General features: G+C 53.1%; 1 protein-coding gene across 2 annotated transcripts; it reads right to left on the minus strand.

The window, feature by feature from the left end:
* Positions 1 to 6,053: 6,053 nt before the first annotated feature.
* On the minus strand, positions 6,054 to 52,289 carry Plxna1 (plexin A1). Of its 2 annotated transcripts, XM_050131294.1 has the most exons (32): positions 52,084 to 52,289; positions 46,189 to 47,452; positions 44,603 to 44,785; positions 33,772 to 33,912; positions 32,690 to 32,790; positions 32,315 to 32,438; positions 32,068 to 32,221; positions 31,605 to 31,704; positions 30,268 to 30,382; positions 26,862 to 27,062; positions 25,096 to 25,192; positions 24,830 to 25,023; positions 24,556 to 24,707; positions 24,352 to 24,472; positions 23,967 to 24,103; positions 22,654 to 22,821; positions 22,262 to 22,355; positions 21,689 to 21,928; positions 21,436 to 21,579; positions 20,842 to 21,076; positions 20,383 to 20,525; positions 19,703 to 19,959; positions 19,523 to 19,589; positions 14,700 to 14,846; positions 14,428 to 14,587; positions 13,750 to 13,853; positions 13,212 to 13,308; positions 12,685 to 12,875; positions 12,408 to 12,577; positions 10,679 to 10,891; positions 10,430 to 10,580; positions 6,054 to 9,212 (listed from the first exon to the last, which is right to left on the minus strand). In XM_050131294.1, exons 2-32 carry the CDS (start codon positions 47,431 to 47,433, stop codon positions 9,117 to 9,119), a joined length of 5,742 nt encoding a protein of 1,913 aa, XP_049987251.1. In that variant the 5' UTR covers positions 47,434 to 47,452; positions 52,084 to 52,289; the 3' UTR covers positions 6,054 to 9,116. The 2 variants fall into 2 exon arrangements, 1 of the variants encoding a protein (XP_049987251.1); XR_007589921.1 differs by lacking the exons at positions 6,054 to 9,212; positions 10,430 to 10,580; positions 10,679 to 10,891; positions 12,408 to 12,577 and having other exon boundaries at positions 12,834 to 12,875; positions 13,691 to 13,853.
* Between the last annotated feature and the right edge of the window lie 18,424 nt (positions 52,290 to 70,713).

The raw sequence follows: 70,713 nt of genomic DNA on the forward strand, positions 1-70,713 counted from the left end.
TGGGTCTGTACCCTCCACTGCCCCTGCCTGTGGCATCCCGGGTTAAATGTGTACACAACCTGTTCAGATATGTTTGCCAAGGTGGCTTCCTAATCAGCTGTCACTTCTCTGATGTTGTCCCACATGGAAGCAGGGTCAAACCTCAGACTTAAAACTGCCTAAATCCCATACTACTAAACAAGCCCTTTTTTAACGGTCTCTGTTTTGAAAATGTGTTGGTTCCAGATCAGCTTCCCAGGAGGAATGTCTGCTACCTTCCTTTTCTTCTTCCCCAGATGGCTTAAGGTCATGGCAAAGCACGTGGGTCTCCTGACACTAGGAAGGAGAGCTTAGGGTCCCTTGTCAGCTCCAGAGGAAATGTCACCTTGCACAGCTAGACAGGCTGAGCACTGCACACCATGAGTGATGCGAGCTTAGACTGTTCTCTCAGGTGCCGTGTTTCATGAAGCTCGGGTCCTGGGACCCCAATTAGGAGCAGTGAGGGATGGAGGAAAGGATAGACACACAGACACGCAGACAGTAAAGCTGAGATCAAGTGGAATCCTGCTAGCTGATCATATTTATTAGGTATGAGGGGGGCGGGGCTGCTAGTCTCTGTAGGAGTCTGTAGGGAACAGTCTCAGGCTGCAAACCTCCCAGAGGGGGGAGCTGCAGTTGCTAGTCTGCACGCACAGATATTCATTGATAAACACTCCTACTTGGGCTGCGGAGGAAAACTTTGTGCTCCCCTGGGGCCTGGTCCACATGGGTGATGACTTTGCTGACACCCCACGGGTCTGAGCTTTGGAGTCCTTGGCATGGCCATGCTCATGTCAACAGACATTCAATCAGGGCTTCCTTGTCGGCTCGCTCCATGGTAGGGTCACAGCTTTTCTCTGTCCCTCAGCTCCAAATGGCCCTGACTGTCAGTCACTCGTTCCTCAGCCCCCAGCAGCCTCCTCTCCTCTCCTCAGCCTCATCAGGAGAGGAAGGTCTCTCTTGCCTGACCTCTGCCCCTGCCCCTTGAGCTCAATCCATGAACTCTGCCCATAGCATGCAAGCAGATTAAAGGGTTAGAAGCTCTTCCCTCGCACCCTTCACTAGGCTGCTTCAAACAGAAAGCAGTCTGTTTGGACTTTTTCATAAGCTTTTCCCCCACTCCCACCCACACTAACCTTGAGTGGGGCTCAAGTCCATCCATTTTACTGTGTAAAAGAGGCCAGAGCCAAAGTGCAATAAGGGGATGGCTTGGTATTCCCACCAGGCTTGGCTACCTTCTCCACTGCATCAGTGGACGGAGTGCATCTAAGTTACTTATTAGAGAAAAAGGGTTCATCGGTCTTCTAAAATGATATTAAATTCACTATTTATGTATGAGCAGATTGGGGGGCACACGTGGGTTCCAGGGATGGAACTCAGGTCATCGTGTTAGGTAATAAGTGACTTCACCAGCTTATGGCTCTTTCTTGAACTAAAATTATTTGTTTGTCTTACCGTTTATATTGCTGTGGAGAGACACCATGATCATGACAAATTCTCATAGAGGAAAATACTTAACCGGAGCTAGCTTCCAGTTTTAGAGGTTTAGTCCATTATCATCATGGCAGGGGACATGGCAGGGTGCAGGCAGACATGGTGCTGGAGAAGGAGCTGAGAGTTCTACATCTTGATCAACAGGCAATAGGAAGTGTGCTGTGTTCCACACTGGGTATAGCTCGAGCATATGAGACATCAAAGCCCACCCCCACAGTGACCTACTTCCTCCAACAAGACCATACCCCCTAATAGTGCTACTCCCTATAGGTCAAGCATTCAAACACATGAGTCTATTGGGGCCATACCTATTCAAACCACCATAGTGTCCTTCCTCTGGTGGTCCTTTCAGCTCTGGCCAATGAGCAAAAAGTGGGAGGAATGTCTCAGTTCTTCAAGGAGCCTTCCGGGGCCCCAGCCTGGATATGTGGGCTTCAGTCTGTATGGGCACCGAGTGTGTTGAGTTCTCTATCATGTACATATGACATGGAACCACAGTAGGCAGCCTGGCAAAAATGAGGGGATCGGGAAAGAGAAGCACACAGGGTCACAGAAGCAGTACGAAAGACAGCTTGACTGGGGACAGCTCTGACTAAGGATGGCAGTCAGACCCAAGCTTCAGGTAAGCTAGCAGACTGATCCTGAAACCATGGTTCATGGACAGGAAGAGCCAGTTTCTGTTTCAGTCCAAAGATAGGAACAAACATCTCTTGATTACAGATAGTACAAGAGCTAGGAGTCCCTCCTGAAACGGAGAGCCCCATGGTGAGGAGCTGGGTGGGCTATGTTTGACAGTCAGGAGTCACGGCTGATTGGAGCAGGCCAGGGACAAACAAGAGACCCCGCTGCCACCATCTGACAGTCAGATGCCTTCTTACCTCTCAGCTGCTCAGGTAGCAGGTGAAAAAAACACACCCATACACACAGGTATGCACACATGCACAAACTCTGGCTGGTGCAAACCCACACAAGAACCCTGGAATGCAGCAGGCTGTGTTGGGCAGCCCCCAGGGAAAACAGTTCTGGGCTTTCAATTTGGTTCTAAGCCCCCAGTATCTTTGAACAAGTTCAAATGGCTGGCAGTGTACCAACTGTGAAAAGCTGCAGGGAGATTCCCACCTTTCCTGATTCCTTTGAAACCTTAAGAGAAGGGGGAGAGGCGATAAGACATCCCTCAGCTTTTGGTGGGCTTTCTCTTTTCGGTTTGATAGCTCTTCCCTGATTGGTCCCATTTTATATCTTATTTGCAAGCATGCACATTCAACCAATCAGAGTTCATCTGGTCCAATATAAGAGTTAACCAAGCTCTGGACAGAGTCTCCTTGCAGCATGTTTTGAAGAAAGAAGACAAGAAGGCTCCAGAGCCCAGCTCCTGGCTTCTGGGTCCTCTGTGGAGACAGAAGGAAGACTGCCCTCGAGATTCAGAGGAGACAGTCCTGTAAGAGGCTTTCATGTCTGAGGGCACCAAAAACCCTCTGGAGCTGCAAGCTTGCTGACAATCTCCAGGCAGTGCCTTCAAGCCTGCCAAGGACAGGGGAGGCCTGTAACCTCTCTTGGTTGGCACCCTGCTGTCACTGAGGGCCTCAGGGTTCCCACTTTCCTATTACAAGAATCTTCTTTAAGCGCCCTCGTTCCCCCCTCTGTCTTTGACCCATTCTTGGAGGCAGGGTGGGACAAGAACCCAAATAAGAGAACCAACTGATCATCACAATCTGGCACTGATGACTGACCAGAGAAACGATTCCACCCAAGTCTCATTTAGTGCGCTGAGTTTAGTGGTGTTCCTTGCAAGAGCATGGGTGACTCAATGACAGCTGAACCACTGAAAAGCCTGACCTGGAAGGGGCGCCCACCCTCAGAATTTGCATCCCTGGAGCTCCCTGCACAACTTTCAGGAAGTTCCCCTGGTGAGTTTCTTCCTCGGAAGTTACTGCTGCTTGTTTGAGCTTGGGAAGGGGCCTCGGGGATATTATAGTTTCACGGAGTCTTAGGAGGCTCCCCTTTCTCTCCAGAAGGTAATGTCACAATGCCAAAGAAGTAAGGCTTAGGATTGTGCCAGCCAGGACCTGTGCATGGGCATAATTCTTAATGATTGCAAAACACAGGCTCAAGTGCATTGACCATTCTCTTGGGCATGTGCCTATGCCCAGCCAAGCAGAGTATCTCCTTGAGGCCAGATTGGTTCAAGCAGATGCAGCTGTCCTAAGGGTGTCTAATAAAATCTCCACTTGGACACCTGCTGACCAAAGGGGCCACTTCCCTACGACGCAGCAGCCACCAGGGACCTGATTTGGGGAAATGTGGAAGACAGGAAGAAAAGGAAAACAAGAAGACAAGAGGAGACGACATGAGGAGGTGCTTATGACCCCACAGATTCATCTGGATCCAGCCAAGAATGAGGTCAAATACTCTTGGACCTTGGTAAAAAGTCAACGAGCTTTCTCACCTACCCCCACCATGTTACAAACAGAAGGGCATCTTTAAGAGACATGCCTGGGTGTCCTTGGGGTGGATTATGAACATCAGGCAAGTCTCCTAGGGACAGGTGGTAGCTTTAGTTACCTGCTAGGGTGGCAGCTTCCCTCCACCTTCCCAGTGTTTGGGAGCTCCTGGGCACTGTCCTTGCAAAGCCCCAGGGCAGTCTAAGAATGAGTACAGGCTCCATCTAGGTACCCTGGGTCTCTCGGAGCCAGTATCTCACCTTTGTCCCCACCTTTGTCCCTGGTCTCCACCAACATTAGCAACACTGGCTGATTGCTACCAGCCTGGGCCACACTGAAGAAACACCCATCCCCAGGGTTTGGGCCATTGTAGCTTGGGTCTAGCATATTGTCTCTGAGAACCTCACTTCAGGAGACCCAGATGCCCATCCAGGTGTGGCCTGTCATCTCATGGATAATCAGAGAGCAAAGCAGCCACCTGCCAGAGATGTAGGCCACACAGCATCCCCAGAAGAGGTAGCTGTGCTATTTTGCAGGTGCCTCCCATCAGCCTCCAGTGATCAGTCCTGTGGCCACCAAGAGTAAACCAAGTCAGCTTCCTGCTCCCCAAGGGCTGGCATCCCCATTCCTCTGCAGGCAGCCTGTCTTCGCTCCTGCCACATACAGGCTTCTCCTAGATCTTCACATTGGCCCTGCTGCCTTGGTCACTCCTGCCTTCCTCAAGCCTCTGGCCTGATTTTCAGCCCAGCTCATTGCTTTGTCCTTTGCTGGAGCCGTGGCTGTTCTGGGACCCAGGAGAGATACAGCAAAACACCCTCTTGATCCAGAGTTGAGGGCTGGCCTTGAGCCTCTGCCACCCAGACCCCTTGACAGACCTGCTCAGAGCCACCACAGCTCTGCCTTCTATAAGATGCATGGCAATCAGACCTTGCTTGCCCTAATCATGCTTGATCACCCCGTGCAGGGGCACTGATTGCTGCTTTGAGAGGTTACCTCGCTCCTGGGTGGCAGGGCTGGAGCCCTTGGCAGCCTAACGAGGGTAATTGAGGCAGAGCTGATTGTGCCAGAAAGTCGGGAGGGCTCAAGAGACATAAACGGGCCATGTCACACCCCAAACAGGACCACATTTGCTAAATCTGGTTCCCAGGCAATTTCATGGTGATTACATTGACACCCCGGCCCCCGCTTTAAAAAAAAAAAAAAAAAAAAAAAACCAACTGAACAGGCTGTCAGGACAGACCAGCTGGGAATGGAGGAGCACCGATTGTGATTTATGGAATGCCACTGGAGTCCAGAAAGGACTGGAATGAGAGAGAAGCAGGCAGGCGTGCTTCAGAGCCCATGGGGACCAGTGTGGCCTGAAACCTCTGCTCCTTGGCCTTGTGCAGTGGATGAAGAGCACAGCAGGCATCAGACAGGAGTCCTAGGTATCAAGACCCTCCTACGGGGGTGGAGCACCTCCAGCGATGGAGAGCTGCCTCCTTCAGTGCTATTGCACCCAACTCCACACAGCATTCTTCCGTGGTGAGAAGGGCAAAGATTGGGCACCTGAACCAAGTCATCCAACCCCATAAAACTGAATGAGTTTGCCCATGGGCTGTCCCACCTTAGGCTCCTTAGTGCAAGGCCATGGTGAAGAGAGACCCCTGGCACTAAGGAAATACTACCAACTCTGTGGGCAACTCAGGAACCCAAGGTCACAGCTCTTCTGGGTCGTCCTGAACCCTGGGACAGAATCTGCATTGTAGGTTATCAGGGCCTCAGGGGTCCTGCCTCACAGATGGATCTGGTCCCAATGAGGATTTCCCATGGTCCTGCCACACAGGCCACCAGGAGGCTCCCCCTGTCCTTGCCTGGGTTCAGATATGAGGGCATGCTGTTCGTGTTTTCAGCTTAGATGAAACTGATGTGGCACACGGGTCTATAAGGTTTTTGGGTGCATTGCCCGTGTGTTTATACCAAGCCCCCAGTCTGGAGCACAGACGTTCCAGAGTGCCTGCTGCCACCTATGAGGTACTGCCCTGAGGATGTGACAAGCTCCTATTTCTGTGGTACCTCTTAGGTCCCTCCCTTGCTAGAATAAGACCCAGAGCCACAAGCTTTAGCAAAAATGTTTAATCTCTCCTTAATGTGTGTTTATTTACAAGTACTAAATCTGAAGAACCGTAAAATAGGAAATAGCCGTATATTTACAATCTGATGGCTGAGCGTGTGGGCTCTGCCGCTTCCTGGTCTACTCAGACCGTCCAAATGACCATTTTTTTGGGTGGGGGGGGGTAAAAGGGAGTGTTCTGTGGCATTAAAGGACAGCTAATCATGGGCTTCACCTTAAAAATAGCTTTCTCTCTCTAAATATATCTACTCTAGCTTGTGTAGCACCGATGTGAGCCACCAGATCCAAACTGGGGGAACTGGAGTAGGGGGTGGCGGTCGGGCCCCTCTGTGCCAACAGAGGGAGCTGGCCTGTGCCTGGAACTCAATGCTGTGCCTCTTGGGGACACATCAAGGCCCTAATCCCTGCTGCCCTCGTCAGCTGTCCAACCATAAGAGGGTGGGCCAGCAGGAGAGCACAGGGCCAGCCCAAGGCATGTGGAAGCCAGGCACCCAGGCTCAGCTTTTAACAGCCTAGGCACTCCTGAGTCTGGGTTCAAAGGGGGAAAACCAGGCAGGAGGTTAGGGCTTTGGGGGACAGAGCCCACGGCAGGACGGCAGTACCAAGAATGTTAGGGCCAGGCTGGCTGGAGCAGTGCTTGGCCACCCCCTTGGGCCTAGGACTACAGAGGTTGGCTCTGAGCATCTACCACCCAGTGCACAATGGACTCCAAACCCAGGCTATATCTAAGCTGGAGTGGAGCCCTTTGCAGGGTGCCACAGAGATGGGTGGATCTTGAACACCAAGGCCAGCAGATGTCAGAGCCCAGTCCAGGAGTGGCAGAGTCCAGTCCAGGGAGGTGAAGCCTGGCCCTGATGGCTGTGCCGAGAAGATGCCTGGCGAGACCAGCTAGGGCAGCTCGCATGTAAACAGATACGCTAAAGTGCTTGCGAACAGATGCCCTGGGGAGGCTGCTCCAGGTGACCTCACCACCCACCTATGACACCCACAGGGGCATGGTGGCCTGGTAGGGTAGAGTGAGGCTGGCCCATTTTAAGGGAGCCTGGGGGCCTTGGGCAGGGGGTAGGGCTGGATAGTGAAGGCGTTGAGCCTAGAAGCTGTGCGTGGTCCAGGCAGAGCTGGAAGAACTAGGGGCTTCTATCTGAAGCCCACATCCAGGGAAGACTTTAGGGGAAATTGAGACTCCCACCCAGGCACAGCCAGGAGGCATCAGAAGGAAGAGAGGGTTATATCCAAGGGAAAAACCCCAGGCAACAGGGGCTACTGAGAAACGTTATATCCAGGTTGGCTAGATTTGGCTCTGACCCCAGTATCAGCCCAAAGAGTGAGCCACAGAGACACCTGACCAGAGCTCAAGGCCTAGGGTACCCAGGCCCCTTGACAACCATGGAGGAGGAGCTCCCTGAGTCCTTGCACCTGCCCCATAGCAACCTAAAGGCGCAGCTCTAATCTGACGTCCAACCTGTCCCATCTGGCTCCCCAGCTTGGAATGTGAGGGAGTACAAGGCTAGCAGCCCATGGACATGGGGTACGTTGTCCCCAGCACTGAGGCTGGGCCTGGCCACATTTAGCTGTCCCTTAAAATCCATTATAATCTTTAGTACCATCGAAAAAGTGAACTTGAAAAGAGGATAGGCCGCTCGCTTGCTTTTCCAATGACTAATTAATTTAAAAAACATTTAAAAAAAAGGGTCTAACCACCTCTAGTATTCAACACTTGCAGTTCGAAAAGATCAACTCAGACTAAACGCTAGCACAGTCATGCAGGTCCACAGCCTCTGTACCCGAAGTTGGGGCACCCGGTAGCTTGGGCAGGGGCTTCTTCCGTCAGAGGCCACATCAGATGGCAGCTCCAGGACCCTTGGCTTTGCTCTCTTCCACCTGGGTTCCTCCTGAATTGCCTTTCTGTGTCTCCTCCCTCAAGTAACTGTACAGCACCCCACTGGGGCTGGGGCCACATATATATATATACATATACATATATATATATATGTACAGGGTCCATTAAAAATGTGTTCTGTTGCTCGTTGTGGGCAAAGGTGGACACAGCTGACCTCCGGTCCCTTGGGTCACTGTCCATGGCCAGCAGGATGGCAGAAGTACCCTGCCCTACCCCTAGGGCAGAATGCAGCAGGATTTCTTGTTCCCTTAAAAAGCAGTACCCAGATGTCCCACTGCGGGGGCCAGGTCACTGCTGAGATGCCGGACTGGAAGCCACTGGGGAGTGTCAGGAGCGGGGAGGTGAGAGGGTGGTGGGACAGCGGTCTGCTACCCTCCTGAGCTCCACGGTGGGCAGAGCAAGGAGCAGGAGCGGGGAATAAATAATGGGAACATGCACTCTGACTGGAGCCCCAGGCCCAGAGGCTCCCAGAGGCACAGCCCTGAGGACAGAGAAGGGTTTGCCTAGCCGTTGTCCGCATGTCACTCAGGAGCGGGGTCTGCAGCCCCTCCATAGGAGGGGAGTAGAGCCTCTCCCCAACAGAAGGACGTGGCACTCCAGCCTTGGCCCGCGCAGAGCACGCGGTGAATCTGAGGGTGGTGGCAAGCACGGGGTGCTGGAGTAGAGGCTAGTGGGACAGCCCCAGGCTGTGGCTCTCTTTGCCCAGCCCTGGGTATCTCACCTCTCCCTCAGACTCTGCCCGCTGGTAGCAGCTGGAGAAGCCAGGAACTGCAAACTGGTCCAGTCCCTTGTCTTGGTGCCCTCCTTCGGGAGGGCCTGGCCTTCTATCTCGGCCCCTCAGAGGCCACCTCTCTCCCAGGAAGGCCACCAGCAGCTCTTGCCAAGCAGCAAATATCCTTGGGCAGAACCAGCCCTGCTTTGCAATCCTTGCCCCAGGGCAGCAAGCCCTAGGCACAGAGGTGGCTCGGCAGGACCCTCACATCCACAGCAATAAAAGTCAACCCTGCACGGCAGGGAGAGGAAGGCGAGGGCCAGGACCCAACTGCAGCCCCCACACCTGGCACTCGGTATAGGTGAGCCAAGGGCTGTCTCCTGGGTCCCCCTTGCTGCCCTCCTGCTCTGCCTCCTGCTGGGTGGTCACTTCTAGGGCTCAGCTGCTCAGGGCCATCGTGTCCACCACCTGCTCCAGTTTGCTCCGAAGCCGCTGCCTTCGTGCCTGCTCATCTTTTTCCAGCGCTACCAGAATCTGTGGAGGACCAGGGTGGGACAGGGTCAGGGTTAGGGCTGACTACCCACACACATGGGCTGAAAGCTCTAGGAAAGCCTGCCTGGGTACCGCAAATGACATTGCTATGCCTAGTGGGGATTTGGGGATCAGTCAAGACCTGACTCTATCAGTTCCTAGCTGTGAAAACATTTCTGATCCCGAGTCCTACAGCATTCCAGGGTGAGCCCCCGAGATCATCACCTTTACCCTTATCCACTATACTAACAGGCTCTGATTCCTGACTACGGCCTCTCCCACCCCACCCCGCCTTCCTGGGCTTGTATAGCAGTGCCCTACTCCCTGCCATCGGTTGTGGCATAGTCACTGCTCTCTCCTGTTGCTGAATTTCTTATGGCCTTAGGTTGTCTTCTTGAGGATCACACCTCTACCTACAGTCATCAGGCTGTACCCCGGTCTATGTGGGAGCCCAGGCTGTGTCCCATCCTATGCTCTCAATCACTACAGCCTATGAGCCCTTCCATGCCTGGTTTGGGGCCTAGAGCCCTTCTGAGCCCATAGGCCCATGGCCTTAGACCTGTCTCTGTGGCTAACCACCTCCAGAAAGGCTACCAGGCTATCCACCTCACTGGCTCAGCCCAGACAGCAGACCTCCCTGCTTCTAGACCTGTAACAATCCATCTAGCTCAGGAACACAGCCAAGTCCAAAGCCTCCACACCCAGGTTACCCAGGCGTGTCTACATCTCCTGTCTGTCCCCGGATGGGCCCTAAGTTTAGCCATGTGGACCCTAGTGATCTTAGCTAGCCAGGTCCACTCTGCCTTAGCCTTGGCACTGTCCACACATGCCCAGTCCTTAGCCATTTGCACCTGTATGCTCTAGCCCAGAGGAGAGACAAGTCACCTCAGAGATGAGCCAGGGACCTATTCCTTGGTAAAGGATAAGGAGCTTCCTAGAAGACCCACTCCAAGTCCGACAACACTGACAGCTTCTGCCTAGCCCCAGAGATACTACCTAGCCCAATAAACTGTTATAGACCCACAGTGGTCCACCCTTAGAAGATACTGTCACCTTAACTCCCCACCCTGCTCCCAGAGACTGTTCTGTGTACTCAACATCTCTGTTCTCCTTATAGTCCCAGAAATAGCTGGGTGGTCAGGTACAGAAGCCAAAGCAAGTATTGGGCTAGTTCTGAGATACAGGTGGAGCCAGGAGTTGGGGTGGGGGTGGGGGCTCACCTCGTCCTTGTACTTGGCGATGTAGGAATAGATCTCATGCAGGGCACTCATGCTGTTGAACTGGCTAAGATGCAGTCGGGACTGCTCTGCTAGGTAGGCGCTCATGTCTTGATCACTGATGGCGGGCATCTTGGCAATGTCAGCATAGTACCTGACAGTAGGTGGCAGGGTCAACATGGGCGGGGTTACAGGGCCTACCCACCCACCAACCTCTGGCCTGAGCCTGCACAACCTCTGCTGGTCACCCACCTTTCAACCCAGCTCTTGTAGTTGGGGATGTCCTTAGCATAGAGCAACTTGTTGGAGGGTGAGTCTTTGCCCAGCTTGTGCTCTGACGTGGAACAGGAGTCCATGAAGGTCTGTGCCACCACGGAGAGACAGGCATCCGTTATGCTGTTCTTGTGGATGTCAAACACAAACTGTGGGTTCTTGATCACGTTCACCCAGAAGCGCAGGGGCAGGCTGTGGACAAGCAGGCCCAAGACTGCTTAGAGGGACCCCTCTGCACCCTACTTTCCTTCTGTACAGCAGGTAGAAGCATGGCCAACCATCCCGTAGGCCTGACCCTGACCTCCAGAGAATGAGTGGATGTCCACATATCCAAGTGGGGCAGGGGAAATCCCTTACCCCACAGGCCAGACAGGACAAGCTGCCCACAACTCCCAGAGCATCATTCCACATGTCTAGCTTACATGCAGGGGGCATTCCTGACATCTGCACACTGGCTTATATCCCTGCTTCTGTGCTCAGCCCCTGCCTGAGGACATCCGTCTTAATACCTACCCTCTATGCCCCACAACACCTTAGACAGCCTTGGTTAAGCACCCAATTATCACACGTGCTGTTCAAACAGAAACTAAATCAAAGTGAAGACTGAGGTTGTTGGTGACCATAGGCATGTGCCAAAAAAGTGGTAATTCCACATGGCTGAGGGAGCTGCTCTAGAGTAACTCTAGAGGATTCCATACAGCAGAGCGATCCTGGCCAGTGCTGCCACACCGCAGTCCCTCCTTTGCTGGTCCCTGACAGGCAGCACTGATGGAGCTGGGGTTTAGGCTCCCACAGTCCTGGAGGGAGGCAGCAGATAAAAGCCAAAAGGAATGGTGAGAGGGAAGAGGAGGGGCACAGGGCTCTGCGCTGAGGCCAGAGCCATCCAGCATAGCATGCTGAGGGACAGGAGACTAGGGAAGCTGATGACCGACTGGACTTAGAGGCCAGAGCACAGCTCCAGGGAATAAGGAGTTGACAAGGTATGGGTATGCTCTGGTGGGAATCCTCTGGTAGGGTAGGGTCCTAGAGGGGAAGGAAGGGTCTGAAGATAGCATACCACCTTACTGGGGAGGAAAGCCAAGGGACCAGTCTTCAGTCTAAGTGGCCTTCCTCTAAACTTGTGAGTTATGGGGGTGAGAAGACCGCACATGGGCAGAGCCAGCAGGGTCAGGGCTGCACATAGAAGCCCATAACTATGCCTGTAGGCCAAAACCAGAGAATATTAAGCGGCAAGAGGCTATGGGGCCCATGGCTAGGCTGCAGGCAGCTAAGGCTGGTTCACAAGCGTAGGTGGTCTATGCTAGGAAAAGGTAGGTCAGGGATGACACAACAGTAGCTATGGGAAGCATAGAAGTGAATCCACTGGAGTCTGGGGTGGCCTCAACTCTTACCTGCTGTATAGAGCTCCACACTTAATGCCACATGACCTCAGAGTGGCCTTTTAGAGCCATCTCTATCCCCAGATGCCAGCATTACACATCAATGAGTAGAGGCTTATGCTAGGAAAATCATTTCCTCTATGCTATCAATTGGCTAGAGCTCACTAAGCTGTTTCTTGTATGGCAGCCCCTCACCCAAGCAATTCCTGTAGACTTAGAGTTGTATGGTTGTGACAGGATGCAGGGCGATCCTGGCACTGTAGGGCCTGGCCCACTCTGCCTTGCCCATGGCAGTCCCATCCCTGGTGCATGCCCATCACCAGTCGCACCAATTGCTCTTCCAGGTATGGCGCACATCAGAGTCATGGATCTGGTGTTTGTCGGCCTGCTCATCCAAGAAGTCAAACATGTACTTGATAGCCAGAGGCAGGGCAGAGCCACGGTGCGCTGTGCTGAAGATGGTCTCAAACAGGTCATCCACGAACTTCTGCAGTGTCCCCTGCAGGGTGAGGTACTGAGCTTCAGAGCTGTCCAGGGCACCAACCTCCTAGATGACCTTGACAGGTCTGCAGGAACTCTGAATTTGGCCTACCTCCATACACCTACCTTGGTGGCCAGCAGCCTTGTCAGGTAGATTTCAGAGACCATCTTGCTGCCACGATCACCCTCGCGTTGGTCCAGGTGGTCATGGTTCTTTACCAGGTGCCACAGTTTTGTGCCACTTTCCAGGTCTGGCGTGATCATGGGTGTTCGTGAGCGTAGGCTGTCGGGGCTACTGGCTGTACGCAGCATGCTCTCTGCAGGAATAGCCTGTCAGCTGGCAGGGCCATTTCCCTTACCCGTGGCCAGACCTGCCCCACCCAAACAGTTTTCCCTCAGATTCTGGGGCCCCAAGCCTCCTTCCAGGTATGTTGGGAATGACCACTGTGGCCACATGAGCAGCATGAGGCTGCCTGGTTAGTCTATGGGGAAAGACGCTGCTTCAGAATTGAAGGGAAGGCCAAGAGTCCAGTGACAGACCACACACTTCCTTTAATCCTGACATCCAACACACTATGGCAGAACATTAGGAAGAAGGCATCCAATCCAGGTCCACCGCCCACCACCTGGCTGCAACCCTGCTAGACCCTCACCGTATCTGCTGAGAGACTTAGTGAAGGTAGAGGAGTTGGAGATGTTGTAGGCAGATGTCTGCTTGGGTACTAGTGCCACCGATGAGCCATCTGTCACCTGTGAGCAGATGTCAAAGATATGAGTTACCAGGGTGCCAAGATGTCCTGCCTAACATGGAGGACCTGAAGACACCCTTCGTTCTGCCCCGGAGGCAAATCATGCCACCACTCTGAGTCTCCATCAAGACAGTTCCAGAGCACATAATCCCTTAGGCATGGCACAGTCCACACCTGGCTGGCCATGTTCCAGTTTAAGGGAAGTTAGTTTTCCCTCAAAAAACTTCCAGAGTTGGGTGGCCTGGTCCCTGGACGGTAGGGTCATTTGATAGTGAGCCAGTGTGTTCAGAGTTGGGTGGCCTGGTCCCTGGACGGTAGGGTCATTTGATAGTGAGCCAGTGTGTTCAGAGTTGGGTGGCCTGGTCCCTGGCCAGTAGGGTCACCTGATAGTGAGCCAGTGTGTTTAGAGTTGGGTGGCCTGGTCCCTGGATGGTAGGGTCACCTGATAGTGAGCCAGTGTGTTCAGCCTCTTCCAGTCGTTGTCAATTTTGGTGGTGACGTCCTCGTCCTGAAGGATGATGCGTGCCATGCGGCCCTGGCGCCACTCTATAGGAAGTAGGGTATTGGAGGTGGCCTTCCTTCCTTCCCTCCCTCCCACCCAAGCTCCTCATTCTGCTGGTACACAGAACGGAGTGGGGAAGCCATGACGGCAGGGAGGGGCTTGCTCTGCACTTGGGGGAAGAGCCTGCATAGAGTAACAAGCTGAGGCCCCTCCATCTACTGAGAGCTCCATTCACTGGCTCAGAGGTGGGACAGTCATGGGCTGGCCCTTCATCTGCTACCTGGATGAGCCTAAGAGGTAGACCTTGTTTCACCCAGATCCAGGTCCAGCCTTTCCAGCCAAGTCTGTCACAGGATCCCCTCTCTCAACTTCCCCCAATGCAAAGGCCTGTCCCCTCAGCCCTGAGAGCCCTGACTTCACAGAGAATATCAAACTCACTGCTTGCCTCTTTTCCTCCATCACTTTACCCTGGCCTGCAGACCCCAGTTTACCCTGTCACCTCCCTTGCAGACTTTCTGTTGGATGCCTTCTGGTAAGCATCCCCTACCAACAGGACAACTGGCACTAGGGGATTGGCTTCTGATTTGAATGCACAGGGACACTTGGCCTGCCACTCACCCAGGTCCATGTCCCCAGCCTTGGGCCGCTGTGAGTAAGGCACACCCTTGTATACAGCATCCAGTAGTTTCTCCTTGACCTGTGTCACGGTGTCGCAGTTCAGCCCCTTCACAGGAACCTCAGGCGCATTCTCATTCTCGGGGTTCACACAGTTCAGGGTCTGTGTGTGAGGAGGGTGGTATGGCAGCCTTAGCCCCACCCCTTGCTTCTGCCAGTCCTGCTCACTCAATTCAGTGTCATTCGAAGGGGAAGACCCAGGACTGGGGGCTCACCAGGGTCTTGTAGTCAATCTGCTGCCGGATGAGCTTGTCCTCACTCAGGGAGTAGCGGGCCTCCCCTGTGATGGCATCGATGGGGCCCTTCTCCATCTGCTGCTTGATGGCGCAGTACAGCATGAAGAGCGGCTCCCCAGCACACTCCTGAAGACGGTGGGGTGTGAGCAGGGCGGGGCCTAGTCAGCCCTCGAAGGGCTACTGAGTTGCTTCCAACAGCTCCATCTCTCCTCTTATGAGGCAAGCCTGTCTCTGAAGCCAACACCGGGTGAGGCAATCTAGTGAGCAACAACCCCAGTGTCCTTGTGACACAGATGTGGAAATCTTTGATAAGGATGAGGTACCAGTTAAGGGCAGGCATGCATGGACAACACGCTCATGGAAGGAAGAGCAAGGCAGGTGGACCCCTGCCCTCGGTGCACACCAGGTGTGATAAGGATCTCCTGGATCTCTAGGGACCCACCTAGATACAAGTCCAGCACCCCACTAACACCCTGCTTCATATGATCATTGACAGAAACACGCTGACTCCTGAGGGGCAAAGGAACCCACAGCCTTATGCCAATAATAAATGGGGGCTACCGGGGTGCCTCTGGACACTTGGTAAGGACCTGGCACTGTCCCTGCCTCCAGCTACCTGTCATCTGGCTCCCCTCACTACAAGTGTGAATCATATCTAGGCCCCACCCCGGAGCCTTTGCCTGTCACTAAACCCCCTTTAGGTTCTCCCAAGTCCTGGATTGAGGCAGGCAGTTTTGAGAGCCACAGCACAGTGTTGGGAGTTAATCACTGCTGAGTGAGCTGAATGAAGGAGAAGCTATCACAGGAAAAGCTCACATCACTCAGCAAGGGGAGGGGAGCAGCTGGCTGGAACTCAGGGTGGTCCCATGGCCCTGAATGCCCACCCCTGACTGCTGGCATCACTCATCACAGTGGCCACTGGGTGGCTGAGAATGCCCAGGCAGGAGGTGGCCCAGGTGGGTCCTTGGCAAGCCCACAGTGACTCTGCTCCTGGACCCAGATGCTCTAGACCCTTGTTAGCATCTGAGGTAATTAAAGAGACAGCTGCTAAGGACCGGCCAGGAGCATAGATCATCCGAGACCTTCCGACAACACTCCTGTCTTTGAAATTATGTTTCATTTGCAAACTTGGCTTCATTAAGTCAGCCAGGGAGGAGGAGGGAGGGGGAGCAGGTTGGGACTCAGAGCCATCAAAGCTGCCTCTTTCGGCAAACACTACCTCATAACATTCCCCAGATTAGATGTCTGCCCTAGGGTTCCTAAGCACAGTAAAAAGAGCAGAGGAGGCAGGCAAGATGCCCGAAGCCTTGAATGTAGACCCACCCAACCCTAATGCATCTGCCCTGGAAAAGCCAGGGCTTCTTGGCAAAACTCTGTCTCAGCCAGGCAGTTCACCAGACCCTGAAGGCAGCCATTCCCCCCTGCCAGCCCACACCATCGCTTTCACCAGGCCTGCCAAGACTGTGAAAGAGCAATCAGAGATGAGAGCCCAGAAAGGAGGTGGGCCCAGAAAGAAGCTGTCCTAAGCCCAAGGCCTTCCTCTCTCTGGCCCTATTTCCCTGTCCCATGACAAGGAGAATGTGGGGCCTCAGCTTCCTCTCAACCCTGTTGAGGTGGAGAGAATGGCCCTTTCATACAGAGAGGCAACAGAGCAGCAGCTTGCCCATCTGCAAGGAAGGCAAGGCAGATCGCTACCTCATGCCTCATGCATCTCTAGCCTAGGAGCTGCAAACAATGGGATGCTGTTATTTAAAACAAGACCAACACAACAACAAACCTACCATATACTAAAGAAAATAACTCTAGAAAACATGCAAATGTTGCTTCAAAGAAGATGAAAGTGGCCGATCAAGCAGGAGGTTTAACTTGCTAATAAATGCCGCTGAAGCAGCTTGCTGTCCGTCCACATGTGCTCATCTATGGTGGAGTCAGTGGCCCCCAGGCCAGGAAAGAGTCCTGGAGTATGCCTGATCACCTATGGTCACTCTGGAAGCCCACCACAGCAGAAAGCTACACCAGAAGCTGGCTGTGTTGGGGAAGAATTCGGATTCTACTAACACCTGCCAAGGGGGCAAATACCATGTGCCAACTTACCTGAAAACGTGGGCCTAGCCCTACCTGGGGTGGGGACTGGAGGGAGTGGAGCATGACACAAAGCACATGGTATGACAGAGAAGAAAGCCCTGAGGAGCAAGGTGCCCCTGCACCAGACCTTACTGGGAAAAGCACTCAGGACGGGTGAGGCTACTCACAGCATGGGAAGCTGAGGCAGGAGGATCACTTAAGCCAGAACTGCAGACCAGAGTGACAAAGCAGCCAGAACGCAAAACAAACATTTGAACAAAACCTGTTCTTCTACCTATGGACATTTGCTTCATTTCAGAAACCTGCCTAGGATGATGCACACTGAATATGGCTGTGACCACCAGAGCCGAGTGCTGCCCCTTTACCCACAGATGTTGTTGACAGTGTAGTGACAGGCAGAGCAAACTACCTGGCTCATGCGTTCTCGTCACCAGTGATCTGTGGGGCAGGGGTTGGGCTCAGACCCTGCCCATTGCAAACTCATAAAGCCTGAGACCGAACCCCCATGCATTTCCTCCCTAGTACAAACTGAGCTGTGTGTGTGGTGCGGTTATGCAGGCCAGAGGCGGACATCCCAGCTGTACAAAGAAACGGTTCATACTTCTCAGAGTGGCTTATGACCTGCACTCAGGAGACTGAGGCACGAAGGACATGAGTTTGAGGCCAGCCTGGGCTATTTAGGGAGGCCTTATCTCAAATAATAAGTCATCTCAGTAAGTAAAGAAACTTGCTGCCAACTCTGACAACAGAGATCACTCCCTGGGACGCCCAGGGTGGAAGGAAAAACCAACTCCTGCATGTTGTCCTCTGACTGCACATACACACAGTGGTATACACTCGCAGAATGAAGAAATAGAAATGCCATTTTAAAAAGTTTAAAAGGTGGTGAATTTTTGAATTACGTGTATTTTAATCCAATAAAACAGTTTTTAAGTCTTAGCATGTTAAAGAGAGACCAGCCGTTGAGCCGTGGAAGGGTGGAGGGACTTGTCTCATGACTGAAAGCAACGGCTCTGGAAGGCTATCAGTATGTGCCACAAGCCTTAGAGGCCAGAGAAGGCAGAACTACGGCAGCAGGAGGGTCTGGTGCCAGCTCAGGGAGGGAGGCACTAAGGGCATCCTCTCGCAGCACCACACAGCAAAGCCTGGTAAGAGGCCTATGTGTGGCTCAGTGGCCACAGACAGAGACGGAACAGGCCTAGGCCAACCTGGGCCTACTCCTGGGGCAGGTCAGTCTCCAGGAGCAAGGCTCCAGCATGGCTGCCTGTGGCCTGGCCTTAGTATGTGGAGTTTCAGTTCCCACTGCCCAGCAAAACCCAGAGCTGAGAGGAAACCCAAAGCTCCCGGCCCAGGGGCTAAGAGTGGACTTGGGGCAGGGTGGCCCACTGTTTCCCTTAAGCTCTGCTTCCTCCCTTTTGTACCCCTCTTCTTGCTGCTCCCTCGGCTGTCGTGTCCCCCACCCCCAACATCATTCCCACATGCCTGAGTGCCCTGTGAGGCCAATGCCCCTCCATGAGGCTGTCCCAGACATATGACAGGCTCAGCTCCCTCTGCCCCACAGTGACAGCTGCAGGGCCAGCTCCACCAGCTTCTAGAGGCAGCTGGCCTCCCCACATTGTAGCAGTCAGCACTCCAGAGCTGGCTCAGGATCTGAGACCCAGTGGGGTAGACTGCACCCGCTCCTTGGTGTGGAAAATGAGGGTCAAACAGGGCCAGCACGCGTCAAGACCCAGCACGGGCACAGCTGCTGGAATGCCTTAGCCTTTGCTCTGCCTTGCTTCTTCTGGTCCACAGAGTCTGCTTTAAAGAGCATGTAAATAACCGTCCACAGGGCAGCAGTGTCAGAGGAGATATGCCCATTAACTATCACGGGGCTGCTGTGCACACAGACTCCCTTCTCCCCAGCTGCCCCTGTGCCTCCAGGTCACTTTGCTGCATCTCTGGTCCTTCAGGCCTCCTGACTCACTCCTCACAACCACTGCTGTCTCTTACTACCATCTCTTACCTACTCCCCCCCCCCAAGCCCCCCGGCATGCAAAGACATCCCACCAGGCAGGGATCATATGCCGATCCTTCTGGGTCAGCCAGTCAGAGATCGGCAGCAGCCTACTAGGAGAGGACTGTCCAGGGACTGGCACCAGTCCATCTCTGCCCAGCTGCGCTGCTGGTTACTGTATCCAGAGTACTGGCCAGGGCTGATTGCACAGGTTATGCTACCTGGGTGACCGATTGTCACCATTTGTGGCATCTATCCCATTGGCCATGAGGTTAGGAGAAACCAGAAAGCTTCTCAAGACTGTATAACGCAGTTCAACCAACCAGCCCACCCTGGCATCTGATGGGCTTTGAGGGCTTTAGGGAGCCAGAAGCCTAGTGTGGACTCACACTCTACCACAGACTGCACACAGAGCTCTTGAGGGCCAGTGTCAGACCCCCAGAAGCCCGTTTAGGTGCAGTCCCCATCCTGAGCCTGGCAGCTCGCTCCAGGCATCAAACAGAGATACAAGCTCATTTCCAAACTCCAGCCTGGGCACTAACTTCAGAGTGTGAATGCCCAACCTACTTCTGGAGGTGGCAAGGGTAAGCACGGGAAATAGGAGCAAGGGATCTGGGTTGCTGGGCTGGGACATTCACACCTGAGCTCTGGCCTTTGTACCATGTGGACATTTGGCTTCTGCCCCATTCCACCCCTGCTCTCCATTCACTGGGCCACCTACCTTGAGGAACTTATACAAAAGGAAGGTGAACCAGTTGGTTAGCATCTTCTCTGCCACCGATTCAGTCCTGCGGGAAGAGCAGCAGATGGGAGAGTGGAGTCACTTCTACCATCCAGCAGGCACAGGTCCCCACAACTCCCATAGTGACCATACCCACAGACCAGGTTTCTGTCATTGTACCTCCGCAACAGCAGTTTGGGATGGTTCTTGCTTTCCAGGTTCTTCTCAATGAGGTCAGAAAGCAACTGCTTAAGCACGCCCGTGGCATACTCCATCTCACCCTGCAGGGCTGTCATGATGAGGGAGGCCACGTTCCCACGGTCACGCATGGAGAAGCTACGCTGGGCCTCCAGTGTACGGATGAAGGTCAACAGGAAGTGCTTCTTGGTCAGCAGCTGTCCGAACAGTGTCAGCGACTTCTCCACATTGGCCTGCACCTGGGGGGCACACGGTCCTGACAGCTAAGGCAGGGAAAAGGCCAGGTTGCCCACACTGCACAGTGGAGCTCGGCACCCAGATCCTCCAAGAGACCCGGGCAGGTGAATTGTAGAAAGTACCACAGAGCCTAGGCATGGAGAGGAACCAGGATCCCAGGCTAATGGGCAGTTAGCTTGGGTGAGACCCGGGGCACTGCCCTATGCCTAGAATCTCCTTTCTGCCTCCTGAAGCACTACAGATACTAGTGTCACCCAGAGGAAGCCACCTGTCCAGAAATCAGGCCCCTGCCTCAGAGCTCAGGGTCCCAATCCTGAGCAGGCATCAAAGTGTGTCTGACCCCATACTCCCTAACCTTTCTCTGGAAGGCCAGAGCAGCCCCCATGCCCTTGGCAGTCCACCGGTCATGCCCTTGGCAGTCCTACCTCCATCGCCTTCAGCACAGGATGGTCCTCAATGCCAGGGAACAGCACTCGCATGGCATAAGTACGGTAGTCAAGGAAGGGTATGCCGGCACCGTCCAGGTCGCTGGTCAGCTCATGGATGTCCGTCTGTAGCTCTGCAAAGGCTGTGGCCAGGTGTGGGGTCAGGGGCAATGTGGGGTAAGGGCAGCATTCCAGAGACTCCCCTTACCCTTCGCTGTTCCAGCCTTCCTGCTGTCTGACTAGGATCACTGGTCCTGACCTTAAGAAACCAACCAATGTACTTTTTTGTGCCTCAGTTTCCCTAGTTTAGGATAAAATTCTCTCAACACCACTATCTCAGCCTCTGCCACCTTCCTGGGACTGAGCCAGAGCCAGTTAGTAGGACAAGATAGGGTCAGTGGTGGTGACTGCCTCAGCAACACCTCCTGCCCCAAGCTTCAGTCTCACCCCCCTGCTGACCTTCCTTGCACTCAAGGGCCACGCGTGACTCCAGGTTGTCCATTTGGAGTTGCAGTCTCTTGAGGGTACGATCAGCATCCCGGGACTTGCGTTTGTAGGCAATGAGCACGGCCACGATGACCAGAAGCAAGAGGCCACCACCCCCACCGATACCCACGATGGCTGGCAGTGTAAGCAGGCTATCCGAGTACACCTGCAGCATCCCAGGCGAGAACTCGAAGCCGCCGGCCCGCACCTGCCAGATGGGATATGCGTGCTCAGAGGGTATCAGTCCCTCAGAGCTTGAGGCCTCTGTCCAGTGGCCCTTAAGGCCCTTAAGCACCTGCCTGTGGGTAACATCTCTCCAGCAGGTGACCTGAATGACTAACATGCCCAGGTAGCTAGTGCATGAGCACTCAGTAGTGGGACATTAGTGAGCGGGACTCACATTGGTGAAGATGGTGAGGGCTGAATGGGGCCTGCATTTGAGCTCAGAGGTAGGATTGCTTTAGTGGGGGCAGGGTTAGTAGGTCAGGAGGTTGGTTCCAGGAGACCACAGCTAGGCTGTGACAGGGATTTTCTGGCTCTCTGCATAAGGCAAGATGGGGAACACACCGTGACTTTGTGCTGCCCTGTGAGATTGGGCGCTTCACACAGCAGCTGGGTCTCAGACACGGTGAGGATACAGGGTGTGGAGCCGATGAGCACCGTGTAGTTGAGCCTGGAATTGCCAGGAGCAGGTGGCAGGAGATTCCGTCCCTGCAGGGAACAGGGTATAGTGAAGGCAGTCCTGGGGCCTGTCCCCTGGCCCCAGCTGCCTATCTCAGCACAGCTTCTGCGGCAGGAGGCCACAGTGGCTGAGACCCACCTTGAGGATGAGTGGGGAGCTGGGCTTCAGCTCCAAGAGCCCAGTAGGGCTGAGCGGCTCCAGTACAGGGTCCGGATAGTAGAGGAATGTGGAGCTGTTGAGTACCAGCAGCGTGCGTACATTGTCCATGATGAAGCCAAGCTCATCTGGCCGCTCTCCCAGTTCTGGTGGGCTGCGCGTTGGGTTGTGTATAGACGGCGCCCGGCACACCATGGTGGTGTCATTGTACACCATGCAGCTCTGGGACATAGGCACCAGGACCTCAGGCCAGCCCTCCCATTGTGGGCCAGCTACCCGATGACAGCCCACCCTGGGAATAGTGGCTCCCTATAAGGATGCTCTAGGCATCAAGGGAACACATGTTCAAGATGTCCACTCTCTGAAGGCTGAGGGCCCGACATGTCAGAGCCCAAGGCTCACCCCTAGCTGACCACTTCGTCCTCAAGGCCTCAGCACAGACAGGTAGGCATGGGGAGGCAGAAGCAGGGGTGTTAGCAGCAGTAGTTCTGGTCTAGGCAGTACCCACATGGATAGGGTGAGGTAGGGGACCAGAGGCATGGGGCATTCACTCACATTCTCCCTCTCAACACCTCCGTACTTGGCCCGGATTCGAGGTTCACGGACGGTAGCCAGATTGGTGCCTGTGACTGTTAGGAGGGTCCCACCACTAAAGGAAGGAGTGAAGAATCAGACAATGTCCTAGGCCTAAAAGTACAAGAGAGACACAGCCTCTTCCTGTGGGACCAGGTGGTTCAAAGCTCAGCCAGAGCACTTCTTGCCAGGATTAACCACTGACTTAGGAAGCTGCCAGACCAAGCCACCATGGAACACCCAGGAGAGGCACTCCCTGACCTACAGCTGGGAATGGGGAGGTGCCCCCAGCTCCACAGTAGGAACAAAGAAGGGCTTCTAGCTCTGCAATGGGAAACAGGGACTGGTTCCTGGCTCCGCAGCAGATCTCCCACCTGTTGATGCTCCACTCGGGGTCAATCCTCAGGATAGTGGGGTCTTCAGTATAGTTGTACTTCACTTCAGGGTTGGAGAGCTGGGCACGGTTGATGTTGATGACAATAGGGGCACTGCCAGGGGTCTGCCCGGGTGGTGTCAGGCAGCGGATCTCTCGTGAATTCCTCCTGGGATGGAATCAGGATGGGTAAGGGCATGGTGAGGCGGCATGTAACACACCAGCAGTTCTTCATGGTGGCTGAGCACTGGCTCCCAGGGAAAAGCATGGGCCTCACTCAGATGGCTACTGGGATGACAGCTATGACCCTAGAGTGGCCACCAGTGTCTAATCCTACCCTGGACCCTGGCTAATCCTACCCTGGACCCTGGCTGGCCTCCCTATCTTGGGTCTTACCTATACTTGGCTTTAGAACCTCCCTCGGGCATGAACTCCATCCTATTTTCCTAATGACACAACCTGTAATGCAGATGGATGAAATGGACCCTGCCTACCACTGGCTATTCAGGAGACCCTGGCCAAGCCTCGAAAGCGTCAGTCAGCCATCTTAGTCCACCCTGCCAGGCTTGGGATAAACACACCTTGCAGATGATAGGCTGTTGTTCAGAAGGTCAGAGACACTAAACTACACACCTGACCCTTTCCACTTGCCAGAACTGCCTTCTCAGACCTCTGTACACAGAGTTCTACCACCACCAAGGGCCTTGAACAAAACAGCCCCTCCTTCCCTCTGCACACACACACCTGGAAAATGCCCTGCCCCTAGCAATAGTACGTTGTCCTGGGGAATGGGGTCACAGGTCACCTTCATTAACAGTCAGCAAGGCAATGCCTGTTCTGAGGCCCTGTCCCTTGGCTGTATTACCTCAGGCTGGAGGCCCCACAGCCGCCAGGCTGCAAACACCAATGATTACCCTGATAACGGGTAATTACCACAGGAAAATATTTAAAGGACCGTTCCATTATCATCTTTAATCTAAAATTATCCACTTCAAGCCTCAAGGCTTTTGTTAAGATGTCTATTTTCTCTATTAAACTTTTAAAAAATACTTTTTATTTTGCTTGCAAGAGAGATGTCTCCCTTCTCCTTAGGAGGGGCTAGGGTGGTGGCAGTAAGTAGTACCCACTGAGGCCAGGCCACACCCCTTCCCACTCTGGAGGCTGGCCCTCTATCTCCATGGCAACCTTTTCTGCCTCTAGGTTTCCATAGAGATCACCCCACCAGGTTTTTCATACCCGTTACCCAGGCAACAGGAGGGGACAGCAGAGCCAGGAAGGAAAGCTCTGTGGCCCCTGACTCCTCTCACCCCGTACCAGGAGAAGGAGCAGGGCCGGCCACCAATGGACACAGCCACATCACTGCCTGCATTCAGATGGCTTCCTTCGATGCCAATCCATGTTCCTCCGGATAGAGGCCCGCGGGAGGGGCTCACGCGGTAGAAGGTTGGTGTCTGCAGGAAGATGATTTGTTGGAGGGAATTCCCTCTTGGGTGCATATCCTAGCATTTGGGTCCCTTACTCTGTGTCCCCAGATAGTCAGACAGCCCAGAGGGCAAGGGTAACCACTCCCTTGTGGCTGGGCTCAGTCTAGGTATGGGCAACAGGAGCTATACTAGACATGAATCCAGGCCGACTTCTGCAGCACCCCTTGACACTTTCTGGGGTAACAAGAAGTAGAGGGCAGCAGGGTGAAGCTTACCACAAAGGTGAAGCGCTTGGGGGACAGGGCTCGGTAGTGGGGGGAACAGTCCCGCACACACACTTCCACCAGGGCGTCATGGGCCCGCAATGTGCTGGCATCTCCGATCTCACAGACAATCCTGTGGGCATGGTGGGGCTCAGCACTGCAGAATGGCTCCCCAGGCCACCCAGGCCCCTCACCACACACTGTAGTCTGCCTTACTGCTCTGCGCTGATGTACTCGCTCTCCACAGGGCTGCACAGCACCTTGCCCACGTGCACTCCTAGCCGCACATCCTCGAATCGCAGGCCCAGATTCTCGCCAGTGATGGTGAGCCTTGTCCCTCCCTGCCGAGGGCCTGTCTCTGGGGACAGCTGCAGGAAGGTAGAGGCTGGGGCGGACACAGCAAGGTCTACCGTGCCAGGTGAGAGGAGGTGGTGGGTGGGTTTACAAGGGTAGGGCTAGGCAGGTATTGGACTGGGTTTCCAGATCCTACCTTGAGAATCTTGGGGTCTGTGCAGCGGCTGCTGCCATGGTGGGCATGCATCCAGGAGGTTGGTGAGTCAGCTGGGCAGTGGTGACGGAGGGAACAGCGACGCTCAGCTACACACCAGCCACACTCAAAGCGTGGGTCTGCCTTGAGGCAGAGGCCACAACTCTGGCGCAGGGCTGGGCACTTGTAGAGGTGGGCTGTGACGGGAAGGCTGGTCAGCATGGTCCATATGCCATCCATTCACCCAGGCCAGCAGCCCTGCTACTCACCCTGTATGTTCTGGGGGTTGTCGATGACAAAGTTGCCATTCCACACAACGGATAGGTTCACAGGCAGGTCACTGATATCATTCCCCTCATAGGAGTACTGTTGGAAGCAGGCATAGTGGTCATGCTTGAGGTAATGGGTCACTACCTCTATGCCACATAGAGGATCAAGGGCGCCTATGGGGGCCCTCACCATCTCTGATGACTACTGAATGGGCCTGCCTACATGCAAGATGAACTAGAACACACACAGCTCTTCTGCCCATCTCTTCACACAGGGCTTCTCTTCTGGCTCCATGGCCCTGCTTCCTCCTACCAAACTCTATCTCCAGCAGCCATGAAGAAACCACACCCATCACCAGCCTCCAGTCCTATCCTCCAAGGCTACCTCAGACACCACTTCCAACACCAGGGCAGTCTTGGCTGAGAGCTTCAGTCAGCCATCTGGGGAAAGCAGGGCTAGCTGGGCCCAAGAGCATCAGGAAAGCTCTGTAAACATCAGTCTTTGTCTACTAAGCAGGTCAGGACTTCTGAGGTGTGAGGTATTTGGGACCCCACAGCCTGAGCACAGATCAAAAGACCACTGTCCTGAGCAAAGATTGCTGCGCCCACTCTACCTAGGTTGCCCTGCGCTTAGGGTAACAGCCTCAAGGGCTGGGCCTAAGCTTAGCTGCCTCCCACTTTCTGCAGCTGATGACCTCGGCTCTTGTCTTGTGTTCGGGCTGAGGCAGGCAGCTTGACGTCTCTGAGGGGTGGCTCAGCAATTCATCACTATTTTATCTGAAGGAATTTAATTGGATCCTATCAAATTCCCTGATACTCTCTCTTCCCTTTAAACACTGCTGAAGGGAAGATAAACGGGGGTCTACAGAGAAGGGGACAGCGGAGATGAAGGGTGGAGAGACACAGGAAGCAGAAGCAAGAGAAAAGGGGTGATAAGAGTCAGAGGGTGTTTGGGAGGGTACAGGTTATGTGAGGAGCCAGTAGGCGAAGGAAGGGAGGTGACCAACAGCATGGGAAATAGGGGCGTGCAGCCTTCCCTGCTGGGCAGAGAGCTGTGCTTCCACTAACCTGCGGCCCATGCTACCCTGGCAGCCGATTTAACCCCAACTACTACCCTGTTTGACCTCTATCAGCTAATGACTGCTGGAACCAGGGTGTGGGACAACAAAAGCCTTGTCAATCATCCTGTGTACACATGCCTTGCCAACCTGATCATAAACCTATTCCAAAAAATTCATTGCCCTCCTGACTATAAGCTTCCTGGGCAGAGGGGAAAATGAAGCCTCAGTAATCAGTGAGGAAAGTTTGAACCTGAGCTTGGGCCCCTGTGCACCAGAAGGGTTTGTTCCATAGAGAACCACAGTCAAACACCAGATTTGCTGAGCTCAGTGACAACTTTGGGAATGTCACTGTGAGGTATGAGTCTTCCACCAAGGGTTTTTCCCTGATACCCAGCAAGGCCACCTGCTGATGTTCAGATAGCTGTGGTGTGGACACGTTCCTTAGTGGTCATTATATCTGGCTATTTCACTAAGGAACTCAGAGCCACCATGAGCCCACTTCCCTACACCACTCATACTCACCCAAGGGCTCAGTGGTAGGCCAGGGAGCCAGCAGAGTCCCCTGACCTTCCCGAGGCACACCTGGCCTCATACATCATTCTGGCCTATTTTCCCTAACAAACCAGGTCTGGGACTGGATGGGCAATAGCCCACTCCAGAGCATGGCACACCCCCACCTTGCCTACCCGCCTGCTGTTCCCTCACCGAGGAGTTCTGGCATTGCAGGCTGGAGCTGTTGAAGCGCAGTGCAGTGACACGGGCCGGGCTGCCTGGGATGTGGAAAAGGCACTCGTACCCTCGCTGGCCTGACTGTGGCTGTGGCAGGTTCCGTGCGGCCAGGGTGATGGGCTTCACCACACCCACTGGCACATAGATGTGGGTAGAAGGCAGGATCTGTGGGCAATCCTGGGGATAGCAAAGGTCTGGCTGAGCTAGGTCTGGTGGCCAGCAAGAAGTGAAAGTTCCACTGTGTCCCAGGCTGTGGTGGCTCACAAAGCCCAGGCTCCTTGTGTCATTTTGTAGCTGAGCACCACAGGAACAGTGGTCTTTAAGTCCTGCTCCCACCAGGCTGTAGCTTCACAGAGGTCAGCCTATTCACCCTGGCCATAACCTAAAACCCCGCTACTCTGGGGCCATAGGTACCCCATCTGGTCCACAGCTGCACAGACCCAAAGCAGGAGCCAAGAATGGAGTACTGGGGTAGTAGGCTCTCAGCTGGGGGTCTGGGAGCATATAAAAATAGCCTGGGCCCTGCAGAAAAACAGGCACCCCCAGGGCCAGGGTTTCAGCAACAATAACTGATGCAACGCCTGGCTTGCTTGCAGCATGGCTGGCAGCAGCCTCAGGAGGAGGTGCCCCATGGGAGCCCGTGGAGCAGCTTTAAATAGGGATGCTGAAAACAGGCCTGATCCCTGGGGGCTGCCTTGGCTCCCAAGGTGGATATAGGCCCAGGATCTGCTCCGCAGGGCCCATAAGGGCCTGAGCTCTGACCCAGCCTCTCACAGTTTGACCCCAGAAGATCTGAAAAGGCTTACCGAGCAAGTCTGTGGCATGCCCCTGTATCCATCCATTGGGCACTAGCCCCAGTTTAGGTGGCAGTCCTGGTGGAGACACTGTGTGCAGGGCCACATAAACACTGCTGCTACCATCAGAGGCACATCTGCTAACTGTAGCCCAAGACTTGGTCTGTGATGGGACCCAGCTGAGAGAACAACCAACTTAGCTCAGCCTGTCCTAGAGCTCCTAACATCCCTGCTGAGCTGGGTTTACCATCCACCTACTAAAACACACCAGGTTGAGTCCAGCATTGCTCACTATCCCCTGAAATACCCTGTGTGAGTACAGCAGACAGAGAGCAGACATGGACCCTGGCCAGATGCTGCTGCCTGCCCATTATCCCAACAATCCCTTCCAGCTATCAATCCCCTGGCCATACCGAGGACGGAAGGCCTCCCTGGTGTAACTTCTCCTCACCTAGACTCCGGTATTCTTTCCAAGCCCAGCAGCATATCTTCTAATTATGAATTCCAAAACTCACAGGCCAGGCTAAGTGGGGCCCTCTGGGGGCACACAGAGTCTAGCTGAATTAATCCTACCAGCCACTTGTACCTCAGGCCCTGCTGATAGGTCATAGATCCCTTTGGATCTATTGGTTCAGGGCCAGGGACCAGCAGCCCTGAAAAGTCTACACCAATTCCTTGTTTCTCAGCACTTCAAGGAGAGACTGGCAGACACCTGGGTAGTGGAGCCAGGGTCCCTGCCTATGGGCTCCTGATTCCACCTTCACTTGAGAATCAACCCAGAAGTAGCCAGAGAAGGGGATGTTTTAGGACTCAGGTCAGGTCCCTAGACATCTGATCCACAGCTGTTTTCCTCATGCAAACAAGTCTGCTTTCCTATTGGGAACTCAGGTTATCCCAGGGTATGGCAAGGGAGAGAAGCCAAGAGTGAGGCCCACCAGGCCACTGGGGAGGTCACATGATGGGTTTCTTGTGGAAGGCCAGTTGCACCTCTCCATTCCTACAGTAAGGTCAGAATGCGGTACTAAGAGGACATCCCAGGTCTCCGGGACTGTCAGCATGAGCTCTGCTGACCAAGCCTCTGCGACGTTCCTTCTAGGGCCAACCACTCCATCCTGGCTGCCCATCTCACTAGCTGCTCAGTAAGCCCTGAGTGAAGCGAGGGCAGCCAGGTGAGCGCCTACAGGTCTCTCTCTAACTCCAGGCCAGTATCTGGGTATACAGAAAAGCACCTGGGGCTAGAAAGTCACAGGAATAAGTGAGCCTGCATGAAGTCCCCCAGAGCCAGAGGCAGGGAGATGGGGGCTGCTGCTTGCCACTGTCTATTCCGGGGTTTCCAAAGACTTTCATTTGCTAAGTCTGTGGTTAAACAACACTCCTGATAATCCAGACAAAGCTGCAAAGAAGAGTGAGCACCCATGGGATCAACCCATTCCCCCAAAGAGCCCTGCCTGACCCCAGCCCTGTGCAGACAAACCAGGTGTCTATGCTTCCCATCCTACTCAGCACACACGGTTTCACTGAGGACCTGAGCAGGTTACCACTCCAGGACGACATTTCCTCTGTTTAATAAAACTTCCTCGAGGTAATGAGCTAGTCAGGGCAGGATCAGAGGAACACCAGAGAAGAAACCTGGGCTACCTTGGCCTCAGGACCAACAGGGTCCCCCGCATTCTACTAGCACTTTGCTTTTTCCAGGGCACTGCGCAGGCCTCTCTGGAAGCGGCCTCAGGCCAACCCTGGCCAGCTCCCAACGCCCCTGGTTTGGCTCCTGCTGCCTACCCTGGATACTATGATCCAGTTCCCTGGATGCCACCTTCCCAGAAAGCCCACCCCACCCCTCCACTGTGTTCCTGGCTCTCACTCACTGTCACTGCCCCTATCCCCATAAGGATCAGAATCCTGCCTTCTACTACTACCTTGTCCTACCAGAATGTTAGGCCAGCAACTAGGGGGAGGGGGAAAGTCCAGAGGAGGGCAGGCTCATGGAGCCCCACTCATACATAATGACCTCCAGCCAAGGTTTCTAGACCAGTCTAGCTGGACTGCAGCCCCCACAGACCCAAGTGGGAGTATTCATGGCCTCTTCCTTCCCATCCCCATGATAGTAAGATGAATGGGTCCTGCTTCAAGTCCTGTCCCCACACCAACATGGACCCTAACCCCTTCCCAGCTTCCCATCCATGCAGGCCTGCATGCCCAAGGTGTCACAGGTTCCAGGAGGAGTGGCCTGCCACGCATACAGTCAGATTCAGCAGCAATTACCGTGTGGAGCTTAAGAAACCAGCACAGCTCTGCTGTTAGCTTCCCTTGCTGTCTGGAAGAGGACTGTCATGAGACCTGCTGGTCAGTGTGCTCCAGCCCAGGCTTCTACAGGGCTCTTAATCTCCAGTCTGTCTCCCAAGGATTACAAAGAACACCCAAGGACACCAGCAAATGTTCACAGTTTGCCCTCAGGCTACGACATTTAGGAAGTTGTTCCCACCTTGGTCACACCTCATAGTGTACAACAGGTATCCTGGCCACCTATGGGAATTGTTGGGTAACACCCTGAGGGTCACTGGTACTTCTGAAGTCTTATCCAGTCTTACCTCAGACACATTGACGCGGCCTTCCAGAAAGGCACAGTCGGCCGCATTGTTGGTGCACACATGACGATATTTGCACCAGTGGCAGGGGAAGGAGCCGTTGACACATGCCAGGCAGCTGCAGGGGGAGAATGGACAGTTAGGTCTAGGGGCGTAGTAGCTTTTATTTCCATCATGGTCCTGGTGTGCTGTTACTCTTTGGAATGCCAGCGCCTTTGCAAAGGCTGTTCCTGGCAGAGAAGATAACCAGACCCTCTGCCTGCTGCACAGGTCTTGCTGAAAATGGTCTTGCCTACTCTGGCTCTCTTCCTCTTCATTAAGCACGGGTCACTGCAGTGACCACTGGCCCTTATGACTGAGAACCAGAACGTGCTTCGAAGACAACAGAAGCACATGCCGCAAGCCCACTCCAATGGGCTCCGGTAGCAAGTGGTTCCCCCAGCTACTCAGAGCCTCAGTCTACCTCCACCTGTCCTATCCAAATCAGCTCCACCTGGACAGGTGCTGCTCAATCTGCATCTCATAATCCTGGGAGTTTGTAAAGACGGCCTTGTGGCCTCTGGAAAACACCTTTTCCCTTCCCTCCAGGATCACCCTACCAGTTCTGGTCAGACTTGCTCCTGAAGACAAACAACTCCAAGGGTGCCTGGCTACAACAGTCTCCTGCTCTGAAGACAACCTACCCTTCCTAGACAAGAGAAGGCCAAAAACAAAAGCAGGACCGAAAAGCCAGCCAATCCCACCTCCCAGGTCAAACCTGTTCAAGTTCTAAAATCCCCACCCTTGCCCTGGCCTTCTAAGGACCCTGTCTTGACCAGTGCCCTGACTAGTGAATGGACTATAGTTTGCCCCCAGCTCCCTTGTACCCGAAGCGAGGTGCTCACAGCCAAGGTGGGAAGCAGCAAACAGAGCTGATTCCATCTAACAGCCAGAAGTCCCAGGACTAGGCAGAAGCCAATGCCTGGCTGTTGTCCTACTGTGCAGCAGCTATAGCCAGGCCAAGTTGGCACTGAGTTGCCATGTCTGAGCTCCACAATGGCCCAGATCATAGTCTCCCTCAGAGGTCCTGGCCCCACTCTGGTGACCAGCGCGGCTTTTCATAGGTCACATCTCACTCTTTGACCAAGTTTCTAAAACAGCTCTCCACAGCCACAGCCTTCCTCCACGCTACCCTCAAGGCCCTGCCCAGCCAGCTCTTCTACTGGCAGGCTGTTTTTGTGGGGACCGCTTATCCTGCCTGCTTGACTGGATGTTAGCCGCAGGAGGGCAGGCCTGCAAAGTATCTGACACAAGACCACAGGCATGGAACTGTAGCAAGGGCACGGTCTGGGGACACTCACGACTGATGAACACTGCAGTTATAGAAGACAAAGTCCACAGATGCGAACTTCTTCCCCGTCTCCTTGGACTTGAGGTAGAGCTTCACAACCCGCTGGTCTCCTGCAGAATACAAAGGCTAAGGTACCAGGGCCATAGACCACAGAGCCAGACACCTATGAAGAGTGCCCAGATGGAAGCCAGCCCATTACACCTCTAGCCTAGGCCCCAGGAAGCTGATATCCCTTCCTCAGGTGGCCAGCAAGGAGTCAGAATACAACTTCCTCATGAAGGCTGGGCTAAGTGGGTTCACTGGGCTATACTTACTTGCCAGGTATTGAGTGACTAACTGGACCACAGCAGGCAGAAAGGTGCTGTGTTTAAACCCCCACCAGGGTTTCATCACACACAGAGCAAATGTCCCCACCTCCACTCTGACCTCTCCTCCTGTGTCTGTACTGCTGAGCAGGAAGTGAATCCACTCACCTTGGCCCTGTGTGATAGGTGCTACTTCCCGGGCAGAGGGTGAGCGGCAGTGGATGCGGCCATCTTCCAGGATGCTCTCAGTTTCTGTGAAGTCCTCAAAGGAGCAGTTGACACCAGCTGAGAGGTCAGGCACATTCCAGGCCTGCAGCACAAGCTGGCGGGTGGCAGAAGGCCTAGGTGAGTGGCTGACTGCCCAGCTTGCTCCACCCACTGCTCCCTCCCAGTCACTTCCAGCAGCCACACTCACCGGCACCTGGGACATGGTGACTGACACATTGCGTGGCTGGACAGTCAACTGCACACACTGCAGCAGGTCAGAGGCGAACCGCTGGGGCTCATCTGCCCGCTCACAGGCATCCTGCCTAGAGCAGCTGTAGGTAGAATGTGCTCAGGTTGGGCCCATAGAAGTTCAGAGTCCCCAGGGCCACCAGAGAGGGGTCACTGGGTTGAGGACATGGCTTCCTCTGCCCCCACCTTATGACATTCCCATCACTTGTCATGGGGTCAAAGGAGCCTCAGGTGGCTCCAGGGCAGCTATGACTATTGAGAGACACACAGACGGTTTCCAGGGCCACCAGGCCAAATGTCACCCACCCCTTCAACCCAGACCTCCCAGACTCACACACTGTGCAGGACACACCAGCCACAGTGGGGGTCCCTAGACCCCAGGCACAGCTCACAGGAAGTATACTGCACACAGCTTTCCACAGGTACCCGCGTCACCTGGAGAGGAGTCATAGTGTGAGGCCTGGCTAGGCCCATCCCAGCCTCCCAGCAGGTCCCTGCAGTCCCCATCCTGTAGGAGCACAGTGTACTCAAAAGTCAGGCTGTGTCACCCTGCCTCAGTTAAGTGGATCCAAGGGAAAACAGATTCAGGACAGGTAGCCAGATGAGGCCTACAGCTGTGACCACTCTGTCTCCCACCTGTCTGGACTCCTTTCTGGTCTGTGCTTCTGAGGGAGAGAGACTTGTCAGTGGAAGAAGACTGGGGCCAGCCCCAGCAGTGCTCAGAGGGGTGGGGCCAGTCCCAGCGGGGCTTAAAGGAGCAGACAGACTCTGGGTCTCCCCAGCTCTCAAGACTCCAGAGGCAGAACCAAGTATGCTCAGAAGAATTGCTGAGAAGCAAGAGCTAGTCAGCAAGCCTGGCATCCTGCCTGCTCCTTCCAACTAGTGCCTGTTATGGGGACACCAGTGTGCATGGAATAGGCACCACACTGGAAGGCTGGGCGCATAAGAACACAGCCTTGAAAAACTAGGCAGGCCAGGTTGGCCATAGCCCCACAAAGAACACAGCTGTAACTCATTATAGACAGCTAGAGTCCGAGTCAGGCAGGCTCAGCCCAGCATCCCAGATCAAGCCTCCAATGGCACCTGTGCTTGGACAGTGCTGCCATTCAGGCACCAATTTCCATGGTTAGAGGTCACAGGGAGAGGACAAGGGCCTTCCTGAGCAGGTCCTAGGGAGTCCGAGGCTACATGGATGGCATGAAGCCCTTACATACACACTTCCTAGAACAGGCCATCACTCATCTGTCTGCTGAGTGACATGTCAGGGTTTATAGCCAATAGGGCACCTCCGGGGAAGAAGCAGCCTCATGACACCAGGCAAGCTATTCCTCAGTTTCCTTATGATGGGGTTCTCTGGTTGAGGATCCCAACCCAGCCACCCTGACAGCCTATGGCTGAGCAGTTAGCAGCACCCACCTGCTTTTCCGTCATAGCATAGAGGTACTGGCGGTTGGGGCTGAGGACGAGGTCACGCAGGATAGGGCTGCCCTCCTGAGCCACCACACTCTCATAAGCCAGGGCTGGCCTGCCACTGGGGTTTGCGAGGTCCACCAGTATCTGTGGTAGCAAGGGTGGTCAGTGAAGCAGGCCAACAATACTCTATCTTAGACCCACCTCACCCTCTAACAAGCGCCTCCCCACAGAGCCCTGCAAGAACCAGTGTTTGGTCAGACTGAGCCAAGGCCGATCCAGCTCACTGTTACTGACCCAGCTCAGCCCAAGGACAAAGAAATAGGACAAGACAACCTGGGCAGGTGGGTGTCTTGGTTCCTCTATTAGTCCAGACACTAAAACTCAGTGGTAGGGTACATGTGGGATACAGTGCCCACCACCAAGCTGCAGGACTTTGGGATTCTTTCATGGATCACCTGAGGTCTGTGAAGGTGAGGTGAGGGGGCACACAGAAACCTGAGGATCAGTGTAGCTGAGGAACAAGACCAGGGGCTCATACACAGGGTGGCCAAGGCTATCCCTGGTGTCTTGGGGTGAGGGACACCCCAGCAAGAAGGTGTTAGGAAGAAGGGCGTCTCACTGGCATGGAAATATAGTTAAGATCCCAAACAAGCCAGGCGCTAATTAGCCTGCTCCTCTCCTGCAGCCTTGGTGCTGCAAGTATTTTTAGTTGCTTTTACCAAACAAATGTATTTAATTAACAGAGAGACCCATGGGGGCTTTCAGGATGGGACTCATGGGGCATGTCTGCCTGCTTCAGCTGGGCCCAGGCACAGTCTCCTGGGCATAGGACTTGCAGTTTGCTTCTACCTTCTATACAGCTAATGCTGCCTAACACCCATGGCTAGCCTTTAACCCTCAGGGTAGGGGGCTGGAGTGAGCCTGGCCTTCTCTGTACCCCACAGAAAGGGGACAGGGCAGACCTGGGGGCAGCAGGGTCAGGCAAAAGCAGCACCCTGTGTAGGCCAGTTCTGTCAGGAGCTGGGCAAGGGACCAGCCAGGGTGGGGCCTTGTGTCTCTGGGCCAAGAGACTGCTGGCTGAGAGAGGGGGGAGGGTCACATTCCTGAGAGCCTGGGCCACCCCCCACATCCGCTCAGCTGCCTCTCCACTAAGACAGGCTTAAGTCAAACCAGGCCCGGAAGAGCAGGGTAAGGGAGGAGGTCCTGGGAGACCTGCTGGGGCTGGGCCCATAGTTGCCCAAACTTGTTCCTAGGCCTGTAAATGGACAAGCAAGAGCAGCTGGCTAAGGTGGTAAGGGGCCACAGCAGCCCAGTGCCCCTGGAGCTGGAGAGGACACTACCCTAACCCAAACCTATAGCCCAGCCATGTCATATGTTAGAGCAGGGGCGGGAATCAGGTCCTTGAGGACTGTGCCAGAGCTGCTCACACTGATGTACTGTGGGCACAGCAGTCATGGCAAGGCTAGACCCACACTGCACAGGCCCAAACTTGGCTTGGCTGTCTCTCAGGTGAAAGGACTCATGTGGGGTGCTGAAGTTCTCCATGGTAGTTTCTCTACCCACGGAAAGGGAAGGAAACACCAGCTCCACCACCCCAACAAAGACAGGTGCCAGGAAACAAGGCTGTGCAGTGTGCAGGGGACTGAGAGCTCCAGACCATGCCCCTCAAGCCTCTAAGACCATAACCAGGACTCTACTCCCCCCACGCTGGGCTTCACCCACCTCCACATCTCAGGAAAATCCTACCCACTTCACTCCCGGCTGACAGCTCTGTACCCAGCATGTCGGGTGCTCTGGACAGGGACCCAGGGAGTTTCTTCTTGCCACACTGACCACCACTGGCAAAGTAAGGCTGGGGACATGACCAGTCCTATCCACCTGCCACCACTCGCCATTACTCTTTCCAGCCTGGGTAGACACTAGCTCTAGACATGCACGGAAGGGACAGGCCAGGGCCAGGGCAGTAAGGAAAGGGCTGCAGGCCACCCAGGCTCAGGAGGCCCTGCCCCCTGCCTGCTGCTTAATTGACTGGAACAGGTGGTCCCAACAGACAGCTGCAGTGGGTGTGTGAGTCCAGCTGTCCATCCACCTGCCCGGCAATGGGCCATATCCACAATCAGGTCCCAGGGATACAGCCCCAGTAGAGGAACTCTGAGGAGGGACCACTCCTAAGTTGGAGGAAGACGGGACATCAGGGGGTTATAGACATGACTGAGCCAAGCCATGCTCAGGCCTGACAGGATCTCTGTACACAGCAGTGTGATGTGGCTATCACGTGTTGCAGTGTCCCTGAGTGCCTGTGTGATAATGGGGCTTATGTTTCGAATATGAAATGTCGTGCGTGTGTTTACTTAGTTCCCAGCTGGTGGACTGTGTAGGAAGTTCATGGGACCTGCTGGAGGTGGGAGTCTTAGTAAAGATGTCAACACTGGAGTGGGCCTTGAGGGTTATAGCCTGGCCCTGCCTGCTGCCATGTCCTGCCCTGCTGTGAAGGACTCTACCCCTCTAAGACAGTGAGCTAAACAAACTCTCCTTTAGGTTGTTTATGTCAGGGTATTTTATCACAGAATTAGGAAACACAAGGCCCTGTGAGAACACGTGTGTGATGGAGTTCCCAAGGTACATGCATGATGGGGTCCCTGTGAGAACACATATGTGATGGAGTTCCCAAGCTACAGGCATGATGGGGTCCCTGTGAGAACATGTGTGTGTGTGGAATTCCCTAAGTGCATACTGATGGGTCCCTGTGTGTACAGTGTGTGATGGAGTTCCTTAAATGCATACATGATGGAGTCTCTGTGTACATGTGGGTGATCAGGCACCTTTGTATACACATGATGAGGTCCCTGTGTATACACATGAAACAGGTTCCTATATGTACACATATGGTGTCCCTGTGATCATATGTGCAATAGGTGTATCTATGACAGGTCTGTGTGTACATACCAGTTGGGACAAGGGTCACGGACACATATGCGATTATGGAATTCCTGTGTGTACATGTGTGATAGGGCCTTGATGTGCATATGAGTGAAGGGGGTCTCAGTGTATACATGTGACACATGTAATGGGGACTCTGTGTATATATGTATGACCTTTGCATATACAAGTATAATGGGGCATTTGCGTGCACAGGCATGTTCTAATCTCTGAAAATAAATATGTATGATATCCCTCTGTACATACATGATGGATCCTTGTGTGAGCATATGGAGAGGAGCCCTGTATACATGTGTAGGAAGGACTGTGCACAAACATGTGATGGGGTCTCAATGGATATGTATGTGATGGGTCCCTGTGTACATGTATATGTAGTCCCTGGATCTATGCATAAAAGAATACACGTGTATGTGTATAATAAAGAACATGTGTACACACGTAGGATGTGGTCCATATGCACATATGTATGATGAGGTTCCTGTATCTATGTTTAATAGGACCTTCATATGTACATGTAGTGGGATTCCCATATACATACATATAGACTCCCCACGTGCACCTGTAGATGGAATCCCCTTGTACGCATGTAATAGGGACTCTGTCTATACATGTGTATGAAGGGGGCCCCATGCACATGCATGTGTAATGGGGTCCCTTATATACATATGCATGATGGGGTTCCCATGTATATACCTATGTAATATGTATATATAGATAAATTTATATGTATATATGCATTTGATGGGGTCCCCATGTGCACTTTTACACATGAACAATGAGGCCCACATGTGCAAACATTAGGGAAATACCTGACTGAAGTAATGGTCCCCAGGTCATGCTGCATCCCACTAAGTTACAGTCACTACAGTATAGCTTCATTAGACTACATTGATAAGAGGTAAACTGAGACTCACACAGAACCTGTGAGAAGAACCAAGCCTTAGACCCAAGACTGCAACTGGGGACATAGTCTACCCAGAAGTTCTGGGGAGGCATCCAGGAGGGCATCCCAGGAGGGCAAAAGCAAGAGCCTCAGAAGGCAGAGTGGGCCCAGGGCCAGGGCATTAGCAGGGCAGCAGAGCCCACGTGCCAATGTCTCAACCCACAGCTGTCCACTCCAGGGCCACCCACCTGGAGACAGCTGGTCTAGCAGCCCTTTGAAAAGCAGCTGGGTAGCTGGCAGAGCACGGGAAGGCACAGGCTGGGGCATCCCAGGCATCCTTACCACCTCCAGCTGTTGCCTTCTTGCTTCTCATACTTTTCCCCAGGCACCAGAATCTTCCATTACTGTCCTCAATAGCCCATTGCTCCCAGAGGCTGTGGAGGAGCCACCTAGCCTCCTTGGACACAGTCTCAAGCAACACCAGCACCTATTCACCCCAGTTTGGTGACACAGGCTTCCCCCACCCTGTCCCTGTGCCTATCAAGCCTCAGGCCTCTGTCCTATCTGTTGAGGGTGAACCTGAAATCTGAGCTGACCAAGGAAAGAAGCCAGGTCAGACTCTGATCTCCCCAATGGACAGAGCACCAACCACGATATGGTAGACCAGGGAACACCCTACCCATGGTTCCCAGAATACCTCAGGAGAGGTCAGAGAGAGTCTTGTTAAATTTGCCACTAGTGGAGAAGGCCAGAGCTCCAGGCTAGCCAGGCTGTTTGCTGGGCTCCAATCACCTCTAAGGCCCTAGCCAACTGCTGCAGGCGGGTGGGCAGGCAGCTGACAGCCTGGCCAGGTCAGCTGTCTGTCCGGTCCAGAGCCAACAATAGGGCCATTATCCAGACCAAGGGCAGGCGGGGTTGCTGAAGAGGATGTCTGGGCCATCCAGGCTGTATGCCAAGGCCGGCACGCGCCCTAGCTGCCCGGAGGCAGGGGGCTGCCCAGTTTTGCCTAACCCAAGAGAGGAGAGGTCCCTTGCTCTGCTCACCCCAAGAAAGCAGCTTGGGCTGACCCTAAAAACTATTCAGCCCTGGCCTCCCTGCTTGTGGGAGTGTACTGAACAAGCAGATCTCACTCTGCAGGACAGGGTCTCGGGGAGAACAGAGCAGGGACAGCAGCCCATGAGCATATTAGCTTCTGCAGACACAACTGCCAAGCCTGTCTTCCATGGGAGGTCGTCATAGGAGGAGGTACATAAGGTCTTTCTTCTAGCCCCTTGCTGGATCCCCACCACTCTCAAAGGGTAAGCAGTGGGATAGCCTAAGAGTAGCGGGCACATGCTGCCCATAACTGAATGACAAAACATGCTCTGAAGGTGCCCACTAGCTATCATCGGACCAGGTGTAGGCAGGGGTTCCAGGAGTTACACCTCTCAAGCCTCTCCCTTCACCACACATAAAAGTGGGGGGCAAGGAGGCTAGAGCTCTAACAGAGGACAGCCGGGGCTGTGAGGACCAGCTGCAGCCTGCTCCTGCACTGACCTCTTCCATGCGGTGGATTGCTCTGGTCCACCACTTCTTAGGACTGTGAGAACTCACGGGTTTATAGTCCTACAGGAGACAGCATCTTACCAGAAGTTGAGGGGAGACTCTGGGCTCGGATTACACTGTTCTCTGCTCATGAAACACTTTCCCGAGGACAGCCCTGGGTTGGGGGCTATTCTGGCCTCCCCTGCCATAGATGAATCCTGACTGCTACCCCGGGGAAAGGCTGCCGAGGGTGGGTACTGACAGCAGGGCACAATGTCAGCTGATTGTTCTAAGGGTGACTGTCATGTGCATCTCAGTGACCTCTTGCCCACTAGGAGCTTATGTGCTTTCAGACTGGAGCTAGTAGTTAGCTAGCACTGATAAAGTCTGTGTCTTGACTCGGCCCCTGGTTGCACGCCTCCTTTAGCACCAGCAAGAGAGTGGTAGTGCTCCCAGGAGTACTTGGGTTCCATAGGGGCAAATCAACTCCAGAAAAGGCAGGCAGCCTGGGCCCCTCTATTCCCTACTCACAACAAGCAGAGGGAGAAATCAGAAATAGGTCCTGCCAAGCAGAGCCATGGGTCTCCCAGAGTGCTTAGAACAAGATATCAGAGGTTGGATGAGAAGATCAAGAAGGAGCCTAGCAGCTCCTCCCAACACAGTCAGAACCTATCCCTCAAAGGTTGGGTCCTTGGAGCAGCATTGCATGAAACACTGCATGCCAAGCAGAGGGCTGCATGCTTGACCTGCATGTGGCCAACACTGTGTAGTTCATGGACCTAGAGCATGCCACAGTTTGGCACTGCGGTCAGGATGAACCTCATAGCAACTGAGCAAAGGACACAAAGGAAATGTACATGACTCAGTCCATTCCCAGCATGACAGCCGCAGGAGGTCAGCCAGGGCGTCCCTGTGATGGCAGAGCCTGGGAGGGGGTCAGAGGAAGGTAATGTGTCCCCCAGGGAGCCTTCGCTGTGGGCACCATTATGGGTGCCTCCAGACACAGGGTCTCAAGCAGGGCTGGGTGCAGAGGCAAAGAGAGCAAGCTGGAGGCATCCAAGGTCAAGGGCTTTTGGTGGCAGGCGGGGCTACTTGTCCCCAGGCTGCTGGGCTGCAGTGGTACAGATTCTACAAACAGCAGAAACAGCTGTAAATGAAGAAGGCCTCTGGCACACTTGAACTGCACAGCAAGCCGTCTGGAGGTTTCACATCTGCTTCAGGCTTCAGATGTGCTGAGCAGAGCTGTGCCCACTTCTCAGAACATCATGTGAAGATACTGATAAACACCCTGGGGAGAACCAGACATCTATGCCTGGATAGATGGGCAGCACAGGATAAAGGGTTAGGTCTTCCAGGCCTGTGAGCACGGGTCTAGCAGGGCACTGAGCCTGCAGCCACACCTCTGTTCCAGAGGCACACAGTAGCAAACAGATAAGAGAATATGATGGTCCTGGATCATAAAGAATACCACTGGCCCTGCCCTTATCTACACCCTAGTCCTGTCTTCCACCTTCTCCAAGCCCCTGGACAGCTCACAGGGAGGTTTAGGCTCATGCAAGTCCAGGAAAGGAAAGAGATTTCAGGAGAGCCAGGGTAGACCTCCTCAATGGCTGGGCCCTAAAGTGGCCCAAGAAGATGAGTGCTCCCTCAGGCCCCTCCTTCAGCCTTGGCACCCCCATTGGTCTGCAATGCCTTTACTCAGCTGTATAATGCCATAGCACGAATCTCTGGCAAAGCACACTAGGTGGCTCATAGAACTTTCTGAAAACATAGGTTAATTCCAACATTAAGCAAACCTTCACACAAAAAAAATAGACATCCAGATTCTTCTGGGGGGGGGGAGGCAGCAAGGGCAGCTACCCCGGCAGAAGAGGCAATATTCTACCTGGCATGCTTACCAGAGGACCTGGCTGAACCTCAGCATGCAGAGTCCCTTGGCCCTGAAGTATAAATGGACAAGGTGACTGGCCTGGGGTACCCCTTTCTTCCCAGCTCAGCAGTAGCCTAGAGCAAGTACTTGGCAGGAGTCCAGAGCCTATTTTCGCAGAGGTACCTGGGTCATCTTGCAGGACCAAACAAGGGCTGCAATTGGGAACTCTGGCCAGAAATGACTCTTTGGAGGCTGTAGGGGGAGCTATTCACAGGACTGGGACTCTGGGGACCCAGGAAGATGCTGGGAGGGGCATTCCAGAGAGATGGCCTTTATGGGGGGGGAGGGTCATGTTGGCAGGCAGGACTCTGGGGAAGAAGGGGGAGGTAGGGGCACCCCAGCCAGCCATGAGCAGCTGAAGTTGGCAGGTCTTAAATTAATCGCTACAATTTTACACAACAACACGTTTGGCAGGGCCTGGCCTAGGGCCAGCCAAGTCTCTGGAGCTCCCTAGATGCTTTTTAAAGCCCTGGAAGTCCCGGGCCTGGGAAAGATAGGAGGGGCCAGCCCAGCCTGCCTGCCCTAGGTCAGGCAATGGCCTGGGGTCCCCAGAGTCCAGGCTCCAACACTCGGGGCTGAGAGTGGGGCCACAGGCACCCCTGTGTACTGTTGGTCAACCAGCAGAGCCAAGACCAGAAGCCTCAGGAGTGGGAGGAGCATGGTTAAAAACAAGAGGGCTCAGGAGGCCACTCTAAAGCCCAGATGCAGGAGGTAGCCGGCAGCCCACAGGCAAAAGGCTAGTACTGGCTTGAACAGGGGACCATAGAAAGTTGCCCATCTGTCAGGGCCATGACCTGGGGAGGTAAAGGCTGTGGGAATCTTGTAGCCTGGAGGTGGCCCAGGCCTCAGACCCAGCAGTGGGAACTACAGGCATTTCCAAGCCAGGGACAACGTAAAGATACTGCAGGGAGGCTACTCCAATCCAAAGGCCACCAAAGCAACTCTGGAAGCAGTCCTGGGGGCCAGCAACTAAGAAAAAGGGGCTCCTCAGAGTCACTAAAGCATAGCCTAAGTCTCAGAGCCCTACTAGGTTCCAGTCATCCTCCAAGGACCCACTGAAGAGGGGAGGGAGGGAGCAAGGGCCCTTGATTCATGTGACAGGACTGCTCTGTGCCTCAGTTTCCCAATCTGTGGAACAGGTGCTGGGATGGCTGCGAGGCTTTGGGTGAGTCAGTCACGAGTACTCAGTGCATGCTCACAGGAAGGGTGCCTGTTAGGCTCTGCAGAAGTGCTGAAAAGAGGGCTTAGAAAGGCTCACACAGCCAGCAGAGAGCGGACAAAACTTCAGAAACACCTCATTTGCACAACATTAGCAACAAAAGATGATCGATAAGACAGGAACACCTGTTGAACTATTTCAGGAAATCCCACGACCGGGACAGGTGGATTGGGTGAAAAGGAGCAGACAGCAGGGGCCCCATGGTGTAATTATATCCACGTCCTGAGTGGCACAGCATGCACCCAGTTCAAACACAGACATCTAAATGAAATGTTGGTTCAACTTTGCGCCCCCTGCCCCTGCAGATGATTCCATATGCCCCAGACAAGGCCCCATCCACTCAAGCGCTGTACTTAGCCATCTGTACCCAGGGATGGGAGGAGCCTAAGTCACAGGCCAGGCTCTGGCAGGCGGGAACAGAGGCCCTTGGCCTGATGAGGACACTGGCTGGGGGCAAAGAACCAGCTCCTCAGTGGGACTGTCCAGTGGCCGTACAAACAGAATCTCAAGGAGGTAACCTGGTCGAGGCAGCAGAGAGGACTTCATTCCTACCTGCCCTCTTGGGCATGGGGATGAGGGGAGGCAGGCGTGAGGAATGGGGGAGGGTTAGCAATTCAACCTCTGACACAGATATCATCACAACAGTGCAGCCTCTGCTCACAGACAGTCTCCAAGGTCCCATAACCGGACTCAGTTCCCTCTCTGTGGGAGCACTGCCAACCAAGACTCAAGGGAACATGTATGCTCTGAGTTTGCCAGTCAGCCGTAACCAAAGGGGCCCCTGGGGCCCAGGAGGCAGGAAGGAGACAGGACTGGAGGGACCTGTTCTCCCAGCCTCACTTGGGTCTGTCTGCCACCCCTAGTCCACAGGACATCAAAAGAGACACTCCCAACCACAGAAGCCCATCTCCAGCTGGGAGGCAGGTACTAGGGAACCCCAAGAGAAGTCTCTAGGTATACTGCACCCCAGCTTCTATGACCATTCTCAACACATATTCACCAACCTCTCTCAGTGGCTTCCCAGTCCCATGTACTTCCTTGAGGCACTTGTAGGTTACAGAAGAGGCCCCAATGGAGCTCAGAGCACACCTACACCACCTGGGAGTCATAATGAACAGGACAGGGCTCCATGGGCAGCAGGGGCCTGGTCTGAGCAATTCAACCACCCACCTCCACTGGCCAAGTACCAGGACTCTAAAGTAGAAAATCCATGGGATTCCTTGCTTACCCTGGAGGCCCCTCAATTATCAGCTCGGATCGCAAGGCCTCAAGACTACCAGCAGCACCCAGCCCAGGATATGGACAGTGAGAATGAAGACTTCCCAGAGATTCCTTAACGGGCAAGGCTGGGATATGGTTTCCACATGCAATGTTAGGGGGCTGAGAGCAGACAGGCCTTCCTGGCACTGGGCCCAGTCTTACCCACGGGCATGCGAGCAGGCAGGCCAGAGGGATGGGGGGTGGTGGTATCAAAAGAGCTCTCAGCTGTTATTTCATCTCTTGGCCCTGCTTGATGGTCCTCTAGGTACCCAGGCAACTCCACCTTTCAGTGTTACTGGAAGCTCCTTCCACCCAGGTGGGACCCTACCCACCCACTGCCCATGCAGTGACAGGCAGACCCACAGCTTCTCCTGAAAGCCCTCCCTGTCTAACTAGTTCTGGAGAGGAAGAGTCTAGAAATCAAACAGGCCAATACACAGAGCCAGCCTCATCCCAAGGCCTGAGCTGGTCCATCAGTCACTCAAGTCACCTGCTCCCTGGACACCAGGCTGTGGTGTGATGGGGGCGGGGCACTCCCCTTGCCCTGCCCTTGGCCTTGCTTTGCTGCACAGTGGGTGGGAGTGGGGCTGGCTGACACAGAGAGTGCTGCTTCAGCAGACACCAGATCTCCCAGGGCTGAAAGTAGAACCCAGTGGGGAGGGGGCCGGCATAGTCCTGCTCAGCCCAACATCGACACAAGCTTCCTCTCCAGTCTCTTGACACCCAAGCCATCCTCCAGGATTTAGACTTCTGTACAATGATCCTGAAAATCTTGTGCAGCAAAACAGAGCCAACCTCAAGCCCTGTCACAAGCCCCTTGGGCCCCCAGATACACAACAGGACAGAAAAAAACAAAAAAACTTCCCATGGGAAGCCCAGAAAGGAGGCCCTTCAGGGGCTCCTGGAGATTTGAGCCCCTCAAGGTCACTGGGCCTGGCACAGAGGCATGCACCCACCCACCTCATGCACAGACCCAGGTCCCCGTCAGAGAAAATCTGCTTATCTCCTTTGGATGGGACCTGTACACACACACACACACTACCCAGGGGTGGCCCCTCCAAGCCCACACAGGCCTGACCTTGCGGATGCGGCCGCTGCGAGTGCCAGCGAAAACCACGGTGCGGCCCTGGTAGTCATAGGCAGCCACAGCAGTCAAGCCATCATCCTTGTCCACAAAAAGGGGTGTGCCCTCGATGGTGACCGTGCCCCCCAGTGGCTGGTTGAAGTCCTGCCCGCAGAAGTCGTCATCGATCTGCAGGGGCTGTAAGAAGTGGCAAGGTAAGCATTTAGCAGCCCTCGGAACCTTCACCTTGAGCACAGCGGGGGACAAGGCTAGAGAAGGGAGGCCTAGGGTGGGAGAAGCCATAGAGCTACCCAGACCCAAACAAGGCCTACAAAATTCTGGAGGAGAAACAGGGTCTGTGAAACAGCCCAGATCCGGTGAATGTGTCCAAAGTGAGAAAAAGACCCAGAGAGAGTGACCCCTGGGAAGGGTGGTGAGCTATAGGGCCCACAAACATGGAACCAGGCCAGCCACTACAGGAATGGTCATGGTGGACAAAGGAAGGGTGGCTTAGAATTGGGGGACAGCCAATAGAATTATTCCTCCAGCAAATCTTACATTTGCACCTTGCATGTAGACAAAGACGATGTTTAAGGCAGGAGGGAGTGGGCACACCCAGAAAGCACAGAGAGGGACCTGCTGTGCTGGCGGCAGGAAGCAATCAATACCTCAAGGTTCCGGAGTTGGTTTAGAGTAGAGGCACAGGAGGGGGGTGGATAGACAGGACAGGAATTTGGGGAGAAGGAAGAGGACAGCTGGTTCTCTTCTGGAGTCTGGCATTAGCTGGGGTAGAGGCCACTGATATAAATGCCAGTGAGGCTGGGGATTCCTGGGAAATAATCAGGGCAGGTCTGAGGCCAGGAGCAGGGTATCCAGAGTACACATGGGGACACAGTGCCTGTCTGAGGAGCCAAGAGAAGAAGGGTGGCTTTACCTCCCCAGCCATGCCCACAGCCACCCTTTGAGGAGGCAGGGACTCTTGCTGCTCCACGCTACTCCAAGTAGCAGCCTGTGGCTCCAGTTCTGAGATGGGAAACCTGCAGCCTCCTGGAGGAAAAGCCGGCTTTGGGGGCAGAGAACAATGGCTGCAGAGCATCCAGCAGGGTAGCTGGGCTGCCTCTACGTCAAGGCCTCTCTCGGAGGGTATCCCATGGTGCATTCAGCATCCAGCATTGGGAACGGTGGGGTTCCAGGAGGAAGGCAGCCTGCCAGGAGGCTATGGGGATTATAAGCTCCACAGAAACAGTGTGTGGGATCCTTGTACTAATAGTATGACCCTGGGTCAGTCAATCTACCTCTTAGCCTTTATAACCTCATCTGTAAAAGGGGAGCAATCTAAAAGTGGTCATCACCATCCAATGTTCCCGAGGGCTTTGGAGCTGTATGGACAGGTGCTATCACCCACTTCCTAAGGCACACAGAGATGTCATGGCTAGGAGCAGACTTTTGGGGCTGGTATGCTGGGTTCAGGTTCTGCCTCAGGGCTGGGGAAAAAGCAGAAAGTAGGCCCAGCATAGAGCAAGGACACCAACGTGTAGCTAAGATGTGACCCCAGGAAGGGTGACAGGAGCCCCCACCCATACTTCCCTACCCCTGCTCACCGAGTTGATGCAGCCCAGCTCCTTGTTGAGCAGCCAAGGCAGTGAAAGCTTGCCCTCACCACGGTAGCATGACTGGATGCGCTCTTTGATTTTCTCCTTAATGGCCCGCAGTGTGAATAGGCACAGCGCCGACTCCTTGGGCGGCTTCACACGGTTCTTCTGGCCCTGTGCGAACACGGTGAACAACACGTCCTCATCCTCAGCAAGGCCCAGCTGCTTGGCCAGGACCTGGCCTGGCCGGCTCAGGTAGGCATCCTGTACCAGGCGGTACTCCACGCCAGCCTGTTCGCAGCCAATGGGAAACTCCACATAAGAGTAGAACTTGGGGTCATCCACACACAGCCGCACAATCTTGGAGGTGAAGAAGTGCTCACCAGCGGCATCAGGCGAGGTAAGTTGCGTGTCCAGCTGCAGGGTGAGGTAGTATACGAACTGCTCGCTGCGGAAACTGTACACATAGTAGATGTCAAAGGCTGGGAACTTGGACAGTGTGTCTGATGGGATCTTGAGCTGAGATGACACAAACTCGTCCTGGTACACGAAACCAAACATGTCAGCATCTTCCTCATTGGCCATGAGCCGGCGACTGGACAATGTGGGGAAGTATTCTGATTTGCCATCGATGGGTGTCCCTACGAAGAGCTTGGCCTGGCCCTGGCCAGGAGTCCCGGCAATAAGTACTCCTGCCATGCTGCTGGCCTCTCGGACACTGGACAGGTAGTGCTCCTTGCGGTGGTGTGGCTCGCCCAGCTTGAAGAGATCATCCAACCTCAGGAACTGGCAGATGCCCTGTGAGGCACTGCCACAGGCCAACAGGCGGTTGGCAGCATAGTCCAGCAGTAGAAGCTTGTTGACGTTGTCTGTGCTGCCCAGGCCATGTGGGCATGACTGGACACTGGGGGGTGGGTAGCATTTCTCGTTGTCTTCTACGGGGCCTGTCACATGGGCCCGAAGTAGGGTCAGGTTCCCTGATAGCTTGTAGATGCGGTTCACTGCGCCAACATATACCTCTCCTGTCTGCTCGTGAACTACCAGGTGGGTGAGGCCCCAGTCATTGGCCACAAAGGTGCGGAAGGCAGGCTGTAGACCCACACCAGCTGGGGGTGAGCTGATGGCCATCCACACACCCCTCAGCAGCAGCAGTAGCAGCAGCAACAGTGGTGTCCGAGGGCTCAGGGTTGGCAGTGGCATGGTGGGCTGGGGCCTCAAGTCAAGGTATTCAGGTCCTGTAGGGGTGAGCATCATGGGACTGGGTTTTCTGGCCCTGGAAAGAACAGGCAAGAGAGGGTATGAGTGTGGTGATGCCCACATGTGCACAGGGCATCCAGGCATGGCCTCCTCATTCTCTGAGTTCTCCACATGAGTGTGTGCTTTAAAGATACCTCCAAAAAGACCTCCGACCACTACCCAGACAGATCAGAACAAAGAAGGCACTTCCGTGTCCTGAGGCATGCAGGCAGCAAGGACAAGCAAGTGTCACAGGGAACACACTACAGCTAGCAGCAGCAAAACAGGATACCTGCCTGGCAGCAGGGTACTCCACTGGAGCCTGAGCCCTGCCACTCCTGACAAGATAAGAATGGGCCCAGGAACACAGAGCATCTTTCAAGGGTCTGGGGTCTACATGACCCTAACGCAGAGCCCGTCCATGCCCTGGGGATCAAGATCTCTCAAGATCCTCAATCTCAAATGAGTGACATGTTTCCTGTATCAGTGTCCCCCACCAAAGCCGAGCAGAGACAAACTATGGTACACACACCCTCCTCCACACAGTGTCAGCTGCCTTGGTGACTCCCAGCACCATTTGGCTCAGGGCAGCCACGTCCCACACTAATAGGCACTCTTTGATGTGTGGACTGCTCCCCTGAGATTCCAAAACAACTCCCAGCACAGCATCCCTACCCACCACCAGAAAGAGTCCCCCGCTCCCCAGTTCCACAGCCACATGGCAATAGTTTCCAAGCTTGGCTTAGGATATTCTGCAGAACCTTCTGTGGGATCTTGACTCTGGCATTGCTCCCTGGTTGACCTTGGCCCAGCATCTTACAAACCTCAAGGCTGGCACTCTAAGGACAAATCTAGAGGCAGCAGCTCCCCCAGAAACCCCACATTTCCCGGCAGAGAGCACGCCCCAGCCCTCAATAGTATCCTCTGCCCACTCCTGCCTGGTTCTTCCACCGTATCTACCCACAGCCAGGACTCCATGAGGCAGTTTGGGCCACTTTTTGGACCCCCACTGCCTTTCAAACCCTGGCACAACACCTCAAATCCAGCTGTGTACTCACATCCCCTGCAAAGTGCCACCTTCCAGGATTAAGTAGTGTTGGTCAAATGTAACGGCCCTAATGGAGACAATACCTTTTCCTCAGTTTCCCTAGCCATCAAAGGGATTGCAACACTTTTTTCCAGGTGGCTAAAACAGTTTGAAGTTCATGTCCTGGTGGACAGATGCCAAACTCTTGAAGACAGCAGGGTCACAGAACCTGTCCTGTGGGCTTGGTGTGTGTGTGTGGGGGGAGTCCTCTTACCCGACTCCTTGGCTGATGTCTGACCATAGAAGTGTTTAGTGTGGCAAGTGGGCAGTCAGCCAGTATACACAGCTTCTTTAGACTCCTACATACTGCACTCCCCAACAGCATCATTCACAGCTGGGGACAACTGAGGCTTAAAGACGGTACCCTCAGCAAGTCCAGGTGTGGAGCTAGCCAGAGGCAGGAAGCTAGTTACAGGTGCTCAGCCCTTAATCTTCCACGTCCTACTCTGCTCTGCCACCAAGGCTGCTCAGGGAAGCCCGAGATGCCTCCAGACCTGCTCATGCAGGCAGTAGGGGCTAGCTTTCAGTTGTCTTGATCCATGGCATAGGTCTGGTTAGTGGCTCTGGCTACTTACTGCTCAAATGTTCTCCCAAAAGGACATAAGCTGGGTGCAAAACCTTTCTCTCCAGAGCCACTGGGCCCAAGCAGATTCAGCAAACACTTGCGGCTGAGAGAACAAGTGAGCCAAGGCACTAGGAGTGGTCAGCCAGGCCTGGGCAAAAGCTACCCTCAGCATCCATCCAGATGGGGAAATTAAGGCTCAGGAAAGCAAAAAGTGTTGACTAAATCCCAGAGCAGATGCAGGGTGGTAGCACCTTGCAGGAAACCTCCCAGCAGGCTATCTTCAGCTGCCTTGTGCCCCAAGACCAGCAGCCACCAGGGGCCTCCAGAGGCAGCCAAGAAGAGAGAACATCCACAAGTCCCCTACCCCCCAAAACCAAAGCAGACTAGAGAGCAGGTTGCTTGCAGACAAAACGGGCCTCGGCTGAGCACTGAGTCCATGTGAACTCCAAAGAAAACATGAATCACTCACCATTTATCAGTTCAAAGCAGGCCTGCAATTACCAGGGGCTGGGCTCTCCCCTCCTCCGGGATAATTATACACGTCTTAATGCAATTACGGGCCCTACTTTTTATATTAAACAGGAGGGACCTGGCTGAAGAAGCTACCATCCAAACTCCAGCCTGGCTCTGGGCCCACTCCCCTGCCTCCCAACAGAAGTTGCTGAGAAGGGATTGGCCTGGGGGGCACAGGGCTGCCGGCCAGGAAAAGAGGGGACTCCAAGCCCACACCTACCACGCACAAAGACTAGCAAGGACGCCTGGGCTACTTTCTCTAGTTTAAAGAGAGGAGACTCAGGACTCCAACAGATCCAAGGTCACACAGCCAGCCCTGTCAGAAAGGTAAAAGCTAGAGCTTCTATAGAGACCCCAGGTAGAAAAAGGAGCCAGGTCCACTGAGAAAACCCTGTGTGCCCACAAAGTAGGGCCTGATACTGGGTGCTGGGCCAGGCTGGGGGAAGGGAACAGACAGGCTCTGGGTTCTGTGAGCTGCCTGGCCAACTTAGACTACAGAAGCCCCCAGAGGGGCCTCTCTATGTGCTCTAGGAGAACCAGGTCCAGGGGATACTGGCGGGGTGGAGGTGTTCTGGAAGAATGGCGTGGAGAACACACCTGCTGGAAATGCTAACAGGGCAGCACGAACAAGTGTGACGCAGACAGGAGGACCACGGTGGTGCTGGGTGTGCGCAGCAGGGACCCAGGGAGAGAGGCCAGGCTTGGAGGTGGGGGCCTCAGTCAGGGGCCACTCTGGAACAGGCCTCCAGTGGAGTGCACTGAGCTGGTATCCTGTCCTCTCCTAAACTGGGATGACACCATGGTTCTTGCTCAGAAACAAAGACCCCAGAGCCCTCACACGGGTACAGCTTGCTCCCTGGGTCCTGATGCTCTGGAGCCATTAGGGTGTGGACAGGCTGGTCTTGCTGTCATTTCACCCAGTGGTTTCCCCCTCAGCAGCCAGAGGACTGCTTTGCCTTGTCACCCTGCCCCACCCTATGGGAGGTCACAGGAGATGGTCTCCAGTGGCCTACTCTCTACCTGGAGGCTTTGGAGTCCTGCTGTCCAGAAAAGGTGCCAGCTTCTGGCCTTCCCTGGGGTCCCATACTCCTGGCCAGAGGTTCCACGGGATGTGGCTTTGTCCACGACATCTTGTCTGGCCCCAAACCCAAGAACATATACCAGCCAACCTTGCACACAGACCTCAAGCCTCCACCCATGCTGTCCTCTGTGCCTGAAGACACCTTGGGTGGGCTCCAAGCTGCCACCTCCCCACTACCTGAGTGCTTAGTCCTGAAGCAGAATCCCTGGTTTGCGCCTCTGCCTAGGGCACAAGCTGAGTGTTTCCCAGACCCACCAGACTCTTGGCCAGCCCAAGGTAGCACCACTATCCCCTCCTGCTCATCCTCAACAAGCAAAGGACTTGGAAAATTGGGGGTGCTCCCGAAGGGCTGGAGACACACAAGATAGTACCACCACCACAGGACTGAAGACCCCCAGGACCTGCTGGAGGGGGTAGGCAGCACCAGGGGACAGTGAGCCAGAGGTAGGAGCCTGGCTGAGGGGCAGAGGCTCAGTTCCTTCCCATCCCCCCAACACACCCCTTTCTTTCAAGGGGCGTGGCCCCAGCACCCCACAGATGAGCCTGAGACAGCTCCTGGCACCTAGTAGCCCCTCAGAAGCCTTCTCATCCCCTTCGGGGCTGCACCTGGGGTCTCTGCAGACAGAAGGGCCTCCCTGGAGTCTACGCTCGCCCTTCACCGCTGCAGTCAGAGTAAGCCCACCACCGCCACCGTCCTCGCCACACACCAGGCCTGGGACCGTCCAGGAAGCAAGGGGCGAAGCCTCCACAGAAGGAATGACCCCGTGGAGGCCCTGCGCAGGGGGAGGCCGAGGAGGCCCGAGCCGGCGGCCTCTCCGGTGGCACCGCACCGCCCCTTGCAGCCGCCGGGTGGAGGGCCTGCGGGCCGGGGATGGCCGCGGAGCCCACTCGCGCGCCGGGGCCGGAGGGGGCGGGAGTCCCCACGAATCCTTGCAACTTCCACCCCATGGCCCGAGGCCGGCCCAGGGCGCAGCCTGGGACCTCCCCAAATCCCGCGGCCCTGCCCGGGCCTGCCCAGCGCGGCGCTCGCCTGCGGCCCACGTCCCCACCCGCGGCCCGGTCCGACCCGGCGCTAAACGGGCCGACATGGGCACCCGCAGGGCCCTCCTCGCGGGTACACTGCAAACTTTCTATTCTGCCTGAAGGAGGGGGCCGCGACTGCGACCATAGACATTGCGCCGCCCGGATCGCAGGGGCCCTTACGCGATGCGACCCGCCGGGACGCGGCAGCCTTTCGCGGAGACCGCGCCCGGACACACGCGGGCGCCCGGCCGGAGCCGCAGGACACGCCAGCCGCGGACACGCGCGCCGCAGTCCCCGCGCACACCCCCTGGCCACCGCCAGCGCCCCCCACGGCCACTCGGGACCCCGGGCCGCGATGAGGCTCCCGCTGCCCGCGGGGAAAGTTGCGCCCCGACTCACCCGACAACCCCGGGCGCGCCCCGCCGCCGGCCATCGCCGCGCCCTGCTGCTTGCCCCTCCGCGGGGCCGCCCACACCGCGCAGGCCGCCGAGGCCGCTGCGCCCGGGCTCCGCTCCGCTGCGTGGCTGCGTCGCCGCTGCCCAGCATGAATGGGGCGCTGAGCGCCGCGCGGCTGCGGACCGGCCTCGCTCTCGCCGCCCCGCGGAGCGCTGTGCCGCGCGCATGCGCCAACCGAAGCCGGGGGGCGGGGCCGGGAGGCGGGGCGGGACCCCCGATGTCCTGCAGGGGGCGCTCGGCCCCGCGCCGACAGCGCGCGCATCGGGCCCCACCGCTTGCCTTCAAAGGGCGATGTCACCTCAGCCTTAAAACTCTGGGTTGGTGTGTGTTTGGTGGGGGGTGCAGGAGGTGATTGGGTTAGTCCCAGGACTTGGTGTACTCTATAACGAGCACGGGCTGGAAGCCGAGCTTTTGTCCACCAGAGGGTAAACTGAGGCTGGAGGAAGCACTTGCCCTCATCTTGGCCTGTGCGCCCAATCTGTTAGGTGGGACGGGCACTGCACCTCGCAGGCCCCAGGCGGTGGCGAGTGCCAAGATAACCAAGCTCAGGGATGACTGACCAGTCCGGTATGCGGTCCTGTAGCGGGGCGTGTTAAGACCACCCCAGCAGGAGAGAGACAGTGCCAGGAGGACCGTGGGCGCGGGGCTGGCCTGCAGAGCTGGGTGCGCCGGGTCTTGGGCGCAAAGAGAACCTTTCTCTCTCGGGAAGGCAATCCGGTGCAAGGCAGCCGGACCAAAGCAAGGCAGGCAGCCGCGCGCGCAGCACGGAACAGAGCAACCACAAAAGGTGGTCGTGGAGGGGAAGCGCTGGCTGGGCACAGCCTGGGGGACTCAGTGCACTTACCCGGTAAGGACCGTTGTCCCTACTTCTTTCGCTCCCAGGCAGCCATCGCCCTCTTTCCATGTGCTCATCCTTGCCTGGCTTTTCTCTGGGTGTGACCATTTATATTTGTCCCCCTGAATGACATATTCTTTTGTGTGGCTTATTTGGGATGCTATACAAATGGGGTCCCACTATCCTCTCTGAGAGGAAAGAAGGGGCTCTAGGACAGTCTTTGCTCTCACTGTGTGGTGCAGGCCACCCTGGACAGTTAACCCTCCTCTCTGTTGATGCCTTAGGATTCCCCACCTTGGAGAGCAGGGCCATAGGTAGGTGTGTGTTTAGCTTCAGCAGACACTGCAAACTGGTTTTCCTCAGTGAAGTCCCACCCCTCCGCATGGTGGAGAACTGTCAGCAACAGTGGGAAAGGCTGTGCTTTGACTTTGCCAGGCTGAGGGGGAGATGGCTCTCCATGCCCCTGAATAGTGGCGAGGCTCTTCTCTCACACTTGCTGTCTGATCTCACAGGCACTCCACGCTGAAGGTACAAATCTCCGCTGTGCTGTACGGATGAGTAGACTGAGACTGCTTAGTCCACATGATCTGCCCAAGCTCCCTAGCTGGTTGGTAGCAGAGCCTGGAGCCCAGCCCAGAGGTCCAGCTCAACCCATGGGCTTCCCAGCTGCACACCTGGTCCAGAGCTGACATGGCTGCTTTTTATGTTTGACTGTGCTGTCCACTCCACAGCTTTACCTGCCTCACAGACTCCATAGCTTACCTGCAGCACTTTGGGGAGGAAACAATGTGAAGGCCACTGCCAACCTGGGGATGTGCTCATCCAGTTGTTTCCCAAGTTGCCTCTGCTCCTTGGCTCGAGAGGCTGGCTGCCTCTGCCCACACCTGCCTGGTCTCCTTTGCAGACCTGTCTTCCAAAGTTCCACTTGGCAGGCACTCAAGGCTTTTTCCCTTTTGCCATCAGCAATGCCCATGAAAACACTGGCTTCTGCTTGGAGGAAGGTCCTCATCTCTAGCTTCTCTGAGAAAGCTGGGGCTGCGTGTGGTCAAAACTCAGCTCGGGGCTATCTTGGAATTCATCTGTACCTGTCTCCCCAAAGTACAACCATAAACTCTGGTGCCATTCACCAGCCCCTCTAGCCTGCATTTCCCAACCCTGAGGATTCTTCCAGGAACTTTACTACAGGCTGCTCTTAAATCCTTGTCTCCAATGTCTTTTCCACCCCTTCTCAGCAACATCTGTCTATTCACTAACGAACATCACGAACTTTGGAAATCAACTGTTTTACCCTGTTGGAACCTTCAGGAGTCCCTATCTCATGTCAAATAATGTCATACACAGCCACCCGGTTCAGGTGATGGGAGGCCTGAGTATGACAGAGAAAACTATATGGGACAGGGTTTGAGGTGTGGTGAAGGTGGGTGGAGAGAGAAGACTGAGTGGTAAGAGGGCTGGGTGCTCAATCACGAAGACTGAGTTCAGATCCCAGTACCCAAGTGAGGCATCTCCCAAGAAAGCTTTCTTAAACAGGAGTCTAAGACAAAGAAAGAATTAAAGTATGGATCGATTTGGCTACATTAAAATGAATATTTTCTGTTCACTCTAAAGGAAGCAATACAGGGACAAGTCAGGATCTCAAAAACCTCTTACAGTACCATACAAATGACAATGGATATGTATCCAGAATATACGGGTCAAAGAATCAGATCACCTCTACATGCCCTTTTCTCGATAAAAAATGGCAAGGGGCTGTTGCTTTGGATTAGTCTAGGTTAGTGGCTTCCTCAGATCCCTCGGCCTGTCAACTGCACTGTCCCTCAGTTATGTCTTGTTTTGTGGGGAGCCGAGAAGTCCCCTGAAGCAGAAGTAGAAAGCCAGTGGCCAGAGGAAAGCTGGGATTGAAACTGGTCTGCAGCTTTAGGGCTCTTGACCACACTTGAGGGAGGGGATGAGTCAGCACAGCTGCCGTGACTGTGACTGCTAGGGCTTCTTCCTCTGGGTTTCCCCTGGGGGTCACTTCCCTGCCTGATGCAGTACAGACAGCAGCAACTGGAGAGAAGGGGAGGGCTCCCAGGAACAAAGTTCTGTTCCGGGCGTCCGACCGGTTCTTAAGGCCCCTTTATATGCACTAGCCCTAAACAGTCTCAGGGCCATTTCTGCACATGTGAGAGACCCTCCTACAGAAATGGCCTAGCTGGTTCTCCCTCCCTACAGACAACCCTATATTAGGAATAAGAGGTAAGGAGGACAGAATAGTGAGAGCCCAGACACCCTAGAGGGCCCATTCTCCCAGGACCAGGTTAAAGCTGGAGGCCGATCATTCCAGTCTGCCTGTTCCCACATCAGTGCCTCTTTGCCCATCCCATCCTCTTCCCTCCTGCCATCTCCTGGCTGGAGGATGTGGACCCCACCTGTCTCTGGCTTCCACCCCACTGCCTGTTGTTAGCTTTCTAGCAAGGAGGGCCAAAACCAGAGTTGGTGGAGTACCTCCTACTTATAATCCTCTACACACACATGTATGTCACTCACACATATCACAGACATTTATACATGTATAGGTATATTTGCATACAATCAGACATGCTTACATGCATGCACTCACAGACACATACATGGCACTCAAGCTTATGCATACATACATGTACTCAGGCATATATACAAATGTACACACATGCACTCACACTCAGGCATACATACACACAGTCACATGCACATAAACTCAGGCATACATACACATGCATATATGTATATATAAATATACATACATGTGCACATGTATTGCTTGCACCCACATATGCAGTCATGAACACACAAGTGAGCTCACAGAGAGACACATATACATACATGTGAAACACTTGTGTAAATAGAAAACATATTAAAAAAACATGCACTTGTACAGCTCCCCAGAATAGAGGACTCATACATCCACCTGCTGGCCTGCTTACTCCTCTGGCTCACCATATGCCCTCCCAGCCCTTGTGTGATTTCTGTGTCCCTAAAGGAGACCAGGGCCCAGCCCCAGTCTCTGACAACACCCCTCTACTGTTCCTGCCAGAACTTTGTACACCTAGTCATCCCCAGCCTGTGGCATGGTCCTCTGGTTTTCGGTTTTTTTGATGTCTATGGAGCAGGTGTATAAGAGAAGAGCTCCCCAGGCATTGGCTTGTCTTTACACATCAGATCCTGGGACGCCTGATGAGCAGACATGGGGTTGGGTACAGTCACTTGCACTCTGGGAAACCCATTCTGCTCCCTGGACAGAAAGGGTCAATGTAAATGTGGGCAGAAACAGGAGGAAGTCAATGGAAGGTGTTCATGGGCCCATGTTTGGTCTTGGCTATTGTCCAGCACTCTAAAGGAAGGAGGAGGACAAGCACCTAGGCGGAGAGCTGGTGCTGTGGATGGAGGGCTTGCTTGGCCCCAAGCACTCTCCCAGCCTGCCCATCCTGTTCTGCCCTCCCCACAGCTGACAGATAGATGCAGGTGACAGCAGTTCACCAGGGTCTGGGCTCACTGCGGTGTTGTTGATGAAAAAACTGGAAGGCAGGTATTCAGGATCTCCTGTGGTCATGAGCTTTGGTACTCTCTCCAAGTCAGTGGCTCTGATGATGGCCTCAAGGATGGAAAGCCTCTCTAGCTACCCTAGAAATCTCCACTCTAAGACTTGGGAGCCCTTCGCCAAGTATCAGAGAAGCAAGACACGAGTCTCCTGGCTTTGCTGGTGATTATTTTTTTTCCTCTGTGCTATAAATAGCTAGGTGGAAGTATAGAGGCTAGATTTCTCTCTCCTCTAGACAATGATGGGCAGTGCCACTCTGCCCATAGGTGCCGGGCAAACGAGGACAGCTATGACACAGAAGGAGGAAACAAGATTCAGAGTCTCCACATGCCAAACCCCAAGTGTTCAAGGGCTGATAAAATAAACCAAACAAAATAAAGACACCCAAATAAAGATACCCAAGAGGCAACCACGGCCTACCTCTATAATTTCTTTTATTTTGGGAATTACTTTGACTACCCTGACCAACTATTTGAAAGGAGGTTTCTTGGAACAATGATTATGTCTACGGATATGTTAACATGGAAAGTGGTCTGATACACAGACAAAGAACTACAGGCAACTAATGACTGCCAGAAGGAGGAGGCTTTGCTTCTCCCAGGGATGAGCCTCATTACTGGTTGTCTAGTGCAGAGAGGTCAGCCTTGAAACCATATACATACAAATAAACTCAGTAGGTTCTATTTATATATATTTGTACATACATAAACATACATATGTCTGTCTGTATGTAACAATAATAAAGAGAAGGTCAACTTGAAAGTCAGAGGGAGATACTGGGAGGGCTCAAGGGAGGGCAGCGGGAAGGTGCTGGAGGGAGGAAAGGGAGAGAAGACATGATATAATTCTATTTCAGTAAAAAGTCACCTGTCATAGCAAGGACCATCTCAAATTGAATGAAAGGTATCATAACAGGGATGACATCAGTATTGGCACGAGCTGATGATTGTTAAACAGTCATCATAAAAGATGCCTGAATGAGCAATTATGACCATGAATGAAACAATAAAAATATGGACTCTAAGAAAATAACTACATCATATAAAGACAAAAACAAAAGCGAGGGAACAGAAGAACAATCTATTGAACCTGAAGACAGACAAGTAAAAACTATCTGGTCTAAAAAGCAAAGGGAAAATAGTTTATGTGGGGAGGGGAACAGATCGAGCCTCCTGGGATAAAACAACATGTAACATTCATGTTATCCAAGTGCCAGAAGGAGAAGAAAAAGTGGGAAGCTGGGAAAATATCCAAAGGAATAATGACTGGAAATTGTAAACTCAGGCAAAAGCAATAGCCTTAAAGATTCAAGAAGCTGAATGAACCCCAAATAGCAAAATCTAAAGAAATCCACACTAAGATGCATCACACTTGCAAAAACTTAAAAAAAAATCTTGAAAGCAGCTATAGAGAAATACCACTTTCACTAGGGAGGAAAGAAATTCAAATAACACAGATTTCTCATTAGAAATTTTGGAGTCCATGAAGATACAGAACATTATTAAATGCTAAAAAAAACCATGGTAATCATGATTTTTTTTTATACCCAGTGAAACTATCCTTCAGGGACATACATGGAAACAAAAGGTGTTCAACAGCAGACTTTTCAGTCCATATATGTGCACACTCCTAGTAGCTAAAGAAAGCCATGATATAGCAGAAAGAAAATGATAAAAAAAAAGAATTTTGGCAGCAAGGAAAATAGTAAGAGAAAGAGGACAGGTAAATGCAACAGACATCTGTAGAGTATCTAAATTTAGACATTGTCTGATGTCCCGATAAATGATGTAATACTCACTAACCACATAAACCTGCACAGATACTAAAAATAAGGCAGGGAATCCAAAAGTAAATACTAAACAGGAAAAACAAAACCAAACAAGCTGGAAGCAAAGCAAAAATTAAAATGGCAGGCAGCCATATTATCAGTAGTTACAGAAAATAAATGGCATGATTCCATTTGTCTAATAATTTGGGGATGAAAGCATTACAGAGATGGAGGACAAGCTGGAGGTTATCAGGACACTCTGGTTTGGCCATGGTTGAGGTAGGGCCCCTAAAGTTTGTATATAAAAGGTTAATCCCTCTGTGGGATTTTAAGGGGCAGAAGCTCTCCTATGGTGTCTAGGGCAAGGTCTGTGAGGGCACTAAGACTAGAGGATATCAATTGTAGGACCCTTTTTGAATCCTGGTGGCTTTAAAAGAAAAGGGAGACAGGACCAGAAGATGCATGCACTTCTCTCGACATGGTGCCACATGACAAAAGACAAAGAACTTGCTGACACCAGAACCAATGCCCTCGTCTCAATAAGGTATCATATAAGATGTGACCACTGGGGACAATGGTGACGTGAACATAAGAGTCCTTCTGCTCTTTCCAACTTCCTGTTAAGCCTTTAATTGTTATCATTTCAAAATAAGTTTTAGAAAGTTCCTTGGTTATTGCTTTGACTCTTTTCCAGCTTGGTGCAAGTGCTGCCTCTTGGACAGGGCTGTCACAGGGTTTCCAGGGTCCACCCTCTGAAGCTATTATAGGGACTTGGAGTGCCCCAGTCACTGTGGCCCCTGTCACTACTCACTTGCTCCAAGTCTAGGGTGGGAGCAGAGATGACAAAGGAAAGGAGGGTATCCAGGGAGCCTTTCCAGGTAGTCCTGTAACCTTCTCTTACCTGTGCATCAACTCTCCAAGGAAGCCCCCATCCCAGGAATGGCCCAGGGAAGTTATGATTTCCCTCAGAAACAGCAAGCAGACACACAGGCAGACACCTCAGGGTCTTTTGGAGGCTCATGGGCAATGGACAGATTGGAAGACCACGGCAAAAGGGAAAGACTCACAGGCTTTGTGACCAACAGTGAAAAGGCTGTGTGTGAGTATGGATCATCATGAGGCAGAGTGGCTTGCTTCAGGACACAGAGCAAGTTGCACTGGGTGGCCAGGCACCAAACCCAAAGAGCCAGTGACAGAAGGGGCTGTGCAATAGAGGCCCCTTCTCTCTATAGCTGGCTCTACCCCAAACCCTTGCTCTGTCCCAGCTACCCTCAGGATTTCCCTGACACCATGTGCTGTGCTCTGCGGTCACCCTATTCTGGAAGGATTTCACTCCACGAGGTCACCCTGCTGAGCTTAGCCATGGCTTCAACCTCCCCAGGCCTCTATTTGGGCCAGAATGGCCTAAACTGAACGCCAGCAGCTTGTGCTTTTTGGCTTGTGCCGGCACTAGCTCAAAAACAGAGGCGTCTGTCATGGGTCCTGACATTCCTCGGCATGGGTTAAGATCCACAGGGAATGTATAAGGCACCAGAATCATTGGCTCTTATGTAGCTCCTCAGTCTGTCCTTCTTGGGCACTGGCCACAGTGTCGGGGAACTGGTCCAGAAGAGCTTGAAGACAGCACACACTCCATAGACCCACACTCTATGCCCTAAAAACCCTTCCTGAGTATCAACATATTCTGACTCAAGGAGCAGGCTCTAAAATGACATTCCAAATATTTAATAGTTAGTCAGAATGGGCCCCAGATATCAGCAATGGGCAGGATCTCACAGGCTGGGCTGGCCGACATCCATCCTTGTGGAAACCTGGTTTTGATTCTTCCCACAGATAACTGCAGACTCACACTGAATGGCCCAAGGACACTGAGCTTCAGGCATGGCTGGATTCATTTTTGGCTCCAACTTACCTTTATTCTCAGGTGTGCTCAGAACATCTTTCTCACATGGCTCTGATGCAATAGAATCACCCAAATGGCCCTTCCTTACAACCACAGTTTAGGAAATAAAGAACTTTCCTTAGCCTGAAACTACTATGCATGTACCTCTCAACTGTATTCTGTGTGGGGCAGCATGGTGACAACTCCAGAACCCAGGGCTTTCAATCAGTCACCGTTGGTTAAAACAACCAGTGTTTCAGTGGTTAAAACAGGTGCTCTTTTCTTTTTACTCAAGCAGTACAGAAAATGAAACACAAGGAGAAGCCTGTCTTCAAGCCCCACTCGGGGTGGCAGGTGAGAACTCAAGGCAGCCTGGGCTCACATAGCCAGCCTAAGGTATCTTCAGTCCTGGGCAGGCACAATCTGCTGCTCAGAAACTTTCATGTGTGCTTTGTCTTTCCTCTTAGCAAAAAGTTGAGTGTTAATTCCTCAGGTGTTCCTGGAGATGGAGATCTCCCTCTCTCCCCCATTTACTCTCCCACTCCTACGTCCCCCTCCTCCTCTTCATTTACACAAAGTGCACAGGTTTGAACAGACAGCACCACACCATTTTATGGTTACACACATATATGAAAGTCCCCCATTCCCACCAGCATGGCACCATTCACTTGCTCCGCAACTAGGGTGGAAGTAGAGATGACAAAGGACGTGAAGGTATCCAGGGTGACTTTTCTGTTGCTCCCTGCCATCCCTGTGTTCATGTCAGCATGAGTTCTGTAGTCTTGCATCTGTTACCATCAGTACTATGCCCCATCTTTGCCTCTTTTTAGGTGTGTGACTAGCTTCTAATGGATAGACAGGGCAAAGGGGCAGGGATCCTCTGTGATATGCCATGCAAGGTAAGAGACAGCCTTATGAAAGTGAGGGTCACAGGACAGTTGGTGGCCTCCAGGAGCTGGGCCCAACAGCAGCAAAAAGACAGCTGCAAGGGAAGCTGGTAGTAGCCAGGTGCACGCACTTGCTACCGAGGAACAGCCTGGACATGCCTGCACTGCAGCCTGCAACTGATGACCCAGCTGGCTGGGTCTGGAACTAACCCAGACTGATGATATGTGTGCTGGGACAGCCCACGTTTGTGGTCCTGTTGGGGAGAAAAAAAACAAAAAACAAAAAACAAAACAAAACAACAACAACAACAAAAAAACAAGCAAATGCATGGGTTGGAGAGATGGTTCAGCTGTTAAAGAGTACGTATAGATCTTCCAGAGGACTGAAATTTGGTCCCAGTATCCATGCCAGGTGGCTTGTAACTATCTGTAACTCCAGCTCCAAAGAGATCCAACACCTGTGACCTATGTGGGAATCTACATGCATGTACATGAACACATATATGCACACTATCTTGAAAGAAAGCAAATACAGCAGTGGGTTCTGTGTAGGTTTCTCTCTCACAGGACTGGGTAGTTCTAGCTGCTCACTGTGCAGTGTGACGTCCTAGGAACACAGGTAGGATGGGGTTGCTCTAAATTCTTGACTTCTGTAAATAAATCTATGTGACATCCTGTATGGGCAGAGAGGACAAAAAGTTCTCTTGAGTGCCAACCAGCAGAGAAACGGGGTGTCCTAGCACCTTAAGAAACCACCAGCTGAGCCGGACGGTGGTGGCGCACGCCTTTAATCCCAGCACTCGGGAGGCAGAGGCAGGCAGATCTCTGTGAGTTCGAGACCAGCCTGGTCTACAAGAGCTAGTTCCAGGACAGGCTCCAAAACCACAGAGAAACCCTGTCTTGAAAAACAAACAAACAAAAAAAACAAAAAAAAAAAACAAAAAAACAAAAAAGAAACCACCAGCTGGTGAAGAGCACTGCTGGTTCTTCCAGAGGACTGGGGTTCAGTTTCCAGCATCCACATGTTGGCTCACAACTTCTTGTAGCTCTAATCCCAGGTGATCCTACACCCTCATCTGACCTCTGCGGGCACTGCACACACATTGTGCACAGACATACACGCAGGCAAAACACCTATATACACACATAAAAAAAAAACAACAAACCAAAAACAAAACCCAAATCAAACAAAACAACTCCTCCCCCCAAACAGAGAACAAACAAAACCATCAAGCCTTCTACACCACTGCAGTAGCAGGGAGCCTCCAGGAGGCTGTTTGCTATCATTTCTGCCTTGGCTGGGTATGTAGGACTTTTGGGTGGTTTTATTTTGCATTCCTGCAGAAAGACATCATCACTTGAGCTTTACCCCAACTTCACAGAACTGGGGGGGGGGTGAAACTCAGAGCCTCATACATGTAGAGCTTCCCCAAAGCTGCACCATCCATGCCTCTCTTCCATGTTTATGAAACACTTGAGTTTCCTGCTGTTAGATAGATAACTGTGAGGTACTTTAAAAACATGATCTTGAATCCCAAACTGCAAATCCAGGGGAGAGAAACTTTATAAAGATAAAGTGAGACTTGCTGGGACACCTCACAGTGTCCAAGAATAATGGCAACATAGAAAGACAGCTGAGTCAGAAGAGAAAAGAGTTTCAGCCCCTAGATCGAGCCATGCCTGAGGCTTCCTTCTGAACATCTCAATCACTCACATTTTTGTTTAAGTTGGCTGGTGGTTAGGGTCTTCTGCTCATGCCGAAGGAGTCTGGCTGACATATGGTCCCAGTATGCCCAGACCCTGACTCTCCAGAGTGTGGGCATTCTTCAGGCTCCTGTTCTCTGGGGAGGAAGCAGGCAAGGATGGAGAGGAGCTCCCTGGGTCCAGACTCAGCCATCCCTACCTGCTGCTGACTTAAAACCCAACTCATTACCAAGTGTGTTTTGAGGCTGAATAACCATGTAATTGGTTCATACGTTCCATAGTCAAACTTTAGCAAATATGTTTTTCATAATTAGTTGATGTTTATTTAACAGGAATAACCAGCACGTTAAATTTAATGAGGCAGGTTTTCATGTGAAGTGGGAATGTGCTTCCTTCAGAGTGAACTGCTTTGGTCCTCCTGGCCCCAGACCTAGGGTGGTGCCAGGCTGGCCTGGGTCTGCCGAGGGAACCAGGAGAAGAGGGCAAAGTTAAAGAGCTAGAGTCAGCCTTGGGCACTCCATGACCCCACTAGAGTTTCCCCCATCCCCTGTGTTCCCACTGATCTCCACACTCAATGGTAGCCTCTCCTGGTCTGACTCTGTGATGTCTTAAGCAAGTGCCTAACTGTGACTGTGAAGGACACCAAGATGGTTTCTATAGTTGTCTGGTGAGAGCAGAAAGACCTGCCCGGTCCTCCCGCGGGGATCTAATACCCCAGACCCTGCATCTCTGCTGGTCTCTGCTTAGAAGGTAGAAAGAAGGACCTTGCTGTTCAAGGAGGCTCAAACTGTCTACGCTTAGAACAAAGCTGATCTTGGTAACAGGAGCAAGGGCCCAGATATGCAGAGGGAAGAGGCTGCCTTGTGACCTCAGGCTGTCAAGGGCCAACCCCACCCCCAGCCCCCACTGCCCAGCTTCGGTTGAAGGAGAGCTCAGTTGGTAGAGGCCTTCCTAGCATGCAGTTCTGGGCGTAATACCAAAGTATTAAATAAACTGGGTGTGGTAGTGCAGGCCTCTGATCTCAGTACTTGGGGAGCAGGGTGATCAAGAATTCAAGGTCACCCCTGGCTACACAGTCGAGTTTGGGGACAGTCTGGGATACGTGAGACCCTATCTCAAAATAAATAAATAAAGTAGATGAGGCCAGTTAAGAAGATTAGAAAACAGTGTTAATTACGCACACGGCTATCATCCTATCTTCCAAGGAAGAATCGATAGCATGCTCTGTGAACTGCGTCTTTCTCTCTAAATGTGCACATATCTGTGTTCTGGTAAGATTTTTTTTTTTAATTCCAAGAGGTCCACATTCATTTCTGTACCACACAGGAAGTACCTCACACTCTTGCTGGATGTGGCTTTGCTTTTGGGTTGATCACGGTCTCATGTTCCCCACCCACAGGCATACAGACTGTCCAGCCCTTTGCCAGTTACTTACTTCACTGAATCAGTTGGGGTTTAGCCCTGACTTCCAACATTCTTATTTCCTTTCTATTCCCAGTTTTTTGATCCTGGAGTTGGAGCACCCAGGCTCTGAGCTCACAGGCTCTCCCATGACGGACTTGGCCATCACCTAACCCTAGACACCCAGACACCCATCTCTTTTGCTGGCCTCTGACCACATGAGAAATGGACTGGGTGTGCCCCTGCCTTGATAGTACCCAGGAAACAGTGACTACATCGAGCCACTTGTCCCCTGTGCAGAGATGTGGAAGCAAGGAGGAGCCTGCTAGTTGCTTGTCAGAGAAACCTTGTGCCAGCAAGAGCAGACAGTAGAGGCAGAGGGAGAAGCAAGGCTGCCACATAGTCTCCATTGGCCTTGCTCAGCCCTTCATGGACAACTTTTCAAGTCACCCCAGGCTGGAAACAAAAGCCAGCCTGAGTACTCCCCACTCCTAATCAGATGCAGGATCAGGTCCTCAGCCCATCCTTCCTGGAGGGAGGACTCAGTGCAGGGCTACCAGCAGCACACAGTGGCAGGTCTTGGAAGAGCACCGTAGAGGACACTGTCCCTTCCACTGGCAGGTTGTATTCCTAGATACAAAGGTAGGGTAGGTGGTGCAAGAGCTGCTCATGGCCAGTGGAAGAGCTGACTTGGGCTGGTCTATCAGGTCTTTACACCACACACCTGAATCAATGCTCTGTTATGTACCCATGTGAAAACACAAATACACACACATACATACATGCATGCACACACGTATACACACACATACACCTTATTTCTAGCACCAGTTCTGAGAAACACTGGGCATCAGGTATGCAAACTTTGAATCTGTGAATGCCAGCGTGGGCTTCTTCAGTCCATTTTGCAAACCTGGCCTCGTATATTTTGCAGCTTTTGTGCAAGGTATGTAAGGGTTACTGTAAACCATCCCTTCATGTCCGTTCACATTGTCCCTTGTAAGACTCAGTCTGGAAATATCCTCTTTCTTGTGTTACAGCCTTCTCTGCTCTCCTGGAGGCAGCTGCAAGCATATCTTTCTCCATCCCTTTCTTTTCAATCACTCTGTGCCCTCAGAACTAGGGTGATGGGTTCTGTAAACAGAACACAGAACGCTTTTGTTTGCTTGCTTTTTGTGATCTTGGAAACTCTGTTTTCAGTTTAGGACTCAGAGCCTGGCTGCTAGGGAAGTGTTCTGCCACTGAGCAACATCCCTAGCCCTTTTGAATGTTTCATTTCTGAGACAGTCTTGTCTTGTTAATTAAGTTGTCCAGATTGGTCTCAAACTTGCAATCTTCCTGTCTTAGCCTCCCGAGTAGCCAGGATTACAACTATGTACCACTATGCTTTGTGGGATTGTGCACTTTATTTAGTCAAATGTGTGTGATGTGTGTGTTGCATCCACGTATGTCTCTTTGTGCCTGGTACCAGTAAAGGCTAGAATGTGTGCGATTCCAAGCCTGGAGTTACAGAAGGTTGTGAGTTACCATGTGGGTGCTGGGAATCAAATCCAAGTCCTTTTAACCACTGAGCCATCTGTCCAGCCCCGGGATCCTGTATTTTAAAAGACAAAGATTTATGCATTTCACCAAACACACTCTCCCAGGAAGTCATAGTGACCATACTGCTTTGTACGGGTACTGTCCTCTTGCAGTCCCCTGCACTAACTCTGGGTATGCTGACTGAGGGTGACAGCGGAAGGATTATATGGGGCAGAACTAGTCTGTCCCAATTTCCAAGAGTGGTCTCAAGGTCACCTCGCTGCTGACATTGGGCTCACACCTGGTTCACTGTCATGGAACTCTCCAGGCCAGTAATGCCATGCAGGGAGAAATGCTGTAGTCATATAGCCTCTATAGCCAACACTGGACTCGTGCTAGGGACACTCTCTGGGTAGCCGGGAACAGGCAAGTGCATTCTAAGATCAGCTACCTCTAGGGTAGCTCTGTCCCTGGCACAGCCGGGGCCATCGCCAATAGAAGGTGCAGTGTTAGTCTGAGGGCAGGGGTTGAGGGCCAGGCTGCTCTGAGTCCTTTCTCTGGATCTTCCTGTGTGATCTTGGCAAGTTGCTAATATTCTCTGTGCCATACTGTCCTCATCTGTGAGGATGATTAGAGCAGTAATTACCCCATATTGCTGTGTAAGGCTATAAGCAAACACGCACTGATCTGGTTCCTGTTTAAAGTCTGCTAAGTGCTACATTTGGCTGTTGGTATCTTTCTCTGCCAGCTGTCCACTACCTGCCAAGACAAGAGTATAAAACACACAGGTCCAAGTCCATACCTGCACTGACACCCACTGTTCACGGCCATCATGAACACATCACAGGCACACATGCCACCACAGATCAGTGAGCAGCTGCTGTGCACCCACACTGCACCATTACTCAGACCCTTTCTTCTCAGCAGGGCAGCCACTGCTTCCCCAGCTGCCTGAGCTTCTGGCTCCCTGCTGCGTCCAGCTCTGGGAGGCACAATGATGGGATAAAGCACACTAAGCAGGGGACTGCTCCTTCTCTAGCCCTCCCTCTATAGCTGTGCCTCTAGCTCCCTGAGCAGTACCCCCAATCCCGCCCCCATGGCGTCAGCAATCCTTTCTCCTTGTGTCTCTCTAGCCATAGTGGGCCAGGCGCTTCCTGCTGTGGCTCATCTAGAGTTTATCACAACACCCAGCTGAGGTTTCTGCTCTTCTGTCTCTCTGTGATCAGCTCCCTACCTTCTGTTCCCTCTGGCCTCAATAACCATGGCTTTCTCTGCTTTCCTGCTTGAACTGAGAGAATGACACACTGAATTGCTCCTCAGCAGTAGGAATTACCAGCACTGCTCCAGGACATTCTTGAGATGCACACTGACACACAAGGTAATGGAGGTGCCAAGTTGTACACAAAAATAAAGATAGCAGAAGACAGAGACAGTCTATAAGACAATTAACCCAATCTCTACGAAAGGCAGTGCCATTTATGCATGCTTGTGTGGACATATGTGCACGCAAACACACACATGCACAATGTGTTATTATTATGTGATTAAAAGATTTTAAAAATATGAATAAATAACATATCCAATCCTGAATTATACACTGCTCTGAAAACAATGTTTTGGGGGGCCCTGAAGAAAAAATGAACATGGACAGGGTAGCAGATGACATCACAATGTTACTTAAACCTGTTGAGTGTGACAACTGTGTTTGTGGCTTCCTATGAGAATGTCTGGTTCCTGCGGAGCTGCATACTAAATGAAGTATTTGGGGTGAACTGTCAGGATGTCTCTAATTTCCTTTGCAGTGTTTCAGCAAGATTGATGAATAGGTTGATAGACAGAGAAGTAGACAACTGGATGTGGCACTAGGCAAAATACCCACCATTGTTGAGTGCAGGGTGGGAATATGGGTGTTCATCTCCCGTTCCCTCGCCTGCTCCGAGTCTCCCAGCTTTTCATAATAAAACATTTTAAGCCTTGATGTGGGAGTGTCATATATCAATCTGTTGATTTCATTGGTTAAGTAATAAACCAACTGCTTGGCCTCATAGCTTAGAACATAGGTGGGTGGAATAAACAGAATAGGATGCTGGGCGGAAGAGGAAGTGAGGTCAGACTCTGCTCTGCTTCCAGAGGGACTGGACAGGGGAAGCCATGCTCAGCTCTCCCAGGCAACTCCAACCCAGGATGGAAGGAGGCTAGACTCTTCCCGGTAAGCGTACCTTGGGGTGCTTACACACATCATTAGAAATGGGCTAGTCCAGGTGCGAGAATTAGCCTGTAAGGGCTAGAGTTCAGGGGCCAAGCAGTTCTTAAATGAACACAGTTTGTGTGTTGTTATTTCGGGCACGAGCTAGCCAAGCGGCCGGGGTGTTGGGGACGCAGCCCCGCCGCTCTTATTTCAACAAAGCCTTGCTGTACTGATTTTCAGCTTTGGGTTCCCATTCCAGGTACAGTATGTGATTCAAGGATATCACAAAAGGAGAGAGTACATAGCTGCTTTTCTTAGTCACTTTGGCACGTAAGTTCTCCCTTGTTTATACTACACACCAACAGTGTACTTGCTTCTCACATGTGGGAATGTCGCACCTTCTCTGTGACATTCTGGCTTCGGTGCTTACCCTAGAGCTGCCAGGATAACTTAGCTTTTAGCATTCTTAAGCAAATAATAGAACCAAGTATGTCCTCTGAGCATCAGCATGCCTCTCCCAAACACAGCAATCAGGGTAGTGTCCCTAAATGGATATCAAGCCTGCTTCTTGTGGAACTTTGGGTGGCTTGAACTGCACTTCATCTCCGTTGTCTTCTAGTTGTCTGGAGGTGACCAACAGGGCTCTTGCTTTTCTATGTATTTTTAAATTAGTTTTTAAGTTAACATATAAGTAATGGGTTTCATTATGGCATTTTCCATATTCACATTACTCTACATTGTTCTTACTCCTCCTCTAAGTGCCCTCCCCAGACCCTCTGACTCTTGTTGTTTGCCCTTCTTCCTCCCAAATAGCGTGCCGATTTTTCACGTGTGTCGATTATGACACGCGTGCTGATTGACACGCATGGCAATTCCGACATGTACGCCGATCCAGACACGCACGCTCCCCTACACACATGGCGATTCTGACACACGTGTCGATTCCGACACATGTGTTCTTTTCAACAAGCGTGCAGATTCTGACACATGTGGCACGCGTGCCGATTCTGCCACATGCAGCACACGTGCCAATCCTGACACACATGTCGATCCCGACACGCGTGTCGGTTTTGGTTCACGTGTCGATTATGACACGTGTGCACGTGTGTTCTTTTCTACACGCTGCTGAACCCTATTCTTTTCTACACGCGTGCCGATCCCTACATGTGTGTTCTTTTCTGCATGCGTGCCGATTCTGACACGTGTTTTTCAACACGCGTGCCGATCCCGACACATGTTCTTCTCAACATGCGTGTCATGTGCTCTTCTCAACACGCACATCATTTCTGACACATGTGTTCTTCTCAATACGCGTGTCATGTGCGCTTCTCAACACGCGCGTCATTTCTGACACGTGTTCTTTTCGACACGCGTGTCACTTCCGACACATGCGCCCCTCCAAGCAGTGTGTCATTTCCGGCACATGTGCTCTTTTCGACACGCGTGTCAATCCCGACACATGTATTCTTTTCAGCGCGTGTGCTCTTTTCAACACGTGTGCTCTTTTCAACACGCGTGCCACCCCCTATACATGCGCTTTTAACAAGCGTGTCATTTCCGACACATGTGCTATTTTCAGCACGCGTGTCGATTTTTTTCCCGACACATGTGTTATTTTACGTGTGTCGATTTTTTCCCGACACATGTGTTATTTTCGGTGCACGTGCCGATTCCGACACATGCGGTCTTTTCAACACGCGACAGCGCACGTGCCGATTCCGACACATGTGGTCTTTTCAACACGTGTGCCGATCGTCGATACATGTGTTCTTTTCAACACGCGTGCCGATTCCGACACATGTGTTCCTTTCAGCTGCGTGTCATTTCCGACACGTGTTCCTTTCAGCAGCGTGTCATTTCCGACACGTGTTCTTTTCAGCACACGTGTCATTTCCGACACATTTCGGCAGTGTGCCGTTTCCGGCACATGCGCACTTTTCAGCACGCGTGCCATTTCCGACACATGTGTTCTTTTCGGCACGTGTGTCGTTTCCGACACATGTGCTCTCTCGTGCACACATGCCGATTCTGACACGCATACTGACCCCGACACATGCGTCCTTTTAGCACACGAGCCATTTCTGACACGTGTGTTCTTTTCAGCACGTGTGTCATTTCAGACACATTTCGGCACGAGTGCAGTTTCCGGCACATGTGTTCTCTCCTGCACACGTGCCGATTCTGACACGCGTGCCGATTCCGACACATGTGGCGCACGTGCCTGTTCTGACATGCGTGTTAATTCTGACGCACGAACACCTCTACACACGTGTCGGTTTTCGTTCACGTGTCGACCATGACATGTGTGTGCTTTTTCTGTGCATGTGCCGATTCTGACCATGTACCAACCTCTCTTTCCTCCCCCTGCACATCCCCCCCTCCCTCTCTCTCTCTCTCTCTCTCACACACACACTTTCTAAAGAGAAGCTTGCCTTTGGTATCACAGAAGTCATGGAAATTGGATGAGGTCCAGGCTGGGGACAGCCTTATTATTAATCAGCAGGTGTGCTGAGGGAGGCTGGCTACCTGTGTGCGGATGCACAGACCTAGGCACACAGAAGCACATACAGGGAAGCATACACCAAAGACAGACACACACACACAAGCACATACCCCTGCCCAAGTGAACACAGAACTCTCGCATTTGCATACTCCTTTATGCCCAGGCAGAAATGGACACGTGGGCACCCACACTTTCATACTTGGGCACCTTTGCACATACCATCTGCACCATGTGCACCCAACCTTGGTGGCCCAAGAGGAAAGTGCCATGAGCAGTCAGTCACTCTCTCCTCACCCAATCACACCCATGGGGAACAAGCAGAGAC

Source organism: Alexandromys fortis, unplaced genomic scaffold (genome assembly GCF_014885135.2).
Source record: "Alexandromys fortis isolate MF-2015 unplaced genomic scaffold, M_Fortis_MF-2015_v1.1 scaffold_378, whole genome shotgun sequence".
NCBI lineage: Eukaryota > Metazoa > Chordata > Mammalia > Rodentia > Cricetidae > Alexandromys > Alexandromys fortis.

Coding starts and splice junctions, on each gene's coding strand:
- Plxna1 (XM_050131294.1), bottom strand. CDS start 47,433: ATGATGCTCACCCCTACAGGACCTGAATACCTTGACTTGAGGCCCCAG. Junction 24,473..24,555: donor GAGTACATCAGCGCAGAGCA/GTAAGGCAGACT, acceptor CCATGCCCACAG/GATTGTCTGTGAGATCGGAG. Junction 24,104..24,351: donor CCAAGCGCTTCACCTTTGTG/GTAAGCTTCACC, acceptor ATCTTCCTGCAG/ACACCAACCTTCTACCGCGT.